Below are 65,580 nucleotides of genomic sequence, written 5' to 3' on the forward strand. Positions count from 1 at the left end.
CACATAGGGCCCGGCCTCAAGGGCAGGCTGGTCCTTATCACCTGGTAACCAAGCCAGGCCCCAGGTGGCACATTTCACAACCCTCACCAAGGACGGGGCTCTTTTCCTGTCACTATCTTGGGGGCCGAGGTAGCCATCCACCCCCCCTGGCTCAAAGGCCAGGCCCCCCTCAGGGTGTCTGGGGCCCTGCTGACCTCCTGGAGACATTGGGGGTGAGGGGCACCTGCCTGGCCAGGGTACCGTCCATGGGGACCTCGGCGGGTGTGCGGTCCCCGGGGGCCACCTCTTACGGGAAAGGAACAGAAACACGAAGCCAGGGTGGCAGGGTCACCCTCAGAGCACCCCTCTCTGCCCCCCCCCCACAGGGACGCTGCTTGGCTGCTATCCCCAGAAATCACTCGGCCCCACCAGTTCCTGAGAGGCCGGGCGAGAAGGCGGTCTGCTGAGCAAACTTCCGAGAGCCGAACAATCGGAATCAGGAAGAAAACACAAGTGTAAGCAGAGACTTCCTCTGGGGTGCGGCGAGCCTCTTCCTCCACACAGCACCGCCGTGGCGGGCAGCCCGGGCCCGCACGCCCACGGGCCCCAGTGCCCCGCAGGAGAACCGGGAGCCCTCCAGGTGGGGGGCACTGCAACCCCGCCCGGCAGCCCTCGGCCCACGCCTGCCCGCCTCTGCCAGGAACCGGCCCCAACGGCCACAGGAAGGAGAGGTGGTTGGACGGGGTCCGCTCCACGGCCCCACCCCCCGGGCCTCTCAGGAAGTGTGAGGTCTAGCAGGTGAGGGCTGGGAGGGACCCTACATGCACAATGACACCTGCCAGACCGGCGTGGGCTGGGTGTCTGCCCAGCGGCACTGGACTCGGGTGGGGTCCCTTGAGGTCACAACACACGAACATCCCAAGTGCAGCCACGTTAGCGGCTGCTGCAGCCTCAGGCAGAACCCCACTCCCACAGGCCCGCGATGGCCCCGGCTTCGGTGCCTTCCGACGCCAGGGGCTGGGGTGGGAAGAGGCTTGGAGACGGTGGCCCATCCGTGCCTTTGGAGACATTGTTTTCTGCCCCTGTCGGCACGGGGGGGGGACCACCCGCACTCCCAGAGGACCACAGGTGAGAGGCTGCGGCTGCTCCACCTGCCCAAGACGATGTTCCAAGTGGGCGGGCTCGGCTTCTGCTGCACCCCTGGGGCCCCTCGTGGGAGAAAACAGGGCTCTGGACCCCCCTCCCCACCCAGCCAGGTCTCTCTCAGCCCCAGCAGGTCTGAGCGATGACAATAGGGAGCCGGAAGACCACCCCGTGCAGCCCCCACGATTAGTATGGGGACAACTGAACGAAGGCCCACAGAATGGAGGTTGGCACCACCCCAACAGGCAGCTGGCCAGGCAGCCAAACACAGGGCCATGGCACCGCGGCTGCGGGCGGGCTCCAGGCAGGCCCCGGGGGAGGGCAGCTGGAGGAGTCCACTTCCTTGTGCCCTTGTGCCTGAGCAATGGGGTGCCCTGCCCTGCCCCAGCCAGGCATGCCACTCTGGGAACTGGAGCCACAGGGTACAGCAAGGGCCAGGTGCTGCTGCTGGGAGGACCCGGCTCCCTCCCTGGGCACAGCTTCTTCCGATGGAAGGCTGGGCACACACGGGGCCTGGTTGTCCCTCCCCTCCACATGCCCCCTTGGGGCTCCTCTGCTGCAGTCCAGGTTTGCATGAGCCTGACGGGGTGTGAACCGTTCCCAGCAGCCTGCTGACCCCTCAGGGAACACCACCAGGCCTCCTGCCCTCCAGGGCAGCCGGGTGCCTGCCGGCCCAGGAGACACCCCCCCCCCACACACACACACACACACTCACAGGGTCTGCCTGGACCTGGAAGCGTGGGGCCCTCCCCTCTCTGCAGCTCCTGAGTCGAGGGTGCCAGCCAACCCTGGGGAACTCTGTCCCCTGCACCCGAGGGCACGCTCCCCGGGGCTCACAGCCCTCCCCAGAGTGAACGATCCACACCTGGACCGTGCCTGCAGGAGAAGCTGCACCAACTTCTAGACCCGGCATCCTCCTCCAGCCGGCTCTGCACACACGTGCCTGGGAGGGCCAGTGGGGAGCTCCCACCTCAGCCAGAGGTGTCCCTGAACGTCCAGGGACAGGCTCTCCGCGGGGGTTTCTGTCCTTCCCCTTAACCCGTTCCTTCCCTCCCCGGCTGCTCTTAGCGGCGCGCCCGCCTTTCGAATACAGACGGTCCGGTCCGGGTGGCTGCAGGTGGCACGGGCACAGCGCCACCCCCAAGCCCCCGCACAAGCCCCTCCCCGGCCGCAGCAGGAGCCCCTCCGGAGCGCGGCCTTGCCGGCGGCGATACTCACACGGCGAAGTGGTAGATGAAGCACTTCCAGCCGGTGGGGCGCTCGAGGAAGTTGTAGACGCGGCCCTGGATGTGGGTGCGCGCCAGCAGCGGGCGGCGCGCGCTGTAGATGGAGACGCGCGGGTCGAGGCTCACGGGCGGCCGCGGGCCAAGGTCGGCGGCGGCGGCGGGCGGCGCGGCGGGCGCATAGAGCGCGCTGCCGGCCGGCCGGTCCTCCGCCAGCTCCAGCGAGAACGGAGACTTCTTGGCCAGGCCCGCGCTGCCCCTCCGGGCGCCCGGCAGGCGGCCCCAGCCCCAGCGCTTCCTCTCGGCCCGGGGTGGGGAGGAGGCCGCGGACATGGCCAGGCAGGAGGGAGGGCCCGCGCGGGCCGGCCGGGCGGCGGTACCGGGAGCTGCTGCGAGGGCGGGCGTCGGGGGCGCAGTGCGGGCGTCCGTTGCTGCCAGCCCCGCCGCGGGGGGCCGCTGCCCGCCCCTCCCGGGCGTGGGGGCGGGGCCGGGAGGGGGCAGTGGCCGCCCTCGGGTCCCCGGGGGACGGGGCGCCCCGCCCCGCCGCGGGCCAGATGCCCCGCCCCCGGCCAACCGGCGCTCCAGGGGCGCCCCAGCCCGCGGCGAACCGCGCTCACCTGCCTGGCCCCGCCCCGCCTCTGCCCACCTGTTCCGCCTGCTCCTTTCGCATTCACCTGTGTGCCCCGCCCCCGCCCTCTGGGCCCGCCCCACCTGTGCCCACTTGCTGGGCCCCACCTGTGCCCACCTGCTCAGCCCCACCCACGCCCCCCTGCTCCGCCCAGAGCAGTGCCCCCTGCCGCGCCGGTAAAGACAGCTCCAGCCTCCAGCCGTAGGTGCAGCGACAGCGAACCGCGCAGCTCGAGCAGGAGCGGCCTTGGGTTCCGGGCACCCCCTTGACCCGCTCTGGGTCTCTCTGGAGAAGCGGTTGGGGGATAAAGGGGAAGGAGGGGCGCCTGGGGCACAGGAGACCAACCCTCCTGGCACAGGCAGGACAGTGCGTTAGTCCCAGGAACGCTGGGGGGGGGGCTTGCTGGGGCGCAGGCCCGGCCAGTAGGGAAGAATGCAGTGGGATCTGTGCCCACTGGGGCTGGGGGGCCTGGGGGGCACAGGGGCCGTCCAAGCTCAGGGCCAACCCAGTGGGAGCCCTGCGGGTAGGAAGGATGCCGGCTTTCTGGAGGAGGCTAGGATGGGTTCTGGACAGGGTCTGACCAGCAGGCCTGGTGGGCCTGGCTTTGTCTGGGCAGGTAGGGGACAGGCATTTGCACCCCCCTAGGGACATGGAGAGGAGTGAGTGTTTTGTCATCCTGGACAGTCAGGGCTGCCGCTGCCCTGGGTGGGCTTCCCTGAGGGAGGCGGGTGTAGAGGTGGGTGGTGGGGGCAGCAGGTTGGCTCGGGGCCCCCACACTGCCTCCGGCCATCCACTGCTGCTCTGGTGTTTGGTCCCTGCACGTTGCACAGGCACCAGGGCGAGTGAAGGACAGGTTGACCAACAGAAAACAACAGCCTCTCTCTAGACACTGCAGTGGGCAGAGGGGTAACTGTCCCCCAGCTATGCCAGGGTCCCCTAACTGAGGAGGCACTTCCCAGGTACTCACTGAGCACCCCGGGCTGGTTTATTTAATGTGCCTCCACCACACACACACACACACACACACACACACCAAGGAGTCCGCTCTGGACGGTGGGCAGAGCCTATCCGGCCCCCTCCCGGACTCCTCCCCACCCTGGGTTGGTGCTGGCACAGTGGGTGCAGTTTATCCTGCAGAGAGAATGAATGAAGCGGGTCCCAGCCCGTGCTGGGCGCCAGGGAGGCTTGGCTGCCCAGGCGGCGGTGAGAAACCCTGCTGGGAGGTGCGCGGGTTAGGGAGCCACTGGGCAGGGCGCCAGGAGGAGGCGGAGAGCCCGCCTAGCCGGGGGCCTTGAGGGGGCGGCCAGGGCACACAGCGGGCTCCCGTTCAGGCTGCACTTTCCGAGTGAATGCGCTTGCGAGGGAACAGGATCTGCCCGGCCTCCGGGCAGCAGGAGGAAGGTGAGCGTCTCCTGGCCAGCGTTAGGACACCTGGACAGCCCCCAGAGAAGCAGAGAGGTGGATTTCCGCCCCCCAACCACGCACAAGAGGATGCTGCATTTCGAATGAATGGGAGGCTTCTATGCACATGAGGCCTTAGGGGTCCTACAAGACACAGGGGGTGAACTCCTCCACCACCTGGGAGTGGGGAGTCCTCCCCCTTCCCCTGCCGACTGCCTGAAGTCCAGAGACAACGGCTGGCTGAGATCCACAAAGTAAAAACCAGGTGACCAGCTCGAACAGTCCCTGCAGTTCAAATCACCGGCAGAGAACTAACAGCACCGGACACAGATCGCCCGAAACCGAGAGAAAAGGACATGGGGGGAGGGGGAAGGGGGAGACAAGGACGTATCCAGTTCACAAGGAGAGGGGGTTCCCCATCTTTGCCCTTACGGGGAAACGTCCAATGTCACTTGTAACAAGAACGCACCTTGCAAGGACACTGGCGCCTGACCTGTGGTGGCGCAGTGGATAAAGCGTCAACTTGGAAACGCTGAGGTTGCCGGTTCCAAACCCTGGGCTTGCCTGGTCAAGGCACATATGGGAGTTGATGCTTTCTGCTCCTCCCCCCTTCTCTCTCTCTCCCCCCTCTCTATAATGAATAAATAAAATCTTAAAAAAAAAAAAGGTTACAAGCTGTGTGACCCTGGGCAAGGACACAGGCACTCGTGTCCCCGGAGCTGACTGGGGAAAGACCAGGCAGGTGAGGGGAGGCTCTGGGGGCGGGGCCGAGGAAGGCAGGTGCTCGGACATCGTCAGTGGGAAGGGGGCATGCGGTGTTAACAGAAACCCAGGTTCTACTGGACCCAGCGAGTTAGGTCCCCGTCTAAGAACTGACCCGCAGATACAGGGGGCAGATACAGGAGGCAGATACGGGGGGAGAGGCAGGGCCGGGGGTGGGGGAACACCACAGCATGTGTGTAAGCAGCAGAGTAGAAACAACCAGAGGGCCCTCAGTGGTTGAGCTACGCTGCGGGACAGCCCCACGCAACCCGTGATCAATAAGGATGTCACCAATACTCCGCACGGAGGGGCCGGGCGTCAGCGGGGGTGAGGGTGGGAGGTGGAGGTAAGCCAACAGGCCTCTGCACCAGTCACCGTGGAGCCGGTGGTGACTACCGTCACCATACTGTGTGCCGGACCTTTGTTTATGTTTCCAGATGTAGAAGAAAATTGTCACAAGTAGCCACCCAAGTACCTGAGGAGGCTTCTGGAAGTGTATGTGTGTGTGTGTGTGTGTGTCTGCAGGCACCTGCTCTGGAGGTCCTGGCCCTGTCACCAGGGCACACAGGGGCGGGTGGGGAGCTGGGAGGGGGTCCCTCGGAGGACCTGAGTGGCGTGGGAGGAACAGGCTGGCTAAGAGGAGGGCTGGCGGCCAGGTGCACAAGTGCAGGGCTGTGGGCTGGGACAGGGCAGGGGGGACTCAGGGAGGAGGGGCCCAGGGGGAGGAGGAGGGGTGGGCAGGGCCAGCCCCAGGGCAGCCGGAAACACGAGCCAGACCTGCTCACACAGGTGGACGTTGGGCCTGACCTAGGCCACCGGAAGGCTTACCAGCTGACCTCCAGGATCCCCCTCCACGTAGGAGAGCCTCACGGGCCTCCTTCCCAGGCCCTGCGTGGGGGCTCCAAGTTCACACGGGGTGCACATGGCACCCCCAGGGATTCCTGGGGAGCAGAGGCTGACAGGCCCCTCCCGGCCTCTCAGGCCCACGGACTCTCTCCGGGGCCTCGGGACAAGCTGGGAACACTGCTCTCACCTCCCCTCAGCAGCTCTTTGCCGACGGGCCTCTGCTCACCCAACCTCCCCGCCTTCCGTGGGGTCGGAGGCCAGCTGCCCTGCGTGCAGCATCACATGCCCACACTCACGCCTCCCAGCCCAGGACCCAGGGTCCTGCAGTGCCGGAGGGTTAGGGGCAGTGGGGAGCTCCCCGCGTGTTTCCTCTGCTCTGAGGTCAGGTCATCTGACATCACCCCTTCCTGTGAGCTGGTCTCGAGTTCTCTGTCCTCCCCAGTCCCCAGAGAGCCAAGGGGCCTGGCCCAGCTGATAGGAAGCCCCTCCAGATCCTCTGGGGCTCAAATTCAGTTCTCCAAATCAAGCAAACAATTTACAAAAGTGGGGGGCTGCTGTGGCTTGTTTTGGGCCGGGTTGTGGGGGAGGAAAGGGTTGGTTCCAGCAAAGGGTGCGGTGACCAGTGCTCTAAGCGCCCCATCGACCTCCAAGTCACCCTCTCCCACCAGCACGGAGCCTCCCCCTCCCCCTCCCCTTCTGAGTCGGCATCTTGGGGACCAGCCCCGAGAATCCACAGTGCCCTGGAGCCTGGCAGGGCACAGCAGCCCTGAGTGGCAGTCACCCTGGGCAGAAAGGTTGGGTTTGGGGTCGGGATCAGCTTCCACCCTGTGATATCCTGGCTGGGAATTTGCACCAACAGCTTGCACAAACAAGGCACGAATTCAGCCCGACCTGGGGTGGCGCAGTGGATGGAGCTTCGACCTGGGACGCTGAGGCGGCCGATACAAAACCTCGGGCTGGCCCGGTCACGGCACACACGAGAAGCAACCGCTACCCGTTGACGCTGCCCGCTTCTCTCCCCCGCCCCCACCTTTCTCTTTCTCTCTTCTCTCCAAAAATCAATCAATAAAACCTTTTAAAAGAAAAATGACGTGAATTCATTTCGACCACCAGTCCAGCCGCCTTAAAGGTGCGCAGGTTGGTAGCACGGACGTTACTCTGACCCTCTGTATTTCTGTGTGACCCAAGATTGTCAAGTCAGGGGCTCTGAACGCCAGGCTGGACCCTCGGGGCACACGCCGGCCAGGGCTGGGGCCAGTATGACCTTATTTGGGGCCCCTGCCTGAGAGCCACCAGCCCTCAGCTGGCCCTCCAAGAGAGCGGGTCACCTCATATCCGCGTAGCCCTGGCCTGGCGGGGCCAGTTGGGCATCTGAGAAGCTATCCGGCCTTTCTATGCTGTAAAGCAGGGTTCCCCAAACTTTTTACACAGGGGGCCAGTTCACTGTCCCTCAGACCGTTGGAGGGCCACCACATACAGTGCTCCTCTCACTGACCACCAATGAAAGAGGTGCCCCTTCCAGAAGTGCGGTGGGGGGCCGGATAAATGGCCTCAGGGGGCCGCATGCGGCCCGCGGGCCGTAGTTTGGGGACACCTGTTGTAGAGTGTGGCGAGTACCCCTGACCCTTGGAAAAGAGAGGATGGGAGACTCGGGCTCTGTGGCCCGTCCCTCGTCCTTTGAGGCGGTGGTGGGCAGTCTCCCGGCCAGTGCCTCGTCCACCTTGCTGGCTGGGCTGGCCCTCTGAAGCAGTCCCTGCGGCCTGTCACAGAGCCAGGACCCAGGCCGGGCCTGGGCAGAGCAGACCTGGTGGGGGCAGGGGAGCAGGTCCGGCCACAGGCTGGCAGGGAGGCTGGGGGGACAGAGCCAATAGCAGAACAGGATGAATGGGGGGGGCGGCAAGCATGACTCAGCCAGCTGGCCAGTATCTAGTGCAGGGGTCTCAAACTCACGGCCCGCGGGCCGCATGCAGCCCGCCGAACAATTTTGTGCAGCCCGCAGACTAATGCACGAAGTTCAAAATATTTTGGATAAAATTAAATAAGCCTAGGGGCCTACTTGTATTTTCATTTCTCTAGCATCCTAGCTAGATATTAGCTTAGTTAACAGCAGTTGTGATGCGAACTACAGTTTCTGGTCGTTTTGTGACACTGAGTAAACTGCATGTACGATTGTGCTTATTGTACTGATTTTTTTTTGTTTTCAACTGCAGTGAGAAAAGTGTTGCGTAACAGTTGCCTTTTGTAGACCTAGTGCGGCCCGCCAAACGGCTGTGATCTTGCTCTGCGGCCCACAGGCTGAGTTGAGTTTGAGACCCCTGATCTAGTGGGTACCTGCTGGGTGGGGTTCCCAGCCTCGCCAGGCTACGGTGGGCGGCCTGGGGGAGGCCAGAGGAGTGGAAGGCAAGGCCCTGCCTCAGGGGGTAGTGACCATGTTCGTGAGACACACGGACGGAGGGAGAAGCCACACGACGATCTCACACGCTGTGCTTCACCTAGCCCCCTCTCCTACCCCCCCACACCCCCTATGGCTACTCTGGGCCTGGGAAAGCCTTCTCCCCATGTGTGGACACCCTGGGGGCGGGAACGGACTCCCCCATCTCTGTGAGTCCAGTCACCCAGGAGAAGTTCACCAGTGGCGAGTGGGTGACTAGAGAGGGGAATGGGTACGTAGGGGAGGGTCAGGGAGATGGATGGAGGGATGAAGAAATGGGCTGAAGGACGGATGGTGACAAGTGGGTGAGTGAATGGCGGGTGGACAAGTGGATGAACAGACAAACGGATGGATGGAAGGGTGGGTGTATGGGTGGTGGTGGATGGATGGTGGATGGTGGATGGATGGATAAATGGTGGGTGGGTTGATGGATGGTGGATGGATGGGTGGGTGGATGGATGGATGGATGGTGGATGGATAGTAGATGAGTAGATGGTGGATGGTGGATGAGTGGATAGTGGGTGAATGGTGGATGGATGAGTAGATGGTGGATGGTGGATGAGTGGATAGTGGGTGAATGGTGGATGGATGAATGATGGGTGGATGGATAGATATATGATGGATGAATGGGTGGATGGTGGATGAGTGGATAGTGGGTGAATGGTGGATGGATGAGTAGATGGTGGATGAGTAGATAGTGGGTGAATGGTGGATGGATGAATGATGGGTGGATGGATGGATATATGATGGATGAATGGGTGGATGGTGGGTATTGGATGTGGATGATTGGATGGTGGATGGATGTATGGATGGTTGATGGTTGGATAGATGGATGAATGATGGGTGGATGGGTGGGTAGGTGGGTGGGTGGATGGATGGTGAATGAGTGGATGGTGGGTGGATGGTAGAGCATGAATGTGTCATTGGGTGGATGGGTAGGTGGATGAGGGTGGGTAGGTGAGTGATGGTGGACAGACAGACCACCCTTCTTTTTTTTGTTTGTTTTTGTTTTTTTGTATTTTTCTGAAGCCAGAAACGGGGAGATAGTCAGACAGACTCCCGCATGTGCCCGACCAGGATCCACCCGCCACGCCCACCAGGGGGCGACGCTCTGCCCACCAGGGGGCGATGCTCTGCCCCTCTGGGGCGTCGATTCTGTTGCGACCAGAGCCACTCCAGCGCCCGGGGCAGAGGCCAAGGAGCCATCCCCAGCGCCCGGGCCATCCCTGCTCCAATGGAGCCTTGGCTGCAGGAGGGGAAGAGAGAGACAGAGAGGAAGGAGGGGGAGGGATGGAGAAGCAGATAGGTGCTTCTCCTGTGTGCCCTGGCTGGGAATCGAACCCTGCACGCCAGGCCGATGCTCTACCACTGAGCCAACTGGCCAGGGCCCAGACCACCCTTCTTATAGCGATTTGCACGGATGTTATCTTCCCGATAAGGTATTCCTTGACCAGCCCATTTAAAAGTTAAATGCCCCAGCCCTGGCCAGTTGGCTCAGCGGCAGACCGTCGACCTGGCATGTGGGGGACCCGGGTTCAATTCCCGGCCAGGGCACATAGGAGAAGTGCCCATTTGCTTCTCCACCCTCCCCCTCCTTCCTCTCTGTCTCTCTCTTCTCCTCCCGCAGCCAAGGCTCCATTGGAGCAAAGATGGCCCGGGCGCTGGGGATGGCTCCTTGGCCTCTGCCCCAGACACTGGAGTGGCTCTGGTCACGGCAGAGTGACGCCCCGGAGGGGCAGAGCATCGCCCCCTGGTGGGCAGAGCGTCGCCCCTGGTGGGCGTGCTGGGTGGATCCTGGTCGGGCGCATGCGGGAGTCTGTCTGACTGTCTCTCCCTGTTTCCGGCTTCAGAAAACTACAAAAAAAAAAAAAGAGAGAGAGAGAGAGAAAAGTAAAATGCCCCAATTACTGCTCCCCCCTGCTTTATTCTTCTTCATACCATTTTAATGATTTCTTTCTTTCATTTTTTATTGCTTATGTATTTCTCCGTTTGTTGCCTGTGTCTTATCTGACACCTAGCACAGGTCGGTACGTAGAGGGTGCTGTGTCTGATCTGACACCTAGCACAGGTTGGTATCTGACATCTAGCACAGGTCGGTACGTAGAGAGTCCTGTGTCTGATCTGACACCTAGAACAGCTTGGTACGTAGGGGGTTCTGTGTCTGATCTGACACCTAGCACAGGTTGGTATCTGACACCTAGCACAGGTTGGTATCTGACACCTAGCACAGGTCGGTACGTAGGGGGTTCTGTGTCTGATCTGACACCTAGCACAGGTTGGTATCTGACACCTAGCACAGGTCGGTACGTAGAGGGTGCTCAGTAAATCTGTTAGCTGACGATGAGCCGTGGGTGAGGGCTGGCTGGGGAAGAGTGGGGGGTGGACGGTGAGGCCAGACAGCAGGGAGTGTGGTCCTCAGATGCCCGTAGTTTAAGGAATCTAAGCACTTCTCTTCCCCTGCAGTCCCCAGAAGAGGGGAAATGGGCTTCTCAGCCCCCTCCGGAGCCAAGAGGAAGGGGCCATGGCACAGCTGAGGACCCATGGGGCTGGGGTCCCCCGAGCCTGATGCCCACATCCAGGAGCCCCAGCCAAACCTGCAGGGCAAGAGCCTGAGGGTCCACACAGACACAGACATATACACACACATACACACATACATGCACACATATACACACAGACACATAAACACACACATATACTCACATATACACACATATATACACAGAAACACACACATATACACAGAAACACACAAACACACATGCATATACACACATACACATACATATACACACAGACACACATATACACATACATATACACACAAACACAGATATAGACACACATACATGCAGACACACATATATACACATAGACACACAAATACAGACACACAAATACATAGACATATGCACACACACATAAACATATACACACATATACATGCACAGACATATAAATACACAGATACACACATACATATACACACAGATGCACACGTATACATGCACACACAGACACACACACACACACCTGCTGGCCTTTGCACAGCAAGCTCGGGGCACAGGGGCCACACTGGGTTCTAAGGACGCCGGGCTCTGTCCTGAGTGCTATTCCTGGCCCTGTGGGGCAGGGGGGGGTGTCCTCATTCCCGTTTCACACCAGCGACCTGGACCCAGCATGGTGGAGGCCGGTGCACACACAGGAGGACACGGTGGCCACAGGCACGCGTGTGGAGAACCGTCCCCGAGTCTGGGCCGCCAGCCTGCCCAGCTCTCACAGCTGTCCGATGGCAGAGTGCACGGCCAGGGCGGGGTCACTCCTCTCTCTGTGGTTCTGCTGTGTGACCACCAAGCACCCCCGGGCTCCTCCCTGGAGCTCCGGAACGCTCCCGGGACGGGAGAGAGTGGCTGGAGGGGGTGTGGGGGGAAGATGAGCCGGAGTCCTGGCTCAGGGCATCCGGGGCCTCTCGGCTTCTGTCCCCGCATCTGTGGCGGGCTCGACGCCTCCTCCCGGGTTGATGGAAGGACTGCTGGCCCTGGGCAGAGGGGTGGCCGAAAGCAGGCACTGCTGGGGGCCAGAGGCTGGGCCAGACGGGACTCAGGCCAAAGGCAGCCACCTTCAGGCCCTCCCCTCCCAGTCCCTGCTCCTGGGGTCAGAGGTCACAGACTAGCATCCACCTGCTGGAAGCAGGACCCAGAGCTTATAAGACCCTGATTATCCCTTCGGGGCGGGGACACTGGCCATGACCATGGGCACCAGGACCCACGAGGCACAGCTGCCCAACAGTGAGAGCCCTGGCGGGAGGGAGAGGCTGGGGGTCCCCCGAGGTGGGGCTACAGGAGAACAGAGCATGGGGCTCCGCAAGGGGCTGTCCGCTTCACAGGGGCGGCAAGCAGGCTGCTCAGAGAGAACGTCCCTGAAGCAGAGTGGCCCACTGGGCGTTTGGCCTCCGTTGACGCTGCCTGGGTCAGCCCCGAGTCCACGAAGAGTGGTGCTGTCCTGCAGAGCCTGCTGGCATGGCCAGAGGAGGCCCCCAGGCCGGCCGGACCCTTCGTAGGGCCATGTCTTCTGTCCTGTGAGACAAAGGGTCAGGGTTGTGTCGGAGGGCTGGAATCTTCCGGCACATCACACCCCGTGTGGCACCCGGCAGGCATCGGGGGTGGGGGGCATTCACATGGGGCCTGCCCTCAGCCCTTCCCTTCCCTCCCCGGCAGGCCTGGGCCAATGGCAGGAGGCCGATACAGGTGGCTACGGCCATCTAGATCTGCATCCCAGGGACAGCAGCCTGGGGGGAGGGGACCGCGCTCCATGGGGGGGTGGCCTTGCCCCCACAGGAAGCTTCACGTGACCTCAACCACGTCCTGTGCGGCCCTGGCCCTGGGGCCAACTGTAGCAAAGGGACAGAAGCAGCTAGAAATAGAACCGGAGCTCAGGCCAGCGTGGACGTCCCTTCAGACGGTGTCAGTGGGTGCACGTCCACCCTGGGGGGCAGTGGAGTCCCAGGCGAGCCGAGCCCAGCCTCTCCCGGCCCTGCCACCCAGGCACCACAGCCCCCAGGTCACAGGACTTGCATCCCCCACCTCCACCTCTCCGGCCGCTCACACGGACACCCCAGCACACGCACACACACACTCACACACACTCACTTCTTCATTTCTCTCTCCAGCCGCTTGCTGCTCTGGGTCCCGGTGGGGGGGGGGGGAGCAGCCATGGACGCCAGTGGCCAACCGTTCCAAGCAGGAAGCGGATAGCCAATGAGTGAGTCAAAGGCCACTTCTGAGGGTCAGGTTCCCTGAAAAATAAAGCCAGGTAATGTGGGAAGAGAGACCCAGGACAGCCAGGTGTCTAATGTGGGAGAGACCTCAGTCCTTGTCTCTGGAGGGCAAAGTCTGCCGGGCCTCGCCTGCCTGGGAGTCCATCCACTGCTAGCCCGCGGTCCAGGGGCTCCCTCTGGCGGCTGGGGCTCAGGGCAGCAGGAGGGAAGGCTCTGAGGCTGGACAGGGGAACCAAGATGAAGGCTAGATGGCCAGTGAGGGAGGCAGGCAGGGACAGGGACAGGGACAGGGGCAGGGGCAGGGCTGCAGGCTGGTGATTGGGTTTTCTCGTTGGGGTAACGGGAGCCAGGGAGGGTTGCAGGCAGGGGGAGGAGCCCAAGCCTGGTACTGGGCTGGGGGTGGCCAGGGAGGGATTTCGGAGGTCAAGGGGCAGGACTGGAATAGAGGAAGGGAAGGGGGCAAGAACTCTGTGCTCCCGCCCCCACAGTCTCAGCGGGTCTGGGAGACTCCCTCACTCTCCACATACCCCCTGACATTGTCAGGACCCACAGTCCAGCAGGACGAGAGGCTGCCCGGCCTTGCCAGGGTCCCCAAGAGCAGCCTCTCCCCTTCAGAAAGGCCTGTGGGGTCCTTGCCCTGGAGTCCCCATTTCTTGCTGGAGCCTGGTGTTTCCTGAGGGATCTCAGACAGCCCCTGTCCTCTCTGGGTGGGCTCCAGGTGGAGCTACCCAACGTGCCTAACTAACCCTCAGGTGGCCGTTGTGGGGGTGACCTGGGTCCCTGTCTGCAGGGGCCGAGCCAGCGGGGCGTCCTCCTGTCCTGCCTGGGCCTCCAGCGCCAGCCGTCCTCGGCCCACGGTCCCGGCGCGCCCTCTGGTGGCCAACTGACCAGACTCGGCCCACGGTCCCGGGGCGCCCTCTGCTGGCCAACTGACCAGACTCGGCCCACGGTCCCAGTGCGCCATCTGGTGGCCAACTGACCAGACTCGGCCCACGGTCCTGGGGCGCCCTCTGCTGGCCAACAGGCCACACTGGCGAGGACATTGCAGCGTTTCAGCATACCGGGCCCAGACTGTCTCCCACCCCTGCCCGAACTCCAGGGACAACTGGGAGAGGCCCTGGCGGGGAGGGGCGGTCTCTCTGAGTATTATCCAGCTCTGACTCTTCACAAGCTCCCCGAGGCCAGGTCCCCATTTTTCAGAGAAACGGGGCTCAGAGCGGTTAAGGAGCCCGAAGGGTGTGCAGGCGACGAGAGCCCAGGACCGTGGGACTCCGCGGGGCACACTCCCCAGGGCACTGTCCTGTCCTGCGCCCGGAGGAAGGGACAGCATTCATGCAATGCCCCTGGAGCCAGTCAGCCAGCTGTGCCCTGCCACCTTCCTGGGAGGACCCCACTCCCCGGGCGCCGACGCCCCGTGGCTTTGCAGAACTCTGGGAGAGAGGGAGGCCGCTTCTCCAGGGGACCCTCTTCCGCACGCCCTTGTTGGGAGAGGTAAACTGAGGCTGCGTGGGAAACTAGGCGCGTCGGGGAGAGGCGCGGGCTGGACTCGGCTGCAGGCCCGTGAAGAGAACAGGGCAAGCGAGGAGGTCCAGGAGCCACCCCCACATTGGGGTTGCCTGCCCGGCTTTGGCCACAGCAGGCCTGTAGGCCCGGTTGTCGGGATTGGCGCCCCACCCCGTCGCTGGCCATGGCATTGGCTGCCGGGTGCCGGGCGTGGTGGGTGCGGGGGAGGAGCCAGCAGCCCGCTCGCTAGTGCCCTGGTCCGTGGGCAGCCCTCACCCCGCTCCTGGGCCAGCAGCATGTCCGGCTGTCAGGAAGAAAGCAGGCAGGTAGGTGCCCCTGTGGCCGGCTCCCAGCTGGGACAGGAGTGGGGGTGACTGTCCTGTCACCCAGCTGAGTGGGAAGGAAGGGCAGGGGGACCGGGAGGGGAGGGACGGCCCCATGGTCCTGGGTCCCGGATCCACGCAGTCAGGAGAGGCAGGTGGGGGTTAGAGCCCGGGAATGTGGGGGTGGGTGGCCGGAAGTACCTGGGGCGATGCTGGGGGCTGCTCTGGCCCCTCCTCGACCCCTCCGGGATTTGGATTCACAGTCAGCCCAGGGAGACCCCTGAGTTTATGCTGGGGTGGAGGGGCCACGGCCCCGACCACTGGCCTGCTGAGCATGGGAGACGGTGGGTGCCTTCTTCCTGCCCCTCACGTAGGGGGGCCGGGCCCAGAGAGCCTGAAGGGCCTGGGGTGGTCCCCCTGAGGGGCTCTGCCCACTCTGAGGCCCTTCCCCTGAGGGCCTGGGCAAGGGGGAGGCCCTCTGCCCCTCCCCTGGGCACCTTCGCTGCTGGGGCTGACCACCTGCCCGTCTTTCCTCTCAGGACAGTGGGGTAGGGTTCTAGCCAGGGGCTCGCAAGACCCTCACTGCCCCACCCCCTCCAGGAACAGGGGGACAGGACACACCGGGCACCTGCTCATGCAAACTCTGCTTATTTGCATCCCCGCCCCAGCCGGGCCCATTTGCCTGGTATCCGCGCAGTCCCCGAGGTCCCCCTCGGCCCGCCCGTCGCGTGTGAAGTGAGGGCTGGCGGCCGTGGTCCCAGGGAACCGGGGCTGGCCGTCCACACCCCTGCTCAAGACCAGCTGCCCCATCAGTGAGGGACGGCCTGGGAGGAGCCCCCCATGCACCCACCCCAGGCCGAGGCCATCCCCACCGGCCTCCTCTCTGCGCCGGCCTGCCTGAGGCTCACGGGCATGAATGAGTATGTGGTGTTTGTCCAGGCCCCCAAACCCCCAACCCACATGTGCCCTGGGAGGCAAGGGGCCACAGAGAACCGTGCACGCCCCCTGCTTGAGGAATGAGTCCAGATGTGGCCAAAATGCCCCTACGGTGGCCAGGCAGCACAGGACAGGGCCCTCCCGGGAGGGCCTGAGGGCCGCCCCTGCGGGCCCCGCTCTGCCTCACCTCCCAGCACGGAGCACGGCCTTCTCTTTGCTGCCTGGACTTTGGGGTTGAAGAGTATCCCCCAAGATTTGTCTGCTCACAACCTCAGGGCGTGGCCTGATTTGGAAAGAGGGTCTTTATCGATGTGGTTCGTTAAAACGAGGTCACAATAGGGTAGGGTGGGTCCTGACCCAATGACCGGTGTCCCTGCAAGAAGGGGGAGATCTGGACAGAGGGACACAGCGGGCAGAGCCAGGAATGAGCACCCCGGGCACCCCCCACACCCCGTGGGGCCTCCAGAGGGGGTGCAGCCCTGGGTCAGCTGAGTGCCCAGTCTGAGGGAGGGGCTTCGTCACGGCTGCCCCCGGACAGGGACCCAGCTCCTGTCTCATCTCCCCTCCTCCAACCCCAACACACAGGCCTTGTCCTGCGACATCAGCCTGCGTATTCAAACCAGGGCTGACCAGCTCGGAGAGGCCGTATTCAAATCCCCCCACCCTGCAGCCCAGGCGCCAGGTTCCCGCCCTGGGAGCTGGAAGCCGAGGATTTGCATAGCCCCGCCCCCACCCTGCCCCCCACCCCCCCAGGGCTGGGCCCCAGGCCCTCGGCCCCAAAGCCTCTGGAGCCAGCGCTGCTGCTGGCGTGGGGGGCGGGGGGCGGGAAGTTGGGGGCGGGCTGCGTGGCCACACAGCCAGTGGGGTGCTGGGCTTGGCCCAGGGAGTTCCCAGCCCCCACTGGCCTGCCCACCACTCTGCGGCCCTCCGGGTGGACACCTGGGAGAGCGTTCTGGCGTGGCCGTGACAAACGACCACCACGTGGGCCTTTTAAAATAACAAGAACTGGTTCTCTCCTGGTTCCGGAGCCGGGTGTCCCAGATCAAGGTGTCTCAGGGCCGTACTCCCTCGGGGGGCTCTCGGGGAGCCCCTCTCATGCCTTTGACAGCTTCTGGGGTCCCCCCACCCCACGTCCCTGGGCTCGTGGCCGACACCCTCCTCCTCTGCCTCCATGGCCACATGCCTCCCCCCTGTTTGCCTAAGGCCACCAGTCCCGGGCCTATCCTGATGACGTCATCTTGCAAAGAGCTTATTTCCACAAAAGGCTCCATTCACGGGGACCAGGACTCGGGACCCGGCCACACCTTCTTCAGAGACACAGCGGGACACGAGTCCCTGTCTCGCCTGCAGGGGCCCAGCTCCCCCCCCCCGCCGTCCCCTACTGGGCACACAGGTGGCCGGCCCCAAGAATGGGAGCCACCGGCAGGAAGGGTTTGTGGAAGGACCCATTGTCCTCTCACAGGGCTGTCCTGGCTGGGCACTGCCCCGGGCGCCTCCTGGCCCCAGGTGCCGGGCAGGGTGACAGGGACAGGCTGGGAAAACAGCTCAGTGGGAAGGGGGGGTGCTGACACCCTCGGCTGGACTGGGTGACTGTGGAGCAGCCAGGGGACCCGGCTCCACAGGTGCACCTCGCGAGGCAGCGCCTCTCGGGTCTCCCAGAACCCAGGACCCCACTGGGGACACCGTCACTCCTCACACGGGCACTGGTTTCCGGGGGAGGGGTGCAGGGGTGGACGCACTCCCCGCCGAGTTTGCAGAGGAAGCCATTAGAGACAGGAGGTGGTGACACGGTGGCCCTGGCTGGAGGCAGGTGCGGGGAGACCCTGGGAAGCAGCTCCGAGAGGCACTGGCTGGTGGGCACCCAGCCCCTTGTCACACCGGCCAGTCCTGGGCCCCCGGCCCTCGAGGTCTGCCACATGGGGAGGGCTACCGCGCTGCACCTCTGGGGGCTGCAGAGAGATAACACGGGCCCAGCACTGGACGTGGAGATCAGGGTGGGTGGCCAGGGTGGGGCAGGCACTGGATGGGAAGAGCCTTCCCTCCCAGGCCTCCAGGACCCACCTGGGCAAGGAGGGGGTCCCTTCCTTCCCCACACGGTGTTCCCCAGGCCCCCCTCAGCCGCCCCCAGCCCCCAGGGTCCCCTGCACCTGAGCATCAGCCTCATCTTCTCACCTGCCCACCCCTGTCCACCCAGGTCCACTCAGGGTCCCCATCGCTGTGCTGGGCCGAGGGGGGTGTGGGCTGGGTGTCCAGGAGTCTAGGAGACCTTGGCTAAGTCTTTCGGGGGTTTCCAGGACGCCCCCTGCCAAAGCCCCCGCAGAAGTGGCGACAGGAGTGCCTGGTGCAAGGTGCCCGCGGAGAGGTGAGAAGTGGGACCAGGAGACGGCGGGCGGGTCAGGATGCATCCCCCATCCCCACCCGGCTGCCTGGGAGGTCCCAGCGACTGGGGCGGGACTTTCAGGGACAATGGGGACAGGGGATTTGGCTGTGATGGTGGGGCATCAGGCTGGGGGGAAGGCCCCAGGGGGCAGGGGTGCTCTCTTGGTGGGTCCACCAGCCCTCTGCCAGCTTGTTGCCGGGGGAAAGGGGCTTCCCTGGTGAGGCAGCCCCCAGCCTCAGGCAAGCAGGGGAGGGAGGCAAGGCTCGCCTCTCATGTCCTCTGTCCCTGCAGGAAGGTCCCCAGGCAGGAGGCGGGGGGCGCCGGTCCTGGCAGCCCCAGGGATGTGGGAGGCAGGTGGGGGCTGGGCCTGTGCCGGGGCGAGATCGAATTCGGAGGGTCCGGGAAGAAACGGGCAAAGGTAAGCCCACCGCCGCAAACCCTGGTGACTGAGCACCACGTGATCACCGGGACCCCCTGGGCCCCTGCTCCTCCCTGAACCCTGAGAATCCTGAGGCCGACCTCCCCAGGTGCTTTGGGGGCCCCTGCCCACCTCCCCAGGGCTGCTGTCTGCAGGTGCCCACCCACCTCCCCAGGGCTGCTTTGGGGGCCTCTGCCCACCCCCCAGGGTTGCTGTCTGCAGGTGCCCACCCACCTCCCCAGGGCTGCTTTGGGGGCCCCTGCCCACCCCCCAGGGCTGCTGTCTGCAGGTGCCCACCCACCTCCCCAGGGCTGCTGTTTTGGGGGCCCCTGCTCAGAGCCCTCATGTGAGCAGAATTCTGGAGCTGGCAGTGCCCGCCCTGCCCAGCCCTCCCCTCTCACAGAGCAGAAGCGAGGCCGCGCTGGGGCGGAGACTGCCCAGGCCGTAAGGCAGGCCCAGACCCGCCCTACCCGCCCCCCCCCCCCCCCCCGCATGCACAGTGCGCCCGCCCCGCCCCCTGAGCCGCTGGCCCCTCTGCCCCGCAGTTCGTCAAGGTGCCCAGCAGCCTGGCCCCCTCCGTGCTCTTCGACCTCCTGATAGCCGAGTGGCACCTGCCGGCCCCCAACCTGGTGGTGTCCCTGGTGGGCATGGAGAGGCCTTTCGCCATGAAGTCCTGGCTGCGGGACGTGCTGCGCAAGGGGCTGGTGAAGGCCGCGCAGAGCACGGGTGAGGCCCTGGGCGAGGTCTGCTCGGGCACGGGGAGGGCCCCCCAGGTCCAGGGCGAGGTCAGCTCAGGGCACGGGGAGGGCCCCCCAGGTCCAGGGCGAGGTCTGCTCGGGGCACGGGGCACGGGGCGGGCCCCCCAGGTCCAGGGTCCCAGGCCGCCCCCCAGACCCCCGACCGTGGAGCAGCCAGCCTACCCCTCAGCGGTGGTCCTCACGCCCCCCTCCCTCCACAGGCCTCTAGTGGGCACAGCTCCTGGGGCTACAGCAGAGGGACTCAGGGTCCCTCCCGCGGGCCCAGCGCCTCCCCCCGGAGGGTCCTGACCGTTCTGTGGGCAGAGGCCTGGCTCCTCGGCTTGAAGGGCCCACAGGCCTCAGCGAGATGCCTCTGGGGCGGGGTAGGGGGGCGTGAGGTGTTCCACAACCGCTGCCCACGGTGGATGCTCCCTTGTCCGGGGCGCACTCGGGCCTCCCAGTCACCGGGGTTAGAATCACATCACTGAGCTCATCTTCAGGCCACTCGCTCTGTCTGCGGGAAACCAGCACAGGAGATGGGGTTTCTGAGGTCCGGTGGCACAGACCTGACCGTGTGGCGAAGAGAAACGGTCTGAGAGCCGGACGGGTTGGGGGCTGTGCCGTGTGGGAAAGCCTCCCTGGGCTCTGGCCCCGCACGGGCGGCCGGGCAGAGCCTGACCCGCTCTCCTGGGCTGTCCTGGGCCGGGCAGGGTGGGGGCGGCTCCACAGACACCCTGCAGGTGGGAGGACTGGGCGCTGCCAGCACGGTGAACAACCGCCCCCGCCCCCGCCTGTCCTGCAGGCGCCTGGATCCTGACCAGCGCGCTCCGAGTGGGCCTCAGCCGGCACGTCGGGCAGGCGGTGCGTGACCACTCGCTGGCCAGCACGTCCACCAAGGCCCGCGTGGTGGCCGTTGGCATCGCCTCGCTGGGCCAGGTGCTGCACCATCAGCTTCTGGACGATGCCCAGGTGAGTGTCCGGCCCGGAGCCCCAAGGCCGTGGAGGAAGGTGAGCCCTGGGGGGCCAGGAGGGCGGCGCACGGCGGAGGCCCCCAGTGTGGTCTGGCTGGCCGACCGCACCTCACTGAGTGAACATTTCCCGAGTCCATCTGCATGCCAGTCCACTGTGGACAGACTTCAGTGCCCTGCCCTCGGGGCTCACGGGCTGGGCAGAGCAAGGTCAGGGCTCTGAAGGGTGGACACTATGAGAGGTTGTGGGAGGACCAGCAGCCTGGGCAGCACAGTGCCCAGCACGCGGCCAGCAGAGAGCAGCATGGCCCAGGGAAGGGCGTGGGCAGGGGGCTGCCTAGGCAACAAGGACCCACCCAGCCCAGGAGGGTGCCCAAATGCCTGTCTTGGCCACTGCCCCACAGGCCAGGGCGGCTCTGGGCGAGTAGTGTCTGTTTCCACCCCAGGCCTGTCTAAGGGCAGGACCGGAGGACACCCCGAGCCCCTGCAGCCCTGCCTTCTTTCTGGGGGAACCCCTCGCCAGCAGCCCAGCCCTCTAGGGGGTGGGGACAAGACTAAGGAGAAACCTTGCCCCCTGGCCTCACTGTGGGCAACGGGGGGGGGGGGTGCCCAGGAGCACAGCCCCGTCCACTACCCGACGGAGGACAGCGGCTGCCGGGGCCCACTCTGCACGCTGGACAGCAACCACTCCCACTTCATCCTGGTGGAGCCGGACGCCCCTGGGAAGGGGGACGGGCCCACGGAGCTGTGGCTGAGGCTGGAGAAATACATCTCCGAACAGAGGACCGGCTATGGGGGTGAGGGCGCCCCGGGAGGCCCCCGGGGAGCACAGGGCAGGGGAGAGGGGAGCAGGGCCGGAAGAACCACCGGATGTGTGTGGTGGGAGAGTGGGGGACGGGAAGAATCCCAGGCGGAGCAGGCACCAAGCCTGCCTGAGCGTGGAGGATGTATAAGGGGTGGGGAGACAGGGGGCGTGGCTGGCGGAGTAACAGGGGCGTGGCTGGCAGAGTGACAGGGGCGTGGCTGGCGGAGTAACCCTGACGGGAAGAGCGGCAGCTCCGTGTCTGCTGGGCATCGCCTGGCCAGGGGCTCTGGCGGGGGGCTGGGGGCTGGGGGCTTCAGGAAGGTAAATGAGATGTGCACATTGGACCAGGCCCGTTTCCCTCCACGGGCCACGGGGTGCGCTGCCACCAGGGGGCAGTGCCACCCAGTGAATGGGAGCCCCTGGGGGCGTTTGAGAACTGGGTTTTCTAAGAAATGCAGGTGGGTCACTCACATGTACAAACTAGGTAGAGAACGGCTTAGGTGTCCTTATGAGCAATAAGAAACGTTCTGCAACCGAGCACGCCTTACAGATGAATACACACCCACAGCTGTGTGTGCTCTAACTGTCCCCACGCTGGCTGGCACAACGTCATGCCTTGGGGGTTAGGGAGGACCCTGCTCACGAGCTGAAGCTCCCCCCACCCAGCAGACCGACCCGACGGGTCCAGGCATCTCTGGGGGGATGCTTCCCCCTCGGGAAGTCTCATTTCTGGCCCCTGTTTGGGAGAGAAACCATCCCAGGTCGTTCCTTGACCCCTTCCATCAGCACAGGGAACAGCCGCTGAGCACCTGGAGTGTGGCCAGCGCAGCCAGGGGCCAGATATTTAACTGCAGACATGTTACTTGCTGTTTTAACAGCCACAAAGTGGCCATGTTGGACACTGGTGTGCGTGGGGGGGGAGTGCAGGAGGGGCGGGAAATTGGTGACCTTGTCCCCAGGTGACAGGGCCTCTGACATGTGGCCCCTGGCTGCAGCCTGGAGCCCACACTTCCCAGAAGTGCCACTTGGTTTGGCATTTGATCAGAAAACGTGGCAGGTTGGTGGCCTGAGACCTGGCCCCACCGGGTGGGTCCCAGGGTCCACCGCTCTCCCCAGGCTGGGAGGGCCTCACCAGTGCTCTGTCCACAGGCACCAGCAGCATCGAGATTCCCGTCCTCTGTCTGCTGGTCAACGGGGAGCCCAGCACCCTGGAGGTACGGGGAGGGCGCGGGGGCCCGGCTGGCTGGAGCCCCCTGGCGGGCTGGCAGGGGCCTCTTGCATGGCCCTGCCCACTGGGACAGAGAGTGGAGGAAGGGGGACAGGAACACCCGGGGGCTCGGGAGGCCCAGGGAGCTGACTCGGGGCCCCGTCCCCGCCCTGCTGCCTCAGAGGATCTCCAGGGCCGTGGAGCAGGCCGCCCCGTGGCTGATCCTGGCGGGCTCGGGGGGCATTGCCGATGTGCTGGCTGCCCTGGTGAACCAGCCGCACCTCCTGGTGCCTCAAGTGGCCGAGAAGCAGTTGAAAGAGAAGTTCCCCAGTGAGCACTTCTCCTGGGAGGACATTCTGCACTGGACAAAGCTGGTAGGAGCCCCCAGAGACCAGTCTGGAGGGTGGCCCTGCCCCCCCCTCCGCACCGTACCCCACACCGTACCCCGCTCCTGGGCGGGGCTGGCCCTTGGGGAAGCTCTGTGCCCCGCTCCCATCCGGCTTCAGGCCCTCGTGGAGCAGGGGTCCCAGGAGCAAGCCCCCAGTTTGCAGTGGCTCTGCACCAGGCCAGTGGGTGTCGGGCACGCAGGGTGGCCGGCCAGCGCTACTGGCTCGGGTCACACCGTGTGGCCGGCCAGGCCTCCACCGATGCCTCTGTGCCTGCGTCGCAGCTGCAGAACATCAGCTCCCACCCGCACCTGCTCACCGTCCACGACTTCGAACAGGAGGGCTCCGAGGAGCTGGACACCGTCATCCTGAAAGCGCTGGTGAAAGGTGAGGGCCACGTGCCACGCCCACAGGAGGCCTGAAGAGGGCGCTGGGCTCGCCCTCAGCCTCCCCGCCCCAACCGCCCTGCCCGCAGCCTGCAAGAGCCACAGCCAGGAGGCCCAGGACTACCTGGACGAGCTCAAGCTGGCGGTGGCCTGGGACCGCGTGGACATCGCCAAGAGCGAGCTCTTCAACGGGGACGTGGAGTGGAAGGTGGCCTGCCTGCCCTGGGGACCTCCCCAAGCCCCGGTTCTGGCCAGTGGAGGGCAGGAGCCCCTGTTGAGGGGGCCCTGGTGGCAGGCGGGGTCCAGAGGGTCACGGTCCATTCTCTCCTGGGGTCACCGGGCTCGGGGGAGTGGGGCAGGGCACATCCCAGGTTGCCAGCTCACTCTTCAGTGCGCCCCCCGCCCTGCCCCACTGGATGCTTTGAACAACCCTCGGCTGTGGGCTCACACCAAAGCCCGGGGGACCATGACACCCTCGGCCGCCGCAGCCCCAAGCTCTGCCCGCAGAGGGACAGGCCGGGTGCCGGGGAGCAGGGTCCATGCCAAGGGGTCCCTTCTCCACCCGCTCCCCTCGCTCACCCCGCACGCCCCCGCCCCCTGCCCTGTGTCCCTGTGGCCACGCAGTCCTGTGACCTGGAGGAGGCGATGATGGACGCGCTGGTGAGCAACAAGCCGGAGTTCGTGCGCCTCTTCGTGGACCACGGCGCGGACGTGGCCGACTTCCTGACCTACGGGCGGCTGCAGCAGCTGTACCAGGCCGTGCCCCCCAAGAGCCTGCTCTTCACCCTGCTGCAGCGCAAGCTGGAGGAAGGCCGCCCCGCGCCGCACGCCCGGGGGCCGCCCACGGGGCCGCCCGCCTTCTCCCTGCACGAGGTGTCCCGTGTGCTCAAGGACTTCCTGCACGACGCCTGCCGCGGGCTCTACCAGGCGAGCTGGCCGTCCGGGGGACCGGGGGACGGGGGGACGGGGAACGGGGACAGGGAAGCGGGCAGGCACCACGCCGGAGGCTGACGGCTCTGTCCTCTAGGAGAAGGGGCCTGCCAGGCGGCTCTTCGGCCAGAGGTGGCCGCTGGACCTGAGCCAGAAGAGCGAGAACCCGTGGCGGGACCTGTTCCTCTGGGCTGTGCTGCAGAACCGCCATGAGATGGCCACCTACTTCTGGGCCATGGTGAGCGGCGGCCACGCTCCCCTCAGCCCGGGCTTCCCCTGGGGTCCCCCCGGGGAGGGTGGGGTGGCAGGCCGGCCTCCTCAGACAGTCTCCTAGGGCCAGGAGGGTGTGGCCGCCGCTCTGGCCGCCTGCAAGATCCTCAGAGAGATGTCTCACCTGGAGACGGAGGCCGAGGTGGACCGCACCACGCGCAGGGCCACCTACGAGCAGCTGGCCCTGGGTGAGCCCCCGGCCTGGCCTCAGACCGACCCCGTGGTGCGGGTCCCAGGTGACCTCGGTGACCCTTCAGGGCCTATGGCCACCTCCCAATGGGAAGGTGGGCCTCCACGTCCCCACAGAGGGACAGATGGGCACACAGGAGTGACGGTGCAGCCCGACACCTGGGCATCTGGTGGGAGGGGGCCACTCAGGGCGACCATGAATCCCAAGATCCTGATGGGGGACAGAGGAGCCCCAGGTGGGCCAGGTGGGGATGGTCAGTCTCCGTGGAGCACACAGGCCCGGTGGGGATGGTCAGTCTCCGTGGAGCACACAGGCCCGGTGGGGATGGTCAGACTCCGTGGAGCACACAGGCCTGGTGGGGATGGTCAGTCTCCGTGGAGCACACAGGCCCGGTGGGGATGGTCAGTCTCCGTGGAGCACACAGGCCCGGTGGGGATGCCCAGTGGGCGGAGAGGCCCATCCGGCAGGGGTCGGCCCGGAAATCGGGGGGCTCCGGTGTTCTGTGTCCGGTGCCAGCGCTGGTCCCGCGGGCAGGCCTCTTCTCCGAGTGCTACAACAACAGCGAGGACCGCACCTTCGCCCTGCTGGTGCGCCGCAACCGCTCCTGGAGCAGGACCACCTGTCTGCACCTGGCCACCGAGGCCGACACCAAGGCCTTCTTTGCCCACGAGGGGGTGCAGGTGAGCAGCCAGCTCAGGGTGGACTGCGCGGTGAGGCGGAAGGACAGGAGACACCCACGGACCCCTCCGCGGTGAGGCGGACGAACAGGAGACACCCGCGGAGCCCTCCGCGGTGAGGCGGGTGGACAGGAGACACCCGCAGACTCCTCCGCGGTGAGGCGGCCGGACAGGAGACACCGTGGACCCCTCCACCGCCCCCAGTTCAGCCGCTGCCCCCCATTGCTCCCCACATCCCAGCCATGTGGGGTGGAGGGCGCAGGAAGTGGGGGTTCCTTTCGTGGAAGCTGCCGCCCGGCTTCCTCCACTGGCCACGCTTCTGCACGGCCAGCCCATGGCCACGCCTCTGCACGGCCAGCCCATGGCCACCTCGGGTCTCAGCGGAAGCGCCACTTCCTCCGCTCGGCCTTCCCCAGACCCCACAGCCTGGCCTCAGGCATGGAACACGCTCTCACATTCCCCCCCCGCCCCAGGATGGAGGCCCCAGGAGGCAGGACCGGGTGGGGATGGCAGGGCGTGGGTCACGGCGCGGGCAGAGGTGTAGCGAGAGAAGGCCAGCAGCCGTGCCTTTATTCCAGGCCTTCCTGACCAAGCTCTGGTGGGGGGACATGGCCTCGGGCACCCCCATCCTGTGGCTACTGGCGACCTTCCTGTGCCCCGCCCTCCTCTGCACAAACCTCATCACCTTCAGGTCTGTCACGGGGCCCCTGGGGCTGGGCTTGCTGGTCCTGCACCCCTGCACGCCTTCCCCGGGCACCGCACACGTCCTTGCTGGCTGGGCACCTCTGGGCGTCCCTCCCGTGGGCCCTGAAGGTCCTCTGTGCTTGCAGTGAGAAGTCCCCGCTGAGGACAGGCCAGGAGGACCTGCAGGAGCTGGACAGCCTGGACACAGAGAAGAGCCTGCTCTGCAGCCCGGGCAGCGGGTCAGGGCCTCGCGGAGGGCGGAGAGGGCGGCGCAGGGGTCCGGGGGCGCAGCATCCGAAAGGCTGGGCTCCATAGGCAGAGCGGAGGCTCCTGGCGGGCGGCGCCCGGCCACGGCTTCACCGCTGGCTGTGGCCTCCTCTGTGGTGCAGGGTGGAAGCGCCGGCCGAGGCCCCGAGGACTCAGGGCCGCCGCGGCCCCCGCGCGGCCTTCCTGCTCAGCCGTTGGCGCAAGTTCTGGGGTGCCCCCGTGACCGTGTTCCTGGGCAACGTGATCATGTACTTCGCGTTCCTCTTCCTGTTCACCTACGTCCTGCTGGTGGACTTCCAGCCACCTCCGCGGGGGCCGTCGGGGCCTGAGGTCACTCTCTATTTCTGGGTCTTCACCCTGGTGCTGGAGGAGATCCGGCAGGTCAGCAGGGGGAGCCGGACCCCTGTGGACCCCCGCCCGGTCTGTGGGGGCGGGGGGGCGTCTGCAGCCGGTGGGGGCCCAGCGGGGGAGCCGGATTCCTGTGGACCCCCGCCCGGTCTGCTGGAGGGGGGGGCGTCTGCAGCCGGTGGGGGCCCAGTGGGGGAGCCGGACCCCTGTGGACCCCCGCCCGGTCTGCAAGGGGTGGGGAAGGGGGTGTCTGCAGCCAGTGGGGGCCCAGTGGGGGAGCCGGATCCCTGTGGACCCCTGCCCGGTCTGCGGGGGGGGCGTCTGCAGCCAGTGGGGGCCCGGTGGGGGAGCCGGACCCCTGTGGACCCCGCCCGGTCTGCTGGAGGGGGGGGGGCGTCTGCAGCCGGTGGGGGCCCAGCGGTGGAGGCGGACCCCTGTGGACCCCGCCCGGTCTGCTGGGGGGGGGCGTCTGCAGCCGGTGGGGGCCCGGGCTGCCAGTGGACCCTCTCTGGCCCCCTGCCAGGGCTACTTCACAGACGAGGACACACACCTGATGAAGAAGTTCACGCTGTATGTGGAGGACAACTGGAACAAGTGCGACATGGTGGCCATCTCCCTGTTCATCGTCGGTGTCACTTGCAGGTCTGTGGGGCCCTGGGGGGGCAGCAGCTTCTGAACTGGGGGGCTGGAGGCCGGGGGGCAGGGCCACCCTGAGGATGGAGCCACTCAGGGCCTCGGGAGTCCTGCCTTTGCCGACACCTGGGCGGCGCTCCCTGGAGGAGCCCCCCCCCTCGCGCCAGCAGCCCATTGCGGTCTGCCCCGCCCCCCAGGATGCTGCCCGCGGTGTTTGAGGCTGGCCGGACGGTCCTCGCCATCGACTTCATGGTGTTCACGCTTCGCCTCATCCACATCTTCGCCATCCACAAGCAACTGGGCCCCAAGATCATCATCGTGGAGCGCATGGTGGGCCCCCCGCTGACCTGGGCCCCTCGATCCTGGGTGGATGGTGGGCCCCCCGCTGACCTGGGCCCCTCGATCCTGGGTGGATGGTGGGCCCCCCGCTGACCTGGGCCCCTCGATCCTGGGTGGATGGTGGGCCCCCCGCTGACCTGGGCCCCTCGATCCTGGGTGGATGGTGGGCCCCTCGCTGACCTGGGCCCCCGACCCTGGATGGACAGTAGGCCTCCTGCTGACCTGGGCAGGTGGTGGGGCCCCCACTGACCTGGGCCCCCCGACCCTGGGTGGACAGTGGGCCCCTCGCTGACCTGGGCCCCCGACCCTGGATGGACAGTAGGCCTCCTGCTGACCTGGGCAGGTGGTGGGGCCCTCACTGACCTGGGCCCCCCGACCCTGGGTGGATGGTGGCCCCACTGACCTGGGCTGTGCCTGCTCCTCCCCTGCCCCCACTCCAGATGAAGGACGTCTTCTTCTTCCTCTTCTTCCTGAGCGTGTGGCTCGTGGCCTACGGCGTGGCCACACAGGCACTGCTGCACCCCCACGACGGCCGCCTGGAGTGGGTGTTCCGCCGTGTGCTCTACCGGCCCTACTTACAGATCTTCGGACAGATCCCGCTGGACGAGATCGACGGTCAGCACCGGCCGGGGGGGGGGTGCCTCGGGGCCAGCCTCCAGTGGGACCCACCTGGGTACGGTCAGCACCGGCCCGGGGGGGGGGTGCCTCGGGGCCAGGCTCCAGTGGGACCCACCTGGGTACGGTCAGCACCGGCCGGGGGGGGGGTGCCTCGGGGCCAGCCTCCAGTGGGACCCACCTGGGTACGGTCAGCACCGGCCGGGGGGGGGGGGTGCCTCGGGGCCAGACTCCAGTGGGACCCACCTGGGTACGGTCAGCACCGGCCGCGGGGGGGTGCCTCGGGGCCAGCCTCCAGTGGGACCCACCTGGGTACGGTCAGCACCGGCCGGGGGGGGGGTGCCTCGGGGCCAGCCTCCAGTGGGACCCACCTGGGTACGGTCAGCACCGGCCGGGGGGGGGGGTGCCTCGGGGCCAAGCTCCAGTGGGACATACCTGGGTACGGTCAGCACCGGCCGGGGGGGGGGTGCCTCGGGGCCAGCCTCCAGTGGGACCCACCTGGGTACGGTCAGCACCGACCGGGGGGGGGGGGGGGTGCCTCGGGGCCAGCCTCCAGTGGGACCCACCTGGGTACGGTCAGCACCGGCCGGGGGGGGGGTGCCTCGGGGCCAGACTCCAGTGGGACCCACCTGGGTACGGTCAGCACCGGCCGGGGGGGGGGGTGCCTCGGGGCCAAGCTCCAGTGGGACATACCTGGGTACGGTCAGCACCGGCCGGGGGGGGGGGTGCCTCGGGGCCAGGCTCCAGTGGGACCCACCTGGGTACGGTCAGCACTGGCCGGTGGGGGGGTGCCTCGGGGCCAGGCTCCAGTGGGACCCACCTGGGTACGGTCAGCACCGGCCGGGGGGGTGTGCCTCGGGGCCAGCCTCCAGTGGGACCCACCTGGGTACGGTCAGCACTGGCCGGGGGCAGGGTGCCTCGGGGCCAGACTCCAGTGGGACCCACCTGGGTACGGTCGCACGGAGTCCAGTTTACTAAGGTTCCTTCTGTAATACACCCCGGGTGTGGTCCTTGAGCCCCTAGCCTGGAAGTCCCTGAGGTCAGCCCCTAGAGCCCTCACACCGCACAGGGCCAGGCCTCAGGGCCCCTGACCTCAGGCCTGGGGCCGTGCCCTGTGATAGGAGGAGGCCTTGAGGTGGCAAGGGCTGGTCACCTGCCGGGGGGGGGGGGGCTGCTTTGCCCTGGGGGGGTCTGTGGTCTGTGCCAGACGGGGGATGGGCAGGGGTTGTGCATGCAGTGGGGGGCCATCCAGTCCACCCTGACCATCGCCTGGCGTCTGGGCCCCTCTGGCTGACCCCACACCCCTGACCTCTGCCCTCCTGCCTGACCTGCTGGGCAGTGAGTCTCCCTGTCACCTACCTGCTGCACAGGCCTCTGCTGCCAGGGCGTGCCTCACTCACTGTTGGCTGTGTGGCCTGTCTGAGGACACGGTGTCTCCACACCGGCCCCTGTGCAGGATTGGGGGGCTGGGAGAGGCTTCGGGAATTTCTCACAGTAGGTACAGTGTGGGGGACAGAGCTGCTGCCTGGCTGAGGGCTGCCAGAGAGCCCTGGGATGGGGGACGGGGACACCAGTACAGGCCCCTGGGACGGCTGGGGTCCGTGAGGGGCGGGGACTGGCCCCCTGGAGGAAGGTGGGCCAGCTGCCACTGTCCGGGGCCCAGGGCGCCAGCCCCTCCGGACACTCCTGGGCCACAGGCAATCACAGGCACGCTGGGTCACTGAGCCCTGACCCTGACCTTCGTAGCTAATGAGGCAAAAACTCACAGTAAATATTTGCCAACGGGGTGACGCGTGATGGAGGCACACGGACCGGCGGGAAAGGGGCTGCGCCGTCATGGAAACGGCCTCTGGCGGGGGTGTCCCGAGAGGCCCATGCCCTCAGCTGTCGTCTCTGCCCCCCACCGCCCACTGCACCCGCTCCGGGTCTGCCCGCCCACGGCACTCATTTTCCGGACCATTAGTTAACCAGCCCCTGCTGCCGTCATCGTGCGGCCCCAGCCAGGGACGGCGCCGTGACCCTCGGGCAGGAGCAGGATGAGGGGGTGCTTTCAGTGCAGGAGCGGGGCACCCCAGCCCCAGTGACCAGACCAGCCAGGCTGGTGTGGGGCCCCCCGGGGAGGGCAGAGGGCGTGCACACTCCCTGAGGGGTCCAAGCCCTCAGACAGGCCTGAGCTGCCCGGTGGCTGGGCAGACAGGGGCGACTCTGTGGCCAGTCGGGCCAGGGTCGGCACCCTGAGGTTGGTGAGCCCGCAGGTGCGGGGCCGAGAGCAACTCACTCACACCCGGGCAGAGAGGGAAACGGGCTCGGGCAGCCCGCCGGCTGGCACCTCCCCGGGCCGAGGCAGCCTCTGTGCCCTCCGTGTGCCCCGCTGGAGGGAGGAAGGGAGTGTCCCAGGGACTTTCATTCCTGGCCCGGCCTGGTGGCGCCGTGGTGAGTCCCCGGGAAGCTTGGGGTCTTGTTCCCCGTTCACCGCAGAGCCGCCTTTATCGGGCAGGCTGGGCCCACCTCCCGGGGGGCCTGGGGGAGAACGGGATCGCCCCTCATTACTCAGGAGAGAGGAGAGGGGGTGCGCCAGTGAGGGAGTCGGGGACACATGGAAACAGTCCCTGCCGCCCGGCGAGTGTGCACAGTAGGGCCGGGCACACTCGGGGACACAGACCTCCGCAACACCCGGACCGTCACAGTGTGAGGAAGTCTATTGTGCACACACCTGTATACATGTTCTATTGTGCACACACCTGCATACACCCCATAAAGACGTTCTGAGCGCCCAAAACCACCGTGGGTCTCCTCCCCCTCACCCCCTGGACTGTCCTGTGGGCTAGGCTGGGCGGGGCCCCAGGGCTGGCCCTTGGAGGAGCTGGCTGAGGAGGGACCGGGGCTCCAGTCCTTGGGGGGGGCCCCAGCCCAAGGCGGGAGCTCGGCCTGCTCCCCCACGCGCTCCCTGGGACAGGGTCTGTGTCTGAGAACCCTGAGAAGGCCCGCAGCAGAGACGCTGTCGCCCCCTGCCTGGACCAGCTCCGCCGGGGAGCTTGGGGCAGAGCCTGGGGAGGGGGTGGGGGTGAGAGGGCAGCAGAAACCTGGGGCCTTGGTCACCCCGCCCCTCAGGCCTTAGTCTGCTTCCAGAGCCCGTGGCCCTGGCCGTGACTGAGCTGCCGGAGGAGGGGACGTGGGGCTGGTGCTGACCGTCCATCCGCTTTGCAGGGGACTGGGGTGGCCCGTGACGGGGACTTTGGGTACTGACGCCAGGTCGTACCCTGAAAGCCAGGCTAGCTGGTCACCTAGCCAGTGCTCTCCGTCCCCAGTTGGCCCGTCGCCCCCTGAGGGCATCTGCCCGGGGCTGCCCCGTGGGCGATGTCCTCACCGGGCCCCATGGGGCTGCCCGCCTTGCAGAAGCCCGCGTGAACTGCTCCGTGCACCCGCTGCTGCTGGAGGGCTCGCCCTCCTGCCCCAACCTCTATGCCAACTGGCTGGTCATCCTCCTGCTGGTCACCTTCCTGCTGGTCACCAACGTGCTGCTCATGAACCTGCTGATCGCCATGTTCAGGTGCCCCCCCACACACACACAGTCCCGGCCATCGCTCCCCCTGCTCCCCACGGGCTCGAGCAGGGAGAGCCCTGGCTGTGAGGTGGCCCCCACACTGGCTCCTATTCCGGGGGGCAGGGGCGCTGGAGTGCAGACGGGTGGGGGGAGGTGCGGCGTGCGGTGGAGTGGAAGCGTCCCAGTCCCGGCCCCATGAGCTGCCGCGCCTGGCACCGCTTCCGGGACTGAAGGCCTGGCGGTGCGGCCAGCGCCTGGGCTGGTCCAGCACAGAGCGGGCAGTGAAGACCCCCAGAGGGGCAGGCCCCACTCTAAGACAGAAAGCCAAGCCTGGGACGGAGGGCACGGGGTGGGCGGGCCCGTGTCTGAGGGGCTGCGCGGCCCGCAGCTACACGTTCCAGGTGGTGCAGGGCAACGCGGACACGTTCTGGAGGTTCCAGCGCTATCACCTCATCGTGGAGTACCAGGAGCGCCCCGCCCTGGCCCCGCCCTTCATCCTGCTCAGCCACCTTAGCCTGGTGCTCCAGAGGGTCTTCCAGAAGGAGGCCAGGCAGAAGCGGGCGCGCCTCGGTGAGGCCCTGGGGCTGGGAGGCAGGGCCCCGGGCACCCTGCTCCTCCTCAGCCCCCCGGGCAGCAGGCCCAGGCTGAGCCTGGAGGTCCCTGCAGCTGGGGTCCCCTCTGCCCCTCGACCTTGTGTCCTGGGCTCTGGGCAGCGGGCACGGCTGCATGGACGGATGGGAGCCTGCGGGTGGGCATCACTGGGGTGGGCATCCCTGGGGTGGGCTCCCTGCCCTCCCTCCACCCCCCGAGCCCACCTGGCTCTAGCCAAGCCTGCGGCTGTCCCGGCCTCCCCAGAGAGAGACCTGCCGGAGCCCCTGGACCAGAAGATGGTCACCTGGGAGGCGGTGCAGAAGGAGAGCTACCTGAGCAAGCTGGAGAAGAGGAAGAGGGACAGCCAGGAGGAGGTGCTGCGGAGAACGGCCCACAGGTGTGTCATCGCTGCTGGGCGCCCCCGGCCCTAACGCTGGGTGCGGCCCCCTGCTGCTGCGCTCAGGACGAGCTGGGGAAACTGAGGCCCTCCTGACCCTGAACCGGGCTCTGCTGGGGACCTGCCTGCCCTGCATTAGAACCCCGGCCTTCCCCCGTCTCCCCAGGCGACCCCAGGATGGTGCACCCCAGCCCCCGCCGTGCCGGCAGGGAGGGTGCAGAAGCACTGTGCACCCAGGTCAGGGGCGAGGGGAAGGGCCAGGGCACCCCGGATTCAGGCACCCAGAAAGGCCTGTGACCGCAAGCCTACCCAAAGGGCCTGGGCGACAGGGTGAGGGAGGACAGGGGTCCTGTGGCCAAGGGCGGCCTGCTGACCCCCTGCTCTGCCACAGGGTGGATGTCACAGCCAAGCACCTCGGGGGCCTGAGAGAGCAGGAGAAGCGCATCCGAGCCCTGGAGTCCCAGGTGGGCCGCACACGGACACGGGGTCACCGGCACCCTGGCGGGGCTCAGCATGCAGGGGGGGGGCCTTGGAGACTTGAGAGGCGGGGTGCACACGGACACGGGGTCGTCAGCAGCCTGGCTGGGCTCAGCATGCAGGGTGGGGGGGCCTGGAGACTTGAGAGGCGGGGCGCACACGGACACGGGGCTGCCGGCACCCTGGCTGGGCTCAGCATGCAGGGTGGGGGGGCCTGGAGACTTGAGAGGCGGGGTGCACACGGACACGGGGCTGCCGGCACCCTGGCGGGGCTCAGCATGCAGGGGGGGCCCCTGGAGACTTGAGAGGCGGGGTGCACACGGACACGGGGCTGCCGGCACCCTGGCTGGGCTCAGCATGCAGGGTGGGGGGGCCTGGAGACTTGAGAGGCGGGGTGCACACGGACACGGGGCTGCCGGCACCCTGGCGGGGCTCAGCATGCAAGGTGGGGGGGCCCTGGAGACTTGAGAGGCGGGGTACACATGGACACGGGGTCGTCAGCAGCCTGGCGGGGCTCAGCATGCAGGGGGGGCCCCTGGAGACTTGAGAGGCGGGGTGCACACGGACACGGGGCTGCCGGCACCCTGGCGGGGCTCAGCATGCAAGGTGGGGGGGCCCTGGAGACTTGAGAGGCGGGGTGCACACGGACATGGGGCTGCCGGCACCCTGGCGGGGCTCAGCATGCAAGGTGGGGGGGCTGGAGACTTGAGAGGCGGGGCGCACACGGACACGGGGCTGCCGGCACCCTGGCGGGGCTCAGCATGCAGGATGGGGGGCCCTGGAGACTTGAGAGGCGGGGTACCCTCCCTAGCGGGGTCCTTCACAAGCCCCCACACTGCCTACACAGACACAGAACTTCACCTTCCTTCGAGTGAGCCAGAGGGAGGGACCCCCCCATGGCGGGAGGCAGACGGGGAGGGCGCATGCGCCCTGCTGTCCAGAGAGCTCTGGGGCCTTGGCCTGGAGCTTCCCTGAACGTCTTCCCTTTGGCAGGTCAATTACTGCACGGTGCTCCTGTCCTCCATGGCCGACAGGCTGGCCCCGGGCAGCAGTAAGTGTGTGTCTGGGGAAGGCTGTGCTGTCATCTGCCTTCCCCTGCCCTGGGTGGGGACCTGCCCAGGCCTCTGATGGCCCTTGGCTGGTCAGTCTTCATGGTGGAGCAGATGCCGTCTCACCAAGCAGACTGACCCAGCCAGGCACGAGAACGTGCCCTCGTGGCCCCCCAAGGCCCTGCCCCAGCCCCTCCCCTTAGGGCTGCCTTCCCAGCCCTGCTCACCTCTGGGTGGTCACCGCGCCCTCCGCCCGGCCTGCCTCACGAGGCTCCCTGCAGCCCAGCAGCCTTCCTTCCCCAACAGACTCCTGGAACTTTGGCATCGGGAACCGGCAGACCTCTGCTGAGCACGGAGGGGGCCCGGGAAGCAGGGAGCCCCCAGAGGCTGGCCCACTGCCCCTGGACACCTGAGCCACGTGGACTGTCAGCACAAGGGGCCCATCGTTCCCCCTCGGTCTGGCCCTCCGGCCCGGATCATGGCAGATGAAGCCAGGACCCTTAGCTACTTTACCCCAGGTCCCGCGAGCACACCACTCCCCACCCCAACCCCACCATCATGGCCTTGTCAAAAGGGATTACTCCATGTCCTGCCTGGCACCTTTGGAGGCCTCGTCTTGGCCAGGGAACTCAGTGCTGAGGTGCAGGCCTTCTCCCCGTGGACAGAGCCTCTGGGAAGTGACCAGCCTGCGCTAGGACAGCATTTGAGTAACTATCCATGCCCAGTGGGTGGGCAGCAGTCCGGGGCCCACAGCTGTCTCCTCTCTGGCCTGTCCTGTCTGCTAAGACACTCGTGTTTCCGACGTGTTAGTGGTTAGAATTACTGCCCTTTAAGACCTGGACCCCAAGAAAAATAAAAATATTTTAAAAGGCCTGAGCCCAAGCGCTCCCTCTGCGTGTTGGTTCCCACTCCCAACAACTCACACGTGAGTGCTGGACCCTGTCCAGCCCAGGCAGCAGCCCCACGCCCCTGCCGGCCACTCTGCCTTAGGTGGACCCGGGAACAGGCCCACACCCGGGCTGAGGCCTTGCGGATCACAGTGGAACCCTGGGACGCTGGGAGACATTCAGGTCACCAAGTCATAAGCCACGTGCAATGGGAGAGGGTTTACCTACCCTGTGGGGTTGGGGTCCCAGCTCCTACACTTTCCAAGGTCGGCGAGGGCGGCCAGGCCAGTCCCTCCTTCCCTTGGGGGCCTGGAGCTCCAGGGTGGGCAACACTGCAGCTGGCCGACCCCTTCCCAAGGCCTGCTGCCTGTCTCAGGAGAGCAGTGGCCGAGGGGACTGTCCTCATTCCCCTGCTGCTGGGCCCCCTGCACAAACCCTGTCGTCCTGGTGAGGGGCCCCAGGACACCCGTCATCTGCACACATGGCCTGGGTGGGACACATCCGAGGAGCAGGTGTGGCCAGGTAGGGGAGGGCCCCTACCCCCACCCCAGCCTCCTTGGACCAAGTTCACCAACCACCCTTGCCCCCTCAGCCTGTGGTCTGCGGGGTTCTGGGCAGAGGCTGATGCCCCAGGCCTTCTCCACGTCCTGCTCTGGACTGAGAGGGTCACCTCAGTCCCTTTAAAGAAGATCTGCCGCTGACGACTGGAGCCGGCGACTTAAAAACTCTCCGAGCCCATTACTCCCGAGTCAGGAGGCTCAAGTGTGGGAACTGGGCGACTGGGTGGGCCAGAGAGCAAAGGGGGTGCAGCCACACTGGTCCTGGGGGGCGAGGATCAACACAAAGACACTGAGCCTGAGAAATACCCAAACCTTTACTGCTCCCCTGCAGCGCCCAACGGGCCAGGCCTTCCATTGTCCCTCTGGCAAAGTGCTCCAAACACCACTGCCAGCCAGGGCCATAGCACCACCTACAGGCAGCCCACCGGCTCCCTGCCCAGGGGACGGGGCTCCTCAGGTCCAGGGCAGTCTCTGCTCTCAGCCCTCAGGCCCTGGGGCCTCCGGGCCACAGCTCTTGCTCCGGAAGTGGTCTCTGCTCCGCTTCCTGCTGCCATGGAAGCCAACAGTCTCCACCACCGGCTCACTGTGGGGGCCCCCCTCGGGCACGCCCACCTCCTGCAGGCCCCCTCGTGGGCCCCCGCACTCCTCGGCGTCGGGGCTCCCGGGCCTGGCCAGGTGGGCCAGCAACACGGAGCCCTCGGCCCCGCCCGGCTCCCCGGCCTTCCTCAGGACCCTCTTCCTCTCGGGTCTGGCCTCCGCGGCTCGGGCCGGCTTGCTAAAGACAACTCTCCCCTCCCCGCAGCTGGAGGGGTCCTGGTTGAAGGAGGGCACGTAGTCGCTGGGCGCAGCCAGGCTCCGGGAGCCCAGGAAGGCCAGGGCGGCGGCCTGATTGCTCTGCTCGCTGGCCTCCGCCACGTCCTCCAGGCTGTACTTGGTCCAGCGCTCGGGGTGGGCCACGTAGTCGGGAACGGGGGGCACCCTCGGGGGGACAAGCCTCTGGCTGGCTCTGCCCGGGAACTCTGCTGGAGGCTGGCTTGAGGGGGCCCGGGGCCGCTTGAAGCCCCCGCCGTCACCTACGCTAGTCTGGCCGGCTGCGGGGGGAGCCGGCCGGGCCGCCCCCTCCAGGCAGTCGAAGATGCTCTGACTGCGCAGGGAGAAGCTGCTGCTGGTGCCTCGCAGGTGGAAAGGCTGCACCACAGCTGTGGGGGGGCTCCTGGGCGGCGGGGGCGGCTCATCCGGGCCTGAGTCCCCCTGCTCCTCCCCCCCCAGCGGCCCCTCTGGGGACAGAGCCTCCAGCTCAGCACTGCCAGGCAGACTCAGGTCGGAGTCCGAGTCGCTGAGGGAGACGGTGTCGGAAGGCAGGGCGTCATACTCCGTCCCCTGCTCGACCTCCAAGCCGAGAGGGGGCTCGCCAGCTCCTGCCCCAGCCATGTATCCCGGGACCACGCACACCTAGACCAGAACAGCCGTGAAGTTTGTGTCTGAGGACAGCCTGTGGTTCATAGACCCTGCCCCCGGGGTCCCCACCCACCCACCCCCCATCCCCGAAGCCCGTGCCTCACCTGGCTGTGTGCCCCGTGCCAGTGCTGAGGCCGGGAGCTGGTGAGCTGAGGGCTGAGGGCTGGCAGAGGTGGCAAAGCCTGGGCTGTGGTCTAGGCCCAGAAGCCCCCGGCAGGACTGGTCAGCTGCTCCACTGTACCTGAGAGGGAGGGAGGGAGAGGGAGGGACAGCGACCATCAGCGCAGACACCAAACATTGAGAAGTGGTGCCACCATCCAGGGAATGGCACAGACCAGGGATGCGGTCCTCTGACACGTCACCCCGCTCCGTCCCGACAACCCTCTCACGCTAAGTCTAAGCGAGACCCCGAGGCTCCTGCCGGTGGTGGTGGTGGTGGGGCTTTGGTAGCAAGCAGCCAAAGGAGGCTGAGCCCTGAGCCCAGAGCCCAGAGCCCAGAGCAGCGTCCGCAGCCCTCCGCTCACTTTCGACTGGGGGCGACCATTTACAGGCTGCTCGGCTGGTGCGTGGCACACGGCCCGTGCTCCACCTGCCTGGCCTGTGGGAAGGTTGTTCCTGTTTGCTGGGAGGTGCCCTGAGAACTCCGGAGGGGTCCGCAGCCAAGCCCTGGGCATCTGAGGGCTAAGTCCTCCAGGAACAGGGGGTGTCAGTCAGCAGCCTCACTGGGCAGCCAGGTCCCTGCCGGGGGGCCCCCGCTCCTGCACACGCGCCCGCGCGCGCACCCCACCTTCCCAGCAGAGCACGGAGGAGCTGCTGCCCGGTGTCCGGTGTCCAGTGGCCAGTGTGGCCAGGCACCTGCAGCCGTATCTCCAGGCCCAGCCCCCTTGGCCGCCCAGGATGACCCATGGCTGGTGTGCCCTCCTCGCCCCCAGCCCAGGGGGTGGCTCTAAGTGTCCTGCACGAGCCAAACACAGGCGAGACCCCCCCATGAAGGAACACCTCCAGGGGACAAGAGGGGCACCCCGCGCTGTCTGCTGGAGCGGAATCTGCCCGTCATACAGTATTGCAGGCCAGGCTGGGGACCGGGCTGACCCTGCCTCCCAGTCCGCACTGCGGGCCCCCGCCAAGGAGAAGGAGGCTGCTGAGGGGGCCGTTCTGGGGGCCCCGGGGATGGAGCCCCGGGAGAGGGGGTCGGGGACTCCGCGTCTCGGAGCTCTCCGTGAACTTGGTGAGCTCAGAGGAATGCAGAACTGCCGCGTCCAGGCTGGGGACCGGGGGGTCCGGGCAGGCCAGACGCCTGCGAGCGGGACGGGAGCCCCCGACTTCCTTCCACCTCGCTCCCCTCTTGGAATCAGAGCCTGTCCCCATCGGGGCCTGAGTCTCGGGGACCAAGGTCCGGGCCTCACGGGACTCGCGGTCCTAAGAACCAGGCCTCGAGGCGCGGGGGACACAGAGCACGTCGGGGAAGTAGGCTGCGCACGGAGAGGCCTCCGGGAGGCCCAACCGGCCGGCGCCGCCGTGTTCCCACATTACAAACCTACTGGATTACTGCAGCCCCGCCGTCGCCATCTTGCGTCGCGCTCGGCCTTCTGGGAAACCGAGTCCTTCGCCGGCCGAACGCCGTCGGCTGCCGCGCATGAAGAACTACATCTCCCACAAGGCACTGGGACGCTTCTCTCGAAGCCTGTCGGGATGTGTAACTCTTGCGCATGCGCCTCCTTCCTAGCCTCCCGTCCCCGGAAATGGCGCCGCTCTTTCGCGAGAACAGGCCCGGAATTGACTAAGGGGGCGTGGAGGGGCGGAGACAGGACTGCGCGAGGTCTAACGGTCGGTCAACGCCGCATCCCCGAGGTCCCCAGCGCCCCCTACTGGAAGCCGTGAGGGCAGCGGCCCCTCAGGCCGGAAGTGCGTATTGCGCGCGGCGGACGCCGTTCACAGCACTTCCGGCCGGAAGTGACCGCCCGCGCCCCTTGTGGGTCTTGGGAGTGGGACGGGCTTTGGATTGACCGCTGGTCTGAGCCCGCAAGGCCGTAGCCGAGGGCACCGCGGAGTGGGATTGGCGGCCGGGTCTCGCGGGCGGATTACTGCCGCCCGTAATCGGAGGATAGTTCCTGGCCCCCCCCCTGCGCCCTCCGCGCTGGGCAGCTTCATGCCCCACAAAGTCCAGGTGCCTCGGCCCCTGCCTGCTGGACGGCCAGTTCTCGCTCCCAGACCTCGGTCCCTGTCCCAGGGCTGCCGTCCTGGCGTGCACTGGGAATCCAGCGTTCAGGCCTTTTCTTCCCTGCAACCACCGGACACCTCATTCCTAAGGGCCCCCAACCCAGTGCCCTTCACCTGGAGTGCCACCCAGTCCAAACCAAGCCCTAATTCTGCAGTGTCAACATTGCAGGATGTCCCAGGGCCTTGAGCATAGGGGGCAGTAGAGAGGAGGCAGTCCCTTGGGCCATCCTGTTCTACCAACTGACCATGGTGGCACCAGCTGTGGGGGGCAGACCCGCTGAGACCCCAGGACCCCTCCCCTCCATTACAGGGCTGTGGTTAATTTCCAAATCAGCCCCCATGGAGGCCCCCGGAGCCCTCCTGGCCTCAAGGGATCAATTTAATGCACACACAGTTCCGTGCTTGTATGAGGTGCATGGTGACATCACCCGGCATTCCCCACGGTGGAGGGAGCAGGGACAGCAAGCTGATGCAAGAGGTAAATAGGCCAAAGTCCACTGTGGTGGGCGGGCCAGGTAGACTCCCCCAGGTGGTGGCCCAGCCCAACCTTTCCAGCCCCTGCAGGATGCAGTTTGGCCCACGCCACCCAGCTCAAGGACACCGAGATGGGCAAGGAAGGGATGCCCGGCAAAGACAGTGCATCCACGCTCTACAGAACTGTCCCTCAGAAGGCCACTTCCAGCACCTCCTGCACCACATTCTCTGGCCCCATCCCTCCGGCCCTCTCCAGGCAGGGAGGGTTGCACAGGGCCCAACAAAGGGGTACTCGTCACGTGGAGTGCTCCCTGGGGAATCTCCATCACCACCCACCAATGGGGTGAGCAGCACACCTAGGTCCGGCCAGGACCACAGAACTGAGCCCACCTATGCCAGGCTCTTCTATGCCTTGTCCCCCTACCCCCCGCCCCCCAGTCTCAAACACTGCGGGCACAGGAAGGGGCCGGATGGTTTGTTAGCATGCCTGGTTTTTCCTTCTTTATTGAATGATTTTCAAGATGTAATTACAATGAAAGGTGACGCGTTAGAAAGGACAGGTGCATTGAAGGCGTAAGGCTGCTCCTAGACCCACTCTGCAGACAGGTGGCAGGTAGGGAACAAGGATTAAAAACAAGGCGTGAGCAGTGTGGATCATGGGGACAGGTGGGCGGGAGGGAGGTGCTCATGCCCCCCCCCCCGTGAGGTCTGGCTGAGCAGGCAGAGCTCCCAAGTGGCCCCAGAAGCAGAGGGGGACCCTGCCCTGCAGTCCCCAAGGCCCACTCACATGCCACCTACAGGTAACGTTTGCCCCAAAAAAGTAACGGGGGACTTCAGGACAAAAACAAACCTCAAAAGTAAAAAGTCTAGTAGTAAGTGTAGCAGAGTAATACCAGAAAAATTATATACAAGGGCGGCGGTGACGGCCCCTCCTCAGAAATGTCCAGGTCTCTCTGGGGGCACCTCAGGGGTCCCCGCGGCCCGACCAGCTGGAGCCTCAGTACACGGAACTGTTCCGGATACCACAGCAGAGCACCATGCTCAAGATCATCTCGAAGATCTGCAGGGGGGCGGCAGACAGGTCGGTCAGCACCCGGAGACCCGTCGGGGCCCCGAGAAGATGCCCCACCCACCCCACCCCACTCACCATGATCACTGCGACCACAATTGCCGCAATGCCAATGAGGTACAGCTTCCCGGAGAAGAGGTCGTCAATCTTCTGGTGGCAGTCTTCCTGTGGGGGACGGCCAGCCAGCAAGCAGTCAGGAGTGCTGGTCCTCCGCTGCCACACACACACACACACACACACACACACACACACACAACAGCCCGGGGCCCTTGCAGACAGAGCACAGGGGCCGGTGAACAGGGCCAGGTCTCTGCCGGCTTTTATCTGACACCCATTTTAAAACATATGTGGAGGCCCTGGCCGGATGGCTCAGTGGTAGAGCGTCAGCCTGGCGTGCAGGAGTCCCAGGTTCGATTCCCGGCCAGGGCACACAGGAGAAGCGCCCATCTGCTTCTCCACCCCTCCCCCTCTCCTTCCTCTCTGTCTCTCTCTTCCCCTCCCGCAGCCAAGGCTCCAGTGGAGCAAAGATGGCCCGGGCGCTGAGGATGGCTCCATGGCCTCTGCCTCAGGCGCTAGAATGGCTCTGGTTGTAACAGAGCGATGCCCCAGATGGGCAGAGCATCGCCCCCTGGTGGGCATGCCGGGTGGATCCCAGTTGGGTGCATGCGGGAGTCTGTCTGACTGCCTCCCTGTTTCCAACTTCAGAAAAGTACAAAAAAAACAACAAAAAAACAAACAAAAAAACATGTAGAAACTGCCTTCTTCCACTCAGCAATCCCTAGGCACAGGACGAGCACTGACCTGGGAGGTCAGTGTGCCCTCCACCCCCACTGCCAGCTGGACTTGGAGCGCTGCCCCATCAGGAACTGGGCAGACACTTGCTTTCCCCACGGTCCTTTGGCAAAACCCAGTTCCTGGCTCGAGCACCCTGACTCAGGCCACGGCACCACCCGAGTGTGGCCGCATCCCTGCTAGTGCCCGCTGCAGCCCGAGTAGCCCGGCCACAACCCAGGACCCTCAGTGGGCAGGGGGCAGGCAGGGAGACAGGGGAGCAGGCAGGCCCAGCCCACCCCGGAGGGCCCTGCCTGTCACCATGCACCTTGAAAAAGTTGCCAATGACGGAGCTGCCGGAAGGACACAGGTTGTTCTTGAGCAAGGAGTTGGTCAGGCTGACCAGCGCACTGGAACCACAGCAGTTGAGCTGCAGAGACAGAGAGTGTCCGGGGTCAGCCACGTGCACGTGCAGGGGAATGACCCAAGGGGAGGTGGCCAAGGACACGCATCCCGCAGGCTGCAGAGGCCCCTGTACTGCCCGAGCCCGGCGCGGGAGTGGGGGCTGGGAAGGTCCCCTCCTTCCCTTCCTCCCGCTCAGCTCTGCTGCTCAGAGACCCCCACGCCGGCTGACAGAGGGAGCCCATGGCCAGTCCCGAGTGCCCCCTCCTGCTCTTTAGGTCTGACCTGAGGCCGGACTCAACCCCTGCCAGGCTGCACCCCACCCCGTCCCCCAGCTCCCCCCAGCTCCCAGGCCCCCCTTATTGTCCCCACCCCCTCCCTCAGCCCTCCCGGCGTCCCCAGCCCCCAGGCCCCCCTTATTGTCCCCACCCCCTCCCTCAACCCTCCCAGCGTCCCCAGCCCCCAGGCCCCCCTTACTGTCCCCACCCCCTCCCTCAGCCCTCCCGGCGTCCCCAGCCCCCCCACACCGCCCTCACCCTGTCCCCCAGCCCCCAGGCCCCCCTTATTGTCCCCACCCCCTCCCTCAGTCCTCCCGGCATCCCCAGCCCCCAGGCCCCCCACACCGCCCTCACCCTTGTCCCCCAGCCCCCAGGCCCCCCTTACTGTCCCCACCCCCCTCCCTCAGCCCTCCCGGCGTCCCCAGCCTCCAGGCCCCCCTTATTGTCCCCACCCCCTCCCTCAACCCTCCCAGCGTCCCCAGCCCCCAGGCCCCCCTTACTGTCCCCACCCCCTCCTTCAGCCCTCCCGGCGTCCCCAGCCCCCAGGCCCCCCTTATTGTCCCCACCCCCTCCCTCAGCCCTCCCGGCGTCCCCAGCCCCCAGGCCCCCGCACCGTCTCGTGGAAGGTCTTCACCACAGCCTTGGCATTGTTGGCCTCGTCGTCCAGCATGGCCTGCTGCAAGGCCTGGTCATAGAACTGCTTCACGTCCTTGGCGATCTGGGGGTGGGATGCCATTGTGCCAAGTGAGGGCCAATCCCCAGGGGACCTGCCTTCACCTGGCTCTCCAGGACAGACCCAGCCATACCCTACCCACCACCCCCTGAGCTGGGCCCCCATGCCACCTCCTCCAGGAAGCCCTCCATGGCCTTCCTACCAGGCTAGCCCCAGGAAGAGCCTCAAAAAAATGCCCTGCAGTCAGACCTGTTCCCCCACAAGCTGAACAGTGGATGCCCCGCCCCCCTCTCCAAGCTGGGACTGTGTCCCCCCCCATCACCACCCACCCCCACCCCCACCCCCCGCGGACCCAGGCTCACCTGGTCCTTGTTGACGAAGCCCCAGATGCCTGCGGCCACTTCACAGGCAAAGAGGATTACCAGGCAGGTGAAGAACTGGAAAGGCCACAGAGGGGCCCAGCAGGGAGGGCAGAGAAAGAGGGGTCAGAGCAGGCTGGAGACAACTCAGGGCTTTTGGAAGCCCCAGACCAGCAGGGGACAACTTGGGGCTCAACTTCCACAGAAAACCAGTCACCCATGGGTATGCGGGGGTGGCTGGTACTACTCACCCGCCCGCCCACGTCCTGACTGGGAATGGGCCACATGGAGCCGAGAGGCACAGAGTCTAAGACCTGGCCCGACATTGTCAGCGTCCCCCAGGCCTGGGCTCGGTGGGTGGGAAGGCACAGGTGCCCCCGAGGCCCGGGCTCGGTGGGTGGGAAGGCAGAGGTGCCCCCCAGGCCTGGGCTCGGTGGGTGGGAAGGCACAGGTGCCCCCTCTCTCCACCCCCCACAGAAAGGGGGCCACCGCAGGGTGCTCAGCTTGCCCCACTGGAGATACTGGCACAGGCTCCCACATCTCATCCTGTGGACCGGCCAGACCTCAGCTTTGCGTCAGCGAGGGACACGTTGAGGGTGGGGGAGACCTGAGATTGGGACTCGCTCCCTATTCTATCTGTGGCCTTTTCTTAAAAAAGAAGAAAGCAATGTAGGGCCCGGACATAACAGCGACTGACCACGGTGGTGTTTAAGACCCAACAGGCAAGGAGAACCGGCATTCTGGGGAAGGTGCCCAGGCCACCGGGACCCCTCCTCTAGGGCCAGACGGGCGCGGGAGGTGCCTGAGCTCCTGAGCACACGCACGGTCTGCCCCGGAGCTCCCGGTTCTGCCCATGGGCGTCAGCCCTGCGCCCTCCCCGCCCCCGACCCACTCCCAGCCCAGCCCAGCCCCTACCGTCCCCAGCAGGCACTGCGACTCCTGGATGGCCCCGTAGCAGCCCAGGAACCCGACGAACATCATGACAGCGCCCACGGCGATGAGGATGTAGATGCCTGGGAAGAAGGACCCACAGGCCCCTCAGCGCCCTGCCCGCCGGTCCAGGGAGGACTTCCCGGGGAACGTGGTCCCCAGAGCACACGCCCCAGACCTCTCGCGGGCTGTGTGCACACACCACTGCCCAGGGAGGGGCCAGGCGCTCCACGCCTTAGGGAGGAACAAGGACTCTGCATCCCAGCCGCCAGTGGACGCCCCCGGGGCCTCAGTTCTCTTTACTGGGCACCGAGTGGCTGGGACTAGCTCCCCGGGGCCTCAGTTCCCTTTACTGGGCACCGAGTGGTTGGGACTCACTCCCCGGGGCCTCAGTTCCCTTTACTGGGCACCGAGTGGTTGGGACTCGCTCCCTGGGCCTCAGTTCTCTTTACTGGACACCGAGTGGCTGGGACTCGCTCCCGGGCCTCAGTTCTCTTTACTGGGCACCGAGTGGCTGGGACTCGCTCCCCGGGGCCTCAGTTCCCTTTACCGGGCACCGAGTGGTTGGGACTCGCTCCCCGGGGCCTCAGTTCCCTTTACTGGGCACCGAGTGGTTGGGACTCGCTCCCCGGGGCCTCAGTTCCCTTTACTGGGCACCGAGTGGCTGGGACTCGCTCCCTGGGGCTCAGTTCCCTTTACTGGGCACCGAGTGGCTGGGACTCGCTCCCTGGGGCTCAGTTCCCTTTACTGGGCACCGAGTGGCTGGGACTTGCTCCCTGGGGCTCAGTTCCCTTTACTGGGCACCGAGTGGCTCTCTGGTGAGTGCCCAGGGAACACGACATCAGGGCTCTACGGCTGTGCTCTTCGACCACCGGTCTGCGAGTTAACCACCCGGATGTTGTACGTAGACCATAGTCATCAGGGTGGTTAGCTCCACCGCAGATGGCACCTGGGCGCGAACCCGCGGAGGAAAACCACTGTGCTGCGGAGACCACCCCTGACCTCCGTGACCCCTGCGACCTGCAGCTGCAGCTCTCTGCCTCCCCCGGGCCTCCGCCTCCGGGATGGGGCGGGTTGAGAAGGACCACCCCGCCCCCGTCTTGGTGCTCTTGGCGGGGAGCCCAGCTGTTGGCCTGGGGGGTGGCGTGGAAGGGGGTACAGCCCAGGGATCCCGGGGCACCATCTGCTGCACCCCCGGCCGGCAGAACGCAGCGCCCACTGGTTGTGCGGGTCTTGGGCAGGGGGTCGAACTGGATGCTCTGGGTGGCTCCTCAGGCTGGAGCTGCAGGCTGGGGCCCACTGGACGCGGTGGCCTGGTGACGGGGCCGCCCAGCCCTGCTGCCAGGATGCTGCGTGGCAGTGGGGGGCAGGGCCAGCTGGAGAATGGCACATGGGTTAGTTTGTCCCCCTGCCCTGCCGGCATGCCCGCCAGGCGGGGCACGCGTCCCTGAGGAGGTCGAAAGGGCCACGTGGAGCAGGGTGGAGGGAGCACGGTGGGCCCGGGAGGCTCCAGCCTGGCCATGCGGCCCTCCTTGGTGCCCTCAGCCCACCACACAGACCCTCTGGGGAACGCTGACCAAATCTCTCCAAGGACCTCCCAACCCCCAGACTGCTGACCGACCCTGAGACTCTTGGCCCCTACAGTGCCCAGGGCCCATCTTTCCCTTCCCGGCCAGCCCCAGACCAGACAGAGCCTCCAGGCAGCACTGAGTGGACCTGGCTGAGGGGGGAGCCTCCTGCCCCGGCTGCCCTCAGGGGGTCCTCACGCATGGGGTGCAGCAAGCACCCCGAGCCAAGCCTCCCTTACTCAGGCCCTGACACCCCACGATGTGAGGGCAGGGGTGGTACGGGGCTCCCACTCCATGTTGCTATGTGAGGAGGTTCAGTTCCTGGGAGGGGAGTCTCGTGTTCTGGGTGGTGGAGGGGCCAGCAGACCCTGGAGCAAGTCCTCAGTCCATACACCGTCCCACAGCCCCCCAGGCCCAAGCCCAGACCTCCTCCCAGCGCCGGGGACCCGTCCGGAGCTCCTGCACCAGCTCTGACAGGTGAGGTCAGGGGCCCCACTCCAGGCCTGCGGGGCTGCCCGCTGCTGACATCACCCAGCTGACCCGCCCGCGCCCACAGCCGCACAAAGAACCGTGGTGAGGTCCCCCCACCGTCTGTCCCTCTCCCCCCCCAGCAGGACCGGCCCACATCAGCGCCAGCAGGGAGCTCCCGGGGCCAAGGCTGGCCCTGCACAGGCAGGGACTGGCAGCCACAGGGACTCTGAGAAGCTCCGTTCACGGGGGGAGCACAGCAGAAGCCCAAGTCCAGAGGGTGCACGCTCAGTCCCCACCTCCCTCTGCCCGGTGGCCCAGCAGCTGAAGCTGCTTCCCTCGGGGCAGGCTTTCCCAGCACCAGGGGAGGCAGTGTTAGGGCCCAGGTGCAGCCCCGCATGGCGCCTGGGTGGGGCACCTGCTCCAATGCCAGCCCTGTCCCACAAGCCTCCCTCCGGGGACCACTTTCCCCACGGGAGCCTGGGCAGAGCCCTGAGGCCTGCCCCCTTCTGCCAGGGGCCAGAGCGGCCGCAGACCTCCGCGGGCCGCCCCCAACCCTCCACAGCAGCCCTGACCCCAGCCTGTGTCCTGTGGCCCTGCTCCCGCCCGAGCCCAGCTCTGGCCTGAAGCAGGTGAGCCTTCAGGTCCTCTCCAGCCATGCCCAACTTTAAGCTTGGCAGCCTCGTCCCCAGGACAGAGCCCCCTTCTCAGACCACCTGCCCAGTGGGCTGGTTCAAGTCTGCGGCCAGCAAAGCCCATCTCTCATGGGACCCCAGGCCCCGGAAAGCAGACGCAGAGGGCAGGTGGCGGCAGCCCTCACGTGTTTGGACAGAAAGACGAAGACGCAATGGGTCAGACCTGGCAGTTGCTGGCTTGGACTCCCAGGGGAGTGGGGGGAAGGAGAGGCCTGTGAGGAGCCCCCCACCCAGGAGAGAAACAGCCCTCAAGGGGCCAGGGGACGCCCCGAGTCCTCAGACGCTGGTGCGCGGCCCCCACAGGGGATCTCGGGCGCTGGGCTCCTTCTGAGCCCCAGCCTGGGAGGAGCTTCGCAGTCTGGGGGGGACTGGGAACCTGCAGGTGGGGGTTCAGGACCCCCCTGGGGAAGCCACTAGAGCTCTGAGGAGGAGGGGCCGCCTGGGCATCCCTGGAACCAAGCCCTCCCCCCCTTCCGGCTCAGAGAGGGAGTGGACAGGGAGGGGACAGGCACCCCCGTGTGGGATGGCAAGTGTGTGGGGACACCCCACAGCAGCAGCCGAGCGTGTCTCCCAGGCCCACGGGGGCCTTGCACAGACAGGCCAGGGGGGCAGCCCCCCCCGAGTCCTGAACCCCGAAGGCACAGACCCACTTCCCAGGCGGGCCTGTGGGGACAGGGAGGAGAGAGGAGCAGGCCCGGGGGACTACTCCTTTAAAGGGCAAAAACATCTCAGCCGATGCTGTTACAGAGCCCCACAAGGGCCAGGCCCTGCCTCCCGTTGGCTGGGACCCACCAGAGGGAGGGTGCTCCGCTGTGCAGTACGCCCTCCTCCCTTGGTCACCCCTGAGCCTGGGTTTGGGGCGGGTGGCTCAATCCCCCCTCCCACCCCCAGCCCGACAGACGCCGAGGGGTGCAGCTGGTGCCCAGGAGGCCAGTGGGCCAACAAGCAAGCAAGGTGTGGTTGTGGCTGTGGCTGTGGGTGTGGGTGTGGGTGTGGCTGGCCTGAGTCCCACGGCCCCCCCCCCCTCAGGGGCCTGCGTCTCCATCCCGAGGTCGAGGCTCTGCTCCCGCTGCCTCAGCTGCTGGTCTGGCTCCCCAGGCATCCAGCCGCACCCCTTTCCAGGGAGCCTCCCCCAAAATACCACCAGAGGACAGCCCTCCCACCCCCACCACTCAGCTGCGGCCCTGCAGCCCTAGCCCTGCTCCTGGCTCGGCCCCCGGAAGCGATCCGGGGGCCCCAACCAGCTAGTTGTCCCCCCCCCAACCCTGCACAATTTCAGCTTTCCCTGGGAGCGTGGCTCCTGACCTGAGCCCGGTGCCGGACCACCCGGGGTGAGGGGGTGCCCAGGCTTCAGTGCCCCTCCAGAGCCCTCTGTGCCCTCTGGCTGCGTCTCACCCTCCTTCCCAGGGAGCCCCTTCCTGGTGGCCGCCTCCTCACCCCAGCACATAGCAGGCCACTCAGGCCTTTGCCTCCTCGTGGAAGCCCTCCCGGACTGCCCTTCTGTGGCCACCCACACCCGCACTGAACTCACGATCAGATTCCCTGCTGAGCCATCCACGCTGGCCCCCTGCCCAGAGCCAGCTGGCCCCGTGTGAACTCACCTACGTAGAAGGTGTTGGGTGCAGGCCTGTCTTCGAGCTCCAAATAGAGGAGGTTGGTGGTCTGCGGGTCATGGCGAAGCCACAAGGCCACGCCCAGGATCACGCCTCCGGCCAGCTGAGGAGAGAGCAGGGCAGGCAGGTGTCACCCGTGGCCCAGAGCGCGGCACTGCGGGTGTGAACCGTAACACACAGTGCAGCCCCACCGGGGGCAGGCGGGTGTCACCCGTGGCCCAGAGCGCGGCACTGCGGGTGTGAACCGTAACACACAGTGCAGCCCCACCGGGGGCAGGCGGGTGTCACCCGTGGCCCAGAGCGCGGCACTGCGGGTGTGAACCGTAACACACAGTGCAGCCCCACCGGGGGCAGGCGGGTGTCACCCGTGGCCCAGAGCGCGGCACTGCAGTGTGAACCGTAACACACAGTGCAGCCCCACCGGGGGCAGGTGGGTGTCACCCGTGGCCCAGAGCGCGGCACTGCGGGTGTGAACCGTAACACACAGTGCAGCCCCACCGGGGGCAGGCGGGTGCGGGCCGCCCCCTCTGCCCGGCCGCGGTCCGAGGGGCTCCCACTGCCCCCCCCCCAATGTCCGCGTTGCTGCCCTGGTTTTCGAGCTGCCCCAGGAAGGCCTGGGTACTGAGGACGCTCCAGCCATCAGGGACCACGCTGCGGGCCCCCACCACTAGTGAAATGAGACTCCAGGACAAGTGACCACATGTAAGACGCCGGACACCCAGGTCCATCAGGTGCAGAAGGAAGACTCCTTCCGTGGAGCCGTGTCCCAAAGACTGCACAGGACATACTTGACGCCCAGAGTGTACTGGTTGTCCATCTGAAGGTCCAGTTTTAACTGGATGTCCTGTATTTTTATTTGCTGAATCTGGCCAGAGGCCACAGCACCCCAGGGAATGTTGGGCCCCCTCCGAGGGCTGGTACTGCCAACAGTCCTGAGCACGTGGGAACCCCGTGGAGGGGGCTCGAGCCTGCCGGCAGGGGCAGGGAAAGGGTCTGACACCATCGAGGCTTGGGGGGGGGCCGGGGCAGGACACTGCAGGGAGGGGAGAGGGTCTGACACCATCGAGGCTGGGGGGGGGACCGGGGCAGGACAGTGCAGGGAGGGGAGGGGGTTTGACACCATCGAGGCTGGGGAGAGGACCGGGGCAGGACAGTGCAGGGAGGGGAGGGGGTCTGACACCATCGAGGCTGGGGGGGGGGACCGGGGCAGGACAGTGCAGGGAGGGGAGGGGGTCTGACACCATCGAGGCTGGGGAGAGGACCGGGGCAGGACAGTGCAGGGAGGGGAGGGGGTCTGACACCATCGAGGCTGGGGGGGGCCGGGGCAGGACAGTGCAGGGAGGGGAGAGGGTCTGACACCATCGAGGCTGGGGGGGGGCCGGGGCAGGACAGTGCAGGGAGGGGAGAGGGTCTGACACCATCGAGGCTGGGGAGAGGACCGGGGCAGGACAGTGCAGGGAGGGGAGAGGGTCTGACACCATCGAGGCTGGGGGGGGACTGGGGCAGGACAGTGCAGGGAGGGGAGGGGGTCTGACACCATCGAGGCTGGGGGGGGACTGGGGCAGGACAGTGCAGGGAGGGGAGGGGGTCTGACACCATCGAGGCTGGGGGGGGACTGGGGCAGGACAGTGCAGGGAGGGGAGGGGGTCTGACACCATCGAGGCTGGGGGGGGACTGGGGCGGGACAGTGCAGGGAGGGGAGGGGGTCTGACACCATCGAGGCTGGGGGGGGGGACTGGGGCAGGACAGTGCAGGGAGGGGAGGGGGTCTGACACCATCGAGGCTGGGGGGGGACTGGGGCAGGACAGTGCAGGGAGGGGAGGGGGTCTGACACCATCGAGGCTGGGGGGGGCCGGGGCAGGACAGTGCAGGGAGGGGAGAGGGTCTGACACCATCGAGACCGGGGGGGGGGGCCGGGGCAGGACAGTGCAGGGAGGGGAGGGGGTCTGACACCATCGAGAGACCCGGGGGAGGGGGGCTGGGGCAGGACAGTGCAGGGAGGGGAGGGGGTCTGACACCATCGAGAGGCCTGGGGGAGGGGGGCCGGGGCAGGACAGTGCAGGGAGGGGTGCTGAGTGAGGAAGGGAGGGCTGGCGGTGCTGGAGGAATCCGGGTCCACCCTGGAAGGGAAGCTGCCGCTGTGTTCTCCAGGTCAGCCAGGAGGGAGGCTGCCCTGAGCAGTCGGGCAGGAAGGAGGGCCCGCTTATAGCCTGGTGAGGGACGGGGGCTCCCAGGGCCCTCAGAGGACTCGGTGTGACTCAGGGGTGGGTGGGGGTGTCCTGGAGGATGAGCCCACACCTGGCCCGGTAAGGCCTACTCCTGCCCGAGCATCTGACCAACTCGGACAAGCGAGCGCCCAGCTGCTCTCCGCACCTCAGGTCCCTCCCCGGGCTCCCCGGGGCTCGGCAGGGGCGTACCTCAGGCACCCGGCAGCAGCTGGGCTCCCACCCCCGAGAGGGGTGAGTCGGAACCCCCAAGAAGACCTGGCACCCTGCACCCCCAAAGTCCTCAGCCCCCTTCTCCCAAAGTTCAACTGGGTCTCCTGGTCTAGCAGGGAAGGGCGGCCATGGTTGCCACGGAAGCCCTTCCATCCTTAGTGGGTCTACTGTGTACCTGCTGGCCAAGGTCCCCTCCCAGGGCCGGGCCCCCGGCACCCAGCACCCTGGCCCGCTCTTGGGAGTCTGTCACACCCAGGAGAGGACTGGAGGCCCAGGGGGACATGCCTGGGGACCGTGGAGGACTGGGGGCCGTAGAGGACTGGGGGCCGCGGAGGACTGGGGCCCGGGCGAGTGCCCCAGGCCTGGAACTGGCAGCCATCTGTGGCTCCAGGGGAGGCTGAGGGTTGCCGTGGCAACTCTGGCTTGAAAACATCACTTATTCTGTTTCGAAACTGTGGTCCAGAGACGGCTTTGTGAGCTGTTCCAGGCCCGAGGGGGAGGGGTGGGCAGCCTGTCCAGGGCCTCCTCTGTAGCCACAGAGACTGGGCCTCAGTGTCCCCACAGTAGCGGGGAGGCCAGGCGTGCAGTGGTGCCTGGCTAGGGCAGGGACCACCCCCACCGCCCCTGTGTAACCCCTCACCCCAGAAACTGAGGGGACAAGCCAAGTCTGGGGACACATGGTCCCTACTTCCCCACTGCCCCTGGGGAGTCACATAGCTGTCACTCCCCGTCAGGGGAAAGGCTGCTGGCCAGGCCCCTCCAGATGCCCCCTGACCCCTAGCCTCCCCTCCCAGCCAGCAGTAAACAGGGAGGCTAATCTCGCCTACCTGGCATGGTGGGAGCCTGGCTGAAGTGTCCCCCACACCCCGGGGGCCCTAGGTCACCCCCCAGGCCTGCAAGATCAGCCACCCACACAGAGGAGCAGAGGGAGGGGTGGGAAGGTATATGCAGGGCCCAGAACCCCAGAACCTCAGCCCAGGAGGGTGGGCTGGGACCCTAAACAGCACATGACGCCCCCAGTTAAAGCCTGGCCCTCTTAAGACAGCTGCGGTCCCAGGCTTGCACGTGGCTAAGCAGGGACACGGACCGAGGTTTTATAAAGAACCTGCAAAACTCAAAACTAAGAAAACAAACAGCCTCCACTTTTCTGAACAGACCAAAGATCTGAACAGACACGGAGAGAAGGGGGGGGGATTCGGAAGGAAGTAAACCCGTTGTCATCCATTAGAGAAAAGCAAATCACCCCAACCCCAGGGCACCGCAGACAAGAGCACCGACCACAGTCTGCGCGGGGGAGGGCACAGCTCAGTCCTCCTCCCCTCCCCTATTGTGCCCCTGCCCCACCCCCGGGGAAGGGAAGCTGCATCCACACAGAGACCTGCCCCCCCATATCGTCCCGTGAAATAGCCCCAAACTGGGAACAGGGCAGCCCCGACGTCCACCCCACAGGGGAAGGGGATGCAGGATCAAAGCTAACGGAGGGGTGGCCACACCGTGGGACCCTCCCTGCAAGAAGGAGTTAGGACTCCTCCGTGAAGCTGACACCTGCCTGACTCCGGGAGAGTTCCACAGCTGGGCACCAGCCAAGAGGAAGAGGCAGAACCACGTGAGACAGAAGCCAGACCAGCGGTTGTCTGGGGCGGGGGAGGGGAGGGGAGGGGAGCGAGGGATCACCAGGTCCAAGGACACTGGGGGCTGATCAATGGGATCACTATCGTGAGGGTGGGGATACTTTCACAGGTGTTTACTTATGTCAAAACTTAACCAGCTGATCATTTTAAACTGGTGTCATTTATGTGAAATAAAAACTTAAAAAAAAAAAAAAAAGGCCCTGGCTGGCTAACTCAGTGGTAGAATGTAGGCCCAGCATGTGGAAGTCCCGTGTTCGATTCCCAGTCAGGGCACCCAGGAGAAGTGACCAACTGCTTTCTCCACCCCCTTCCCTCCCCTCTTCTCTCTCTCTCTCTCTCTCTCTTTCTCTCCTGCAGCCATGGCTCAGTTGGAGCAAACTGGCCCTGAATGCTGAGGATGGCTCCATGGCCTCCACCTCAGGCGCTAAGAAGAGCTCAGTTGCTGAGCAATGGAGCAAAGGCCCCAGATGGGCAGAGCATCACCCTCTAGTGGGCATGCCGGGTGGATCCCAGTTGGGGTGCATGCAGGAGTGTCTCTGCCTCCCCTCCTCTCACTTAATAATAATACTGATAATAAAAACTTAAAAAAGCACCTCACCCCCAAACCCATGCTGACCAAACTTCTGAACAGCAGGGACTAGTGTTTCTTCTGGGTCCCGAAGGACCCCAAGTCTTGCTGGCTCACTGGGCCCGCAGTGACCTCCAGCAAGCACCTCAACACGCTGAGGCCCCATCCATAGACCCGAGGACGCACGTATGTCCATTACCAGAGTCCAGAGCTCATGGAAAGCCAACAGTCATGGCCCCACACAAGGCCCCGAGCCCCGGCCTGACCGGTCACTTCCCAAGTCCACCTTGGCATCTCTGTGCCTCGATATCCCGTGTCTCTGAAAGGGGTTCATAAAGGCACATAAGCAGACATCCGTGGACACTGGGCGAGAGGCCGCTGTCCACAGACGGCACCTGAGAGCCTCAACAATTGCCACCAGCGGCGTGGAAGGCAGATGTATCAGGGGTTGCCACCACACACACCTCCGCCCACACGGGGCCGCCGGGAAGCTGGCCGTGGGAAGGAGGCAGCTGCTCCGGGGCAGTTCCCGGGAGGGGGCCCACAGGGAGCCCTGGAACCCTGCCGAGGGCCCTGTTTCTGTTCCTCTCTTGCTCCCTTCTGAGAACCCGTCTTCAGTAACAGCCCTGGTGAAGGACGGGGCTGACAAGCACGCCGGGTTCCTAACCAGCCCGAGGCATTTCCAAGCTGGGTTCCTAACCAGCCCAGAGGCATTTCCACGCCAGGTTCCTAACCAGCCCGGAGGCATTTCCAAGAAGCCCCTTCGAAGGAGCTGGGTAGGCCTGGGGCACCCTCACCAGCCTCCCGGGCACTGACCCCCTGGCTGGAGGCCTCACCCTCGGCAAGGACCCAGGCAGGAGGGGGCCCTCCCCCCACCATGCTGCCCAGGGAGGCCAGCCAGCCAGCCTGTCTCCCTGCCCCCACGGGGTGGGCCCCGTAACCGCCCAGGTCCTGCCCACGCGTTCCACGGGCAGCAGGACAAGTCCCTCTCAAGGGTGGCTGGTCTCCAGCCCAGACCCTGGGGCCGATGCCCTCCGAGGGCCACCGGCTCTGCGCCCTGGCCCTACCCTGCCACCGTGAGAGGGGTGTCCATGCTGGCTGGAAAAACGCAGGGTAAACAAACCACCCAGCCTGGCTTGGCAGCTGGGCAGTCCTGGGCGCCCGGAGACCGGGCCCAGGACGGCAGTGGAGGCCAGAGGCAGGAAGTGAGGCAGGAAATACTCTTGGTGCCGCTGGCATAAGTCAGAGTCAAGAGTCCGAGCAAAGACGCTTTCAGGACGGGCTGTGGAACAGAGGGGTCGGCGGGGGAGGAGGGGTCCCTGCAGACTGACCCGCGCCTCCACCCACCCTGAGGGGACAGGGCCACACTCCTCCCTGGGTGGCATCCCAGGCTTCCGCAGGGCGGGCAGCCGCCAGCTAGGACCCGGCGACGGCAGGAAGGATGTGAACCAGGAAGAGCAGGGACCCTTGCCGCCGCGCCAGGAAGCAGAACCCTCTCTCAGCCCCACGACCTCAGGAAGCCGCCTCGCCAGGCATCTAAAAATAGAAGTGGGGAGTTGAGGGGAGGACACTGGCCCTCCTGGACCCCACTGGCTGGGGCACAAAGGTGCCCCTTTCCACCAAGAGGTAAAGGGAGGCCCCAGCCACTTCCCAGGGTGCAGTGGCGGGGAGGGGCCCTGGGGCCCCCCAAGGACCAGGCTGCTTCCAGAACCAGACCCTGAGCCTGCCACCCACTCCCCGGGCGGAAGACCCAGGGAGTGGCCTGCTCCCCCTCCCCAAGCCCACCCCACTGGCTAGAGGAGCCCTCCTGTCGGAAGCCCCTCTCTGCCCGCATTGGGCCTTGCAGGGTGGGGCACGTGGACACAGACGTCCCAGTGACCTGCCAGAGAAGGGTGCAGAGGGGCGCTCGTATCCGACAAGGAGCAGCAGGGTGGGCTGGACCCCACTAGGGAGGGGTGAGGTGGGCGGGCTCGGGCAGGGTGTCCTCGGCCAGCAGCCATGGAGAAACGGCCGGGCAGAGGCTGGACCCTGCTCCCACCCAAGCACTGTCGCCTGTCCTGGGGGTCCCAGGGCCCTGGAGCCAGGCTGGGCTGTGAACCACTGTGGTTTCCAGCTCTGGCTTCCAGCCTGTCCCCACGACTTCCTCATGTGGTCGCTTGTGAATCTCAGTGTTCTTGTCGCCCAGTGACAATGCCTGATCCCAGGGCGGGGCGAAGGGGACAGCTGCGGCCCAGTGCCTGCGGCCACGGGGCACCGCTACTCTGCGTGAGCCGCAGCCGGTTCCACCTTGAGGACAGAGGGGAAGCCTGCCATCCAGGGAGCAGGGTCCGAGCTGCAGTCACTGCTCCCTAAAACTCTCAGGCACCTCCCTGCCCTGAGCCCCACAGCAAAGACCTCTGGGGCTCAGACCCCCCCAGACGGGCAGCCCAGGGAGGTGGGCTCCCTGCAGTCCTCTCTCCTGATCCCACTACTGTGCCAGTGCCTCCAACCCCCGGGGTCACTCGGCCTGCGCCTCCGCGCCCACCACCAGGAGCTGGCTGGCAGCCGCGGCACAGGACCAACCCCAATGTCGCCCACAGGGGGCGGCACAGCTAAGACAGGTCACGGGGTGCCGTTGGCCATCTCCCCGACAAGGCTGACCTGGGCACAGGACCGACCCCAATGTCGCCCACAGGGGGCGGCACAGCTAAGACAGGTCACGGGGTGCCGTTGGCCCTCTCCCGACAAGGCTGACCTGGGCACAGGACCGACCACAATGTCGCCCACAGGGGGCGGCACAGCTAAGACAGGTCACGGGGTGCCATTGGCCATCTCCCCGACAAGGCTGACCTGGGCACAGGACCGTCGGTAGGGCACCAGTGGGACACCCGCCCACCAGCCCTGGCCCCTTCCTCCCTTCCGTCCACCTTCGCGACCACGATCACGTCACCCCAGTCACTTCCAAAGTCGGAAGCGGGGGCTCGGCTTTAGGGAAGAGGGCAGGGCGGGTCCCTGCTCCTCCGAGGCCTCCGTGCTGTCTCATGGACCCCCACCTAGGTTTCGGGCGCCCCTGAGGAAGCACTGGTGTCATCCTCACCGCCGTGGCGCTGGCAGCCAGCTTAGGACGGGAGAGAGCCCACGGCCAGGGGGTCAGGCACAGCCCTGTCCGCCTGCGAATGCTCCCCCGGCATTTGAGGGCCCGGCTGGAGGCCCCCACGCTATCCTGTGCCCACCCGCTCTGCCATCAGGAGGAGGCGATGGGGCCGGGCCCCGCCCTACAAAGTGCGTATGTGGGGAAGGTGGGGGGACTCAGAAGTCCAGAAGCTTCTGGAAGCATCTTGGCTCAAACCACATTCTGCTAGAGAGGTGGTATTCCACCTCGTTTTCCGCCCAGGATACAGAGGTCCAGCCACCAGGCAGGTGATGTCTCCAGGGCTGAAAACCACCCAGGCCTCTTGCTGAGTGTGCCAGGCTTGGGTCCTGGGGCCCCAGGATCAGAACAAGAGCCCCCAGGCTTCTCTCCCACCTCCACCCCAGGGCCTGCTCCAAAAAACAGGGGCCCAGGGCAAAGGTGGCCCTCCGTCCGTCCCTCCATCTGTCCGACACGCCCGCGGACTCCTGGACTGTAGACCCTTATTGATTTTATGACCCAGCTTCTTCCTCGTCAGGGATCTCAGGTGCAGAGGTGGAGGCCGGGTGCTGCAGAGGCTGGGAGCTGGGGTACTTGGGAGGAGTGGGGTGGGGTGGGGTGCCTGTCCGCTGCCTGGACTTGGAAGCTGTGTGAGATGGAGAGATGGAACTGAACTGAGCTGGGTGGCGCTGGGCACCCTTGGGGGGGGGAGGCAGGGACCCTGTGAGCACCAGGACTCAAGACACCCTCACGGAAGCCATCCTGTCCCAGGGACAGACAACAGACTTCCTCTCCAACACCTGGCCTAGCCCAACAGCCATCTCCCCAAACCTTGGCAGCCCAGACGCCGGAGTGCTCCAGCAGTGGTGGAGGGAGGGGGCTGGGGGCAGGGGTTCTGTTTACCCACGCGCCTGGAACCAGGTGCAGGAAATCCCCGGGCCCCCCACCCCCACCCCAGAGCCTGCCAGGGCCACATTCACTCTCCCAGAAGGAAGGCAACAGAACCACCAAGTGATAGACAGTCAGTCATGTGCCGTCTGGAAGCGAAAATTAAATGCCGGTTAGCACTCCCATCGGCCCCGCGTCCCAGCCGGCTCAAGCGCCACCACCTCTGGAAAGCGGCCACCAACTGCATTAGGTGGAGGAGCACCCAGTGCCAGGTGGGGGACGCTGGCAGCCGCTCTCCCCGCAAGGACTGGCACGGCAATTCTAGGGCTGTGTGGGCAACCCCCGAGGAGAGAGGGGTATCGTCATACCCACATACCCATCCTGTGGCTGAGGCCAGCCACCTGCCCGCTCGGGCGGGGACAACAGGGGTGGGAGCCTCCGCCTCTCCCTCACTGGCCCCAGCCGCGGGATCTCGGTCCAGCCACCTCTGCCAGGAAGCCCCCGGCCCACCCTGACGGGCAGGATTTCCACGCCGCGTGGCACTGGGTCCCCCTGCTCCAGGCCTGGCCTCCTGCCTTGTCCCCAGCCTCACAGTGTGATACCCGGCCGGCCAGGGAGCCCCGAAGTGGATGCCGCCTGGGGCCCAAGGTCTTGGGGTGAGTGGGTTTGCAGGCATGCCCGTGTGGGCGTGCGGGAAGACTGGGTTCCTTCCTGAACACGCAGGGCAGGTCGCCCCAGGCGGCTCCCACGTGCCTGTTTACTCTCCGAAGCGGAACCCTGAATCGTTCCCGGATCCAGACAGCCCGCTGTCACTGCGTCTCTCCGCTCCTGCCCTCAGCTCCCATCCTGCACGGTGGCGAAGGTGTGCAGCGAGTGAGCAGCGGGTCAGGCTGGGCACTGGGAGCCTCCTTTCCCAAGGCACCGCCCCCACCAGCCAACAACACCCATTCCCTGAGCTCGGCCCCCCAGGTGTGAGCTACTCCGCCACCACCTCCCCCCCCCGCAGCAGGATTCCGGGGACCCCACTCTAGAGGGGAAGAAGCTGAGCCCCAGGACCAGAACTGTGGGATGGGGCCTCCACCCAGGTGCCACCCCCCAGCACCGGGTTCTGCTCCGCCAGGGTGTGCCCCCCCAGCCCCGCATGGCTCAGCTCTGTATTCCGCTCCCCCCCCCCCCCGCCCACCACAGAGGGTGACCCAGCATGGGTAGGTGGGGCCACAGTGACCGTGGACCATGGCAACTAGGAGCAGATACAGTTCTCTGCACTCAGCTGGGCGGGCCCAGGGGGGGAGAGGCCTCGGAAACATTTTCTTAGGTCTCAATAAAGAAAGCCCCCTGGGATGTGCTGGGCCTCCACCCCAGCTGCCTGGGAAAACCACCAGGCTCGCCCAACTGAGCTCCGAAGAGGGGGGCGGGTGGGGAGGGAGGTGGCTGCTAATCTGGAGAACACTGGGCAGGTGGGAGGCACACTACCCAGTCCTGGAGAAGTCCCCTTCCTTCACCAGCCCCCCTCTTCCCGGACAGAGTGCTTGTCCTCACAACCAGGCCACCGAGGGACGTCTGGGTGCTCCCTTGACCCCTGCTTGCCAGGGCCGAAGCAGGCAAACCCAGAGTCCACCATCATGCCCTAACCCTAACCCTGCCCGGGGCACGCCTGGCCCACCCCCAGGTCAATACAGCACCCCCAACCCCACCCCGAGGCCAGGCACCCCAAATCCCTCACTGCCTGAGAACGACCCCAATGTCCCTGCTGTCCGGGTGGGAAGCAGATGTCTCCGTCCCCACACACTTCCTCTAGGAACCATCTATAAAGTTTGCCCTCCTGGAGTCCATCTGAGAAATACACTGTCCACCCAGCGGGATCCTGGTCCTACACAGAAGGAGGTCCCATCACTGGTTAGGGGACCGGCCAAGGGAGGCAGGGCATGGCCGAGAGTGGGGCTTTTCCGACACCCGCCCATTCCTGGTATCTTCTCTTCTGGCCTCCCCAGCTCCAACTCTGACAGGAAGTGAGAACAAGAGCGAAAGCCGTCAGTCAGCGGCTGGCAGGCGGCTGAGACCCAGCCAGGAACCATTCTCAGACTGGCAGCCCGGACACCCTCCTGCACCCAGACACGACCGCCCTGTGGGGGCTTCTTTCCAAAGCGGGTGCCCCAGCCCAGACCCAGACCCGGGCCTCCCCGCCCCCCACCCCCCACCCCCCTGCAGGTCAGGGACACCCAGGTCTTCAGGCTGCTGCCCCGTTGCCAACCAGAAGGGCTGCTTCTGCCCCACTCCGCTCAAGTCCTCCCCCCCGCTGGAATCTCGGTCTGAGTGAAGAGAGCAGAGGATCGGGTCCCACAAACTGGGGCCACCACGGTGCAGGCACCACTACCATACGGACCACATCAGGCCCAGTGAGTATCTGGACGCCCCCAAACAATTCCCAGGGTGGCGGCAGCTGGTTGGAAGGGGTGGTGGTGAGCTAGTTTGGGCCAAGAGTGGGGAGGACCGTCCTCAAGACTCGGAGAGAAGGTGCGCTCCGGGGACCCGGCCGCCCACCCAGGGGCGGTGGCCCCGATGAGCTCATGGGGGCGGGACGCCGTGAGCCCCGCCCTCGAGCCACCCCTCCGTCCCCGCGAGGCAGGGTGGTCCGGGAAACAGTGGCCAGAGAGCTGACCGGGGCCGGGTACGCACCCCACCGCATCCATCCCCATTCACCACCATCACCAAGCGGAAGGGACCCGAGTCCCTGAAATGTCCCTGTCCGGCCGCGGGGCTCCGGGCCCCGATGACCACAGGCCCTTAAACCCGGCTCGCAGCCCCCTGTCCCGCCCCGCCCGCCGGCGAGAAGCCGGGCGACCCGAACGGACGAGCCCCACCGCCGCAGCCCGCCCGCCCAGGACCCCCCACCCCGCGCCCGGGCGCGCACAGGTGGCCCCACAACTTGGCGGCCCGACTGCGCTCCCTCGGCGGGGCCTAGCGGGGCGCGCGGCCTGCGGGCTCCGGGGGCGCCCCGCCTCGCCCCGCCCCCGCCCCCCCCCCCCCGGCCGGGACTCACCCAGAAGACGAAATTGAAGACGAAGAGCAGGTACTTGATGCACTTGGTGCAGCCCTCCACCCCCATAGTGGTGCGGGCGGCGGGGCCTGCGGGGTGCGCGGGCGGGTCCTGGGCGGCGGGGTGCGGGCTCCGGGGCCTGGAGAGAGAGCGGCCGGGGGGCCGGGACGGCGCGATCCGGAGGCGCGGGGGACGCGGGGGGGGCGCGGGATGCGCGGGGACGAGTGGCCACGGAGGCCGGGCTGGGACACGTGAGACCGTCACCACCGCCGCCGCTGCCGCCGCTGCTGCGCGCTCGCTCTGTGCTGGGGCGCGCGCCCCCCTCCGCTACTTAAATGGCGCCGGGGCCCCGCCCCCTGGAGGCCCCGCCCCCGGCCCTGCCGCGGGCCGCCCACCCGCCCGCGCAGCAACCCCCCTCCGCACCGTCAGCGCACACTTCGGGGACTTGGTGCAACGTCAGGACACCAGATCCTGAGCGCGCTGCGCTGGGCGCCCGAGGACAGCCCTGCAGCCAGGAAGCCCAGGAAAAGAACCTTTCTCTCTCTCCTCCTATCCTCCCTCAGGCGCCTTGTACTACTTACTACCCAAGGAGGCTTCCTGGAAGAGGTGACGCGTCAGCAAAGGTTCAGCCAAGAGAGCAGGGTGCTACATTAGCCCGGCTCCCCGGGACGGTGGGAACCTAGGTGGGTCATGAGGCAGGCCTGAGAGTCAGTGGGCCGGCCTGTGCTGGACACCATTCTCAGCAGCCAAGCCCTTGTCCTCTGGACCGAGCAGTGGCTGACCACTGTTTGGAAGAGGTCACTGAGACGGTGTCCCCTAGATGAGTGTTAAATGCCTAGGAGCCCAAACGACCTGCAAGAGGGACCTACCTCCGCGTAGTTCATGTAGTTCATGTATCTCATGCACACGGTGGTGCCAGCACCCGGGAGGCCAGCCCCACACTCCTACTGAAATGTGCGCTTGTGTGTGGGGTGGGGGAGAGGGTGGGGGCGGGGGGTGCGGAGCAGACCCCACTGCCTGGTCATGGAGCCAGTCTCTAGCAAGGTGACACGCCAGTGAAGACACGGAAATGACCACTAGCCCAAATGACATGACTGACCACTTCAGATGTGTGGCCTTGTGCCGCTGCTGAGAACTGGACTTCTCATCACCTGGGTTCGATTCCCGGCCAGGGCACACAGAAGTGCCCATCTGCTTCTCTATCCCTCCCCTTCTCTCTTCTCTTTCTCTCTCTTTTCCCCTCCCCTCCTGCAGCCAAGGCTCTATTAGAGCGAGTTGGTCCCAGGCACTGAGGACGGCTCCATGGCCTCCACCTCAGGCGCTAGAATGGCTCAGGTTGCAACAGAGCAACGCCCCAGATGGGCAGAGCATCGCCTCCTAGTGGGCATGCCGGGTGGATCCCGGTCGGGGCGCATGCGGGAGTGTGTCTCTGCTTCCCCTCCTCTCACTAAAAAAAAAAAAGAAAGAAAGAAAGAAAAAAAATTTAATGAATAAATAAATAAGTAAATACGATTTGCCGTGGCTTCATGCTGTGTTAGCACTCCCAAGCATGTGTTCATTCCTAGTCTATGTTCGTGTCTGTCCAATGGACACTCTAAGACAGGGGTCCCCAAACTTTTTACACAGGGGGCCAGTTCACTGTCCCTCAGACCGTTGGAGGGCCGGACTATAAAAAAAACTATGAACAAATCCCTATGCACACTGCACATATCTTATTTTAAAGTAAAAAAACAAAATGGGAACAAATACAATATTTAAAATAAAGAACAAGTAAATTTAAATCAACAAACTGACCAGTATTTCAGTGGGAACTATGGGCCTGCTTTTGGCTAATGGGATGGTCAATGTGCTCCTCTCACTGACCACCAATGAAAGAGGTGCCCCTTCCGGAAGTGCGGTGGGGGCCGGATAAATGGCCTCAGGGGGCCGCATGCGGCCCGCGGGCCGTAGTTTGGGGACCCCTGCTCTAAGAGGAACATAAGTCTTCACCTGGGGGTTGGCCAGGGCCCTTTTTGTTGAGAAGGAGGCAGAACAGGCTTCTGGTGTTGGGTCCTGGGCGCCCCGCTCCACCCACAGTGCCCACAGCCCCGTTAACAGGACACTTCCAGCCCCAGGTGTGGGCTGAATCCTCCCTCAGAGGATGGCCTTCCCTGGGCCCATCTGGGCAGGGGTACAGAGGGGACATGGAGCCCACCATGCGGGAGTGGGCAGGGGCAGCACCTTGCGCTCTGCGTTATCGGCCTCCACTCCAGCCCCCGAGGAGGGTGTGCGGGGGCAGGGCCAGCTTGGCCTGTGCTGTGTGTGCTTCAGTCATGAGTGAGGTATTCAGGGGGTACCTGCCGGGTGCTGGGCACTATTCCAGGCGCTCTGGCTGTGAGGGAGCCTGGCAGCCAGAATCCCTTCCCCTCAAGGTTCCTAAGGCCTTGGTGAGGGTGACAGATGTCATTCCCCGGGATGATCATGTCTTCTGTTGATTCTGGGACGGGAGAGAATTCCCAGGATGCTTGAGAGAGTCTCCAGGGGTGGGGTGGAGGGGGGTTGCCACCCCATAGGGGGGGGGCTTGGAGGAGTCCACAATGTGCTCAGAAGAATGAGAAAGAGCCAGCCCTGCTTTCCAGGTATGGGGTGGGGGTGGGGGGGGGGCAGATTGGAGGAGCAGAAAGGAAGTCAGTGGGGTGGGAACGCATCGCAGGGGTGGGGGGGTCAGAGTGAAGAGGGCTAGCGGCCAAGACTGGGGCAGGTGGCCAGGGGAGCTGGCACTCTGGGCTGAAGGCCAGAGTGGAGCTTCTTCAGCTCTTGCTGCAGTGGGAGTGAATTAGAGGGGTTCGCAGGGAAGCCACAGGCCTGGCTCCTGGACAGACAGAATGCGGGACACGAGTGGCAGCAAGCTCTTTGCCTCCCCCACACACACACACACACAGTGGGACCAGCACTCAAAGGCGCCTGCGGGCCCACTGGGAAAATGGGCCACGAGGGTGAGAGCTACCTTCCGGTGCTGGCATGTGTGTGGGGGGGGGGGGAGGCTGTCTCGGGGACCCCTTCTGACGTGCTCGGCCCAGTGGCCCACCCACTGACCGCGTGAGGACTGAAGGGAACCCTCCCACATGTTAGCCAGGGTTCTCCAGAGCAACGGAACCAACCAACAGAGATACGTAGGTGTGTAGTATAGATATAGACTCTATATTATAAAAGGGATGTGATGGAGCCCGGGACGTCCCAAAGTTCCAGTCAAGAGATCCCAGAGCCCCGGAGCTGACTGGCGGTGCGGGTCCCCGACAGGCAGGAGGCGGGAGGAAAAGGACCCGCCCCGGCTGGAGGAGCCAGGCCAGAGGGGAGGGAGACTCCCTCCTTCCCCTGTCTTCAGTTCCCTTCAGGCCCCGGTGGGCTGGGGGCGCCTTCCCCCCCACACACACACACATTGGGAGGGCCATCTGCGTCACTGCCTCCGCTCCAGGGCAATCTCACTCACCTGGGGACACCGCCCAGACACGCCTAAAAATAACGTTCTGTCTGGGAGCCCTGTGGCCAGTCGTGTTGATATATCACAGGCAGCAGTGAGAAGTGTGCCAGTGTGATGTGTGTGTGGGGGGGCAGGTGGGCACCCAGGGGCCGAGTCCTGGGAAAGGTGCCCATTTCGGGCTGGCTGACTGGCTGAGCTGGGGCTCCGGGAGGCACCAGGGACAAGCACCCAGCTGAGCTGTGTCAGAGAATGAAGGAGGGAGGGGAGGGGCTTGCCTGCACCACGCCCCAGCTGGCTGCCCCAGGAGGGGACTCCCCTCCCTGTGCCTCCCCGTTCACCCCCACAGGACAGGGAGGGGCTGGCGGTGAGAAGGGGGAGACCAGCCAGCTGCCCTGCTGGGTTTGGCTCTGTGTTCCCCTCCTGTGACTTGGGGCTGTTCCCTCCGCCCCCCAGCAGCCTTGGTGCCCTGGAATGTGAGGATGTGTGTGGGGGAGGATGATGTCCCCTCTGGCCTGGCCCACGGGAGGGAGGGAGACCGGAGACCACTGCCTCCTCTAAGCTGGTTTGCCGAGCACAGCTTCGGGGGGGGGGGGGGGGGGCTGGGGGCTGGTGAGTCACTGCTCTCCTGGGGCGTGCATTGTAGGTGGGGGGGGGATCGCTGAACCCCGCCCTGTGCCTTGATTTCCTGTGGAAATAAACAAAGACCACCCAAATCAATGAAACAGAGGCTGTTTACGCAGAGCGTGCCACATCAGGGAGTCGCCTCCCTTACTGCCCTGGATTGAGACTCAGAGGCAGGCCCCAAGGGAGACAGTGCTGTACTTTTTTTTTTAAGACTTTATTTATTCATTTTAGAGAGGAGAGAGAGAGAGAGAGAGAGAGAGAGAGAAAGAGAAGTGGGGGAGGAGCAGGAAGCATCAACTCCCATATTTGCCTTGACGGGGCAGTCTTTGGTTTAGAACCAGCAACCTCAGCGTTCCAGGTCAACGCTTTATCCACTGCGTCACCACAAGCCAGGCTTGCTTGCTTGCTTGCTTTCTCTTTCTCTCTTTTTTTTTTTTTTTTTTTTTTTAAAGTGAGAGGAGCAGAGATAGTGAGACAGACTGCCACATGCGCCCCAACCAGGATCCACCCAGCTGATCTGGGGATGATGCTCGAGCACTGAGCCATTCTTAGCACCTGAGGCTGATGATCCTCAGTGCCCGGGGCTGACGGGGCGTTCTAACCAGTTGAGCCACTGGCTGTAGGAAGGGAAGAGGGAGAGGAGAGAGAGCAGGAATGGAGGAGAAGCAGATGGTCGCTTCTCTTGTATGCCCTGACCAGGAATCGAACCCAGGACATCCGTATGCCAGGCCGATGCTCTGTCTACTGAGCCACTGGCCAGGGCCACGTTATACGTTTTGTAAGAAAGGAAGACTTGAACATCCTCTAAACAATCAAGGTACGGCACCATGCTAAGAGGAAAGGACATCCAATGAGCCTCTCAGTAGTTGCAGGTTAAGCATGTGACAAACTCCAGTGCTCCATCATGATGAAAAGACTCGGTGCCCCATAGTGGCAGCCGCCTGCCTGATATCGCTTCTGACAGTGGAAGACGGAGCATTCCCCCTAAGGCGAGGACCAAGACACGGATGTCCCTCTCACCGCTCACTCAGCATCACCCCGGAGGTCCTGGACTTCTTCCTGTCGGCAAGAAGGATAAGAAGGCATCCGGCCTGACCAGGCGGTGACTCAGTGGATAGAGCATCAGACTGGAACCCGGAGGACCCAGGTT

At 65.7% G+C, this 65,580-nt stretch overlaps 4 protein-coding genes across 17 annotated transcripts in view; 1 reads left to right on the top strand and 3 right to left on the bottom strand.

The window, feature by feature from the left end:
• KCNQ1 (potassium voltage-gated channel subfamily Q member 1) overlaps positions 1–2,811 on the bottom strand; it is a 321,605-nt gene extending 318,794 nt beyond the window's left edge. For 3 of the 8 annotated variants that reach the window (XM_066252330.1, XM_066252333.1, XM_066252337.1), the window contains exon 1: positions 2,341–2,810. In XM_066252330.1, the coding sequence (XP_066108427.1) occupies positions 2,341–2,678 (338 nt within the window). In that variant the 5' untranslated portion in view covers positions 2,679–2,810. Of the gene's footprint in view, positions 1–2,340 lie in introns of all 8 variants that reach the window. The other 5 variants (XM_066252332.1, XM_066252334.1, XM_066252335.1 and 2 more) reach the window with 3 other exon arrangements.
• Positions 2,812–14,939: 12,128 nt separating this feature from the next.
• TRPM5 (transient receptor potential cation channel subfamily M member 5) lies at positions 14,940–35,117 on the top strand. 5 transcript variants are annotated; one of them, XR_010728171.1, is made up of 27 exons: positions 17,838–17,946; positions 18,247–18,314; positions 18,624–18,750; positions 19,296–19,476; positions 20,290–20,456; positions 21,069–21,252; positions 22,410–22,474; positions 22,650–22,841; positions 23,138–23,240; positions 23,329–23,447; positions 23,864–24,166; positions 24,267–24,407; positions 24,504–24,627; positions 25,164–25,309; positions 25,885–25,997; positions 26,137–26,229; positions 26,380–26,638; positions 27,129–27,247; positions 27,436–27,568; positions 28,018–28,192; positions 31,589–31,742; positions 32,125–32,306; positions 32,592–32,724; positions 32,891–32,961; positions 33,116–33,188; positions 34,195–34,252; positions 34,557–34,633. XR_010728171.1 is itself a non-coding variant. In XM_066252339.1 (26 exons), exons 1-26 carry the CDS (start codon positions 14,990–14,992, stop codon positions 34,737–34,739), a joined length of 3,642 nt encoding a protein of 1,213 aa, XP_066108436.1. In that variant the 5' UTR covers positions 14,940–14,989; the 3' UTR covers positions 34,740–35,117. The 5 variants fall into 5 exon arrangements, 3 of the variants coding, with proteins under 3 accessions (XP_066108436.1, XP_066108435.1, XP_066108438.1); XR_010728172.1 differs by having other exon boundaries at positions 34,540–34,573; XM_066252339.1 differs by lacking the exons at positions 17,838–17,946; positions 32,891–32,961 and adding an exon at positions 14,940–15,019 and having other exon boundaries at positions 34,540–35,117.
• Positions 35,118–35,998: 881 nt separating this feature from the next.
• TSSC4 (tumor suppressing subtransferable candidate 4) lies at positions 35,999–38,832 on the bottom strand. Of its 3 annotated transcripts, none has more exons than XM_066252343.1 (3): positions 38,697–38,832; positions 37,260–37,396; positions 35,999–37,149 (listed from the first exon to the last, which is right to left on the bottom strand). In XM_066252343.1, exon 3 carries the CDS (start codon positions 37,126–37,128, stop codon positions 36,175–36,177), a length of 954 nt encoding a protein of 317 aa, XP_066108440.1. In that variant the 5' UTR covers positions 37,129–37,149; positions 37,260–37,396; positions 38,697–38,832; the 3' UTR covers positions 35,999–36,174. The 3 variants fall into 3 exon arrangements, with proteins under 3 accessions (XP_066108440.1, XP_066108439.1, XP_066108441.1); XM_066252342.1 differs by having other exon boundaries at positions 38,693–38,774; XM_066252344.1 differs by lacking the exon at positions 38,697–38,832 and adding an exon at positions 37,943–38,686.
• A 1,491-nt stretch (positions 38,833–40,323) lies between these two features.
• Positions 40,324–60,657, bottom strand: CD81 (CD81 molecule). Its single transcript, XM_066252345.1, has 8 exons — positions 60,350–60,657; positions 48,664–48,778; positions 44,317–44,414; positions 43,405–43,479; positions 42,983–43,087; positions 42,018–42,119; positions 40,997–41,083; positions 40,324–40,909 (listed from the first exon to the last, which is right to left on the bottom strand). Exons 1-8 carry the CDS (start codon positions 60,413–60,415, stop codon positions 40,847–40,849), a joined length of 711 nt encoding a protein of 236 aa, XP_066108442.1. The 5' UTR covers positions 60,416–60,657; the 3' UTR covers positions 40,324–40,846.
• Between the last annotated feature and the right edge of the window lie 4,923 nt (positions 60,658–65,580).

This window comes from Saccopteryx bilineata, chromosome 1, assembly GCF_036850765.1.
Source record: "Saccopteryx bilineata isolate mSacBil1 chromosome 1, mSacBil1_pri_phased_curated, whole genome shotgun sequence".
NCBI classification, from domain to species: domain Eukaryota; kingdom Metazoa; phylum Chordata; class Mammalia; order Chiroptera; family Emballonuridae; genus Saccopteryx; species Saccopteryx bilineata.

Coding starts and splice junctions, on each gene's coding strand:
- TSSC4 (XM_066252343.1), bottom strand. CDS start 37,128: ATGGCTGGGGCAGGAGCTGGCGAGCCCCCTCTCGGCTTGGAGGTCGAG.
- TRPM5 (XM_066252338.1), top strand. CDS start 17,869: ATGGGGAGGGCTACCGCGCTGCACCTCTGGGGGCTGCAGAGAGATAAC. Junction 24,628..25,163: donor CTACGAGCAGCTGGCCCTGG/GTGAGCCCCCGG, acceptor TCCCGCGGGCAG/GCCTCTTCTCCGAGTGCTAC. Junction 27,248..27,435: donor ATCGTCGGTGTCACTTGCAG/GTCTGTGGGGCC, acceptor CCCGCCCCCCAG/GATGCTGCCCGCGGTGTTTG.
- CD81 (XM_066252345.1), bottom strand. CDS start 60,415: ATGGGGGTGGAGGGCTGCACCAAGTGCATCAAGTACCTGCTCTTCGTC. Junction 42,120..42,982: donor TGAAGACCTTCCACGAGACG/GTGCGGGGGCCT, acceptor CTGTCTCTGCAG/CTCAACTGCTGTGGTTCCAG. Junction 40,910..40,996: donor TTGTGGTCGCAGTGATCATG/GTGAGTGGGGTG, acceptor GCCCCCCTGCAG/ATCTTCGAGATGATCTTGAG.